General features: G+C 33.6%; 6 protein-coding genes across 8 annotated transcripts; 4 read left to right on the forward strand and 2 right to left on the reverse strand.

Annotated features, from left to right (window-relative positions):
* The first annotated feature begins 32,491 nt into the window (after positions 1 to 32,491).
* Positions 32,492 to 35,314, forward strand: LOC105252860 (nicalin). The gene is made up of 7 exons (XM_011260483.3): positions 32,492 to 33,032; positions 33,112 to 33,299; positions 33,381 to 33,710; positions 33,802 to 34,011; positions 34,153 to 34,557; positions 34,785 to 35,005; positions 35,108 to 35,314. Exons 1-7 carry the CDS (start codon positions 32,858 to 32,860, stop codon positions 35,244 to 35,246), a joined length of 1,668 nt encoding a protein of 555 aa, XP_011258785.1. The 5' UTR covers positions 32,492 to 32,857; the 3' UTR covers positions 35,247 to 35,314.
* A 2,041-nt stretch (positions 35,315 to 37,355) lies between these two features.
* On the forward strand, positions 37,356 to 39,472 carry LOC105252438 (2-amino-3-ketobutyrate coenzyme A ligase, mitochondrial). Its single transcript, XM_025412558.1, has 7 exons — positions 37,356 to 37,574; positions 37,665 to 37,855; positions 37,993 to 38,279; positions 38,359 to 38,565; positions 38,649 to 38,841; positions 38,971 to 39,148; positions 39,292 to 39,472. The coding sequence occupies exons 1-7, from the start codon at positions 37,553 to 37,555 to the stop codon at positions 39,444 to 39,446; spliced, it is 1,233 nt and encodes a 410-aa protein (XP_025268343.1). The 5' UTR covers positions 37,356 to 37,552; the 3' UTR covers positions 39,447 to 39,472.
* A 165-nt stretch (positions 39,473 to 39,637) lies between these two features.
* LOC105252861 (ATPase ASNA1 homolog) lies at positions 39,638 to 42,102 on the reverse strand. The gene is made up of 6 exons (XM_011260484.3): positions 41,745 to 42,102; positions 41,226 to 41,434; positions 40,839 to 40,941; positions 40,547 to 40,697; positions 40,137 to 40,445; positions 39,638 to 39,943 (listed from the first exon to the last, which is right to left on the reverse strand). Exons 1-6 carry the CDS (start codon positions 41,861 to 41,863, stop codon positions 39,824 to 39,826), a joined length of 1,011 nt encoding a protein of 336 aa, XP_011258786.2. The 5' UTR covers positions 41,864 to 42,102; the 3' UTR covers positions 39,638 to 39,823.
* A 1,703-nt stretch (positions 42,103 to 43,805) lies between these two features.
* On the forward strand, positions 43,806 to 50,836 carry LOC105252862 (mitogen-activated protein kinase p38a). 3 transcript variants are annotated; one of them, XM_025412547.1, is made up of 10 exons: positions 43,806 to 43,854; positions 47,657 to 47,786; positions 47,871 to 47,929; positions 48,014 to 48,155; positions 48,233 to 48,395; positions 48,527 to 48,598; positions 49,073 to 49,152; positions 50,230 to 50,308; positions 50,396 to 50,569; positions 50,646 to 50,836. In XM_025412547.1, the coding sequence occupies exons 2-10, from the start codon at positions 47,760 to 47,762 to the stop codon at positions 50,723 to 50,725; spliced, it is 876 nt and encodes a 291-aa protein (XP_025268332.1). In that variant the 5' UTR covers positions 43,806 to 43,854; positions 47,657 to 47,759; the 3' UTR covers positions 50,726 to 50,836. The 3 variants fall into 3 exon arrangements, with proteins under 3 accessions (XP_025268332.1, XP_011258788.1, XP_011258787.1); XM_011260486.3 differs by lacking the exons at positions 43,806 to 43,854; positions 49,073 to 49,152 and adding exons at positions 46,575 to 46,928; positions 49,740 to 49,819 and having other exon boundaries at positions 50,646 to 50,835; XM_011260485.3 differs by lacking the exon at positions 43,806 to 43,854 and adding an exon at positions 46,765 to 46,928.
* Positions 50,837 to 51,436: 600 nt separating this feature from the next.
* On the forward strand, positions 51,437 to 53,508 carry LOC112639235. The gene is made up of 5 exons (XM_025412535.1): positions 51,437 to 52,394; positions 52,526 to 52,615; positions 52,719 to 52,898; positions 53,093 to 53,210; positions 53,276 to 53,508. Exons 1-5 carry the CDS (start codon positions 51,972 to 51,974, stop codon positions 53,506 to 53,508), a joined length of 1,044 nt encoding a protein of 347 aa, XP_025268320.1. The 5' UTR covers positions 51,437 to 51,971.
* Positions 53,509 to 55,434: 1,926 nt separating this feature from the next.
* On the reverse strand, positions 55,435 to 59,809 carry LOC105252863 (trimeric intracellular cation channel type 1B.1). Its single transcript, XM_011260487.3, has 7 exons — positions 59,514 to 59,809; positions 56,613 to 56,769; positions 56,403 to 56,498; positions 56,140 to 56,228; positions 55,913 to 56,000; positions 55,694 to 55,814; positions 55,435 to 55,596 (listed from the first exon to the last, which is right to left on the reverse strand). The coding sequence occupies exons 1-7, from the start codon at positions 59,632 to 59,634 to the stop codon at positions 55,441 to 55,443; spliced, it is 828 nt and encodes a 275-aa protein (XP_011258789.1). The 5' UTR covers positions 59,635 to 59,809; the 3' UTR covers positions 55,435 to 55,440.
* Positions 59,810 to 60,948: the final 1,139 nt, after the last annotated feature.

The following is a 60,948-nucleotide window of genomic DNA, read 5'->3' on the forward strand; positions in this document are numbered from 1 at the left end:
GCGAGCAGAAATATACATACTGATGGTGCGAAAACGCGCGTCGCCGGACGAAGCGACAAGCTAATTCGTTCATCGGCGCGCAAATTGACGACGGTTCGCCATCAAATGAAAGAATCTTCTAGTTCGCGTTCTTTTTCTCCAGTCTACATACCTTTCATAAAAATTATAAAATCATCTTTTATAATAATGCTGTTTATAATATTCTCTTTAATTAATATCATCTTGATTACTTAATAAATATAAGTAAAGCCTACACGAGATAAACATCTTTATCTTATATATATTACCATACTTATTAATTATTTATTATGATATTTAATAATTACTTTTTGTATACATTTATTTCATAATTATTATCATTTAATTATAATAATAGCAAAATAATATTTGTAATCGATCTAGAAATGAGATTTCTTACAATGTTAAACCAAGAATATATTAAACGAATATAATTTCATAAATTTATGTGTCATATATTAATGAACAAAGTTATATCTATTAGCGATGACATTAACTAAACAGAATTCTACTCATTAATCTAATGCATGTCGCCCGAATAGCTTGATTGTTTATTTCAACAAATACAAAATTGATGACAGACACAACGCGATATTATGTATAGAGGAAGCAATTCTCCTTTTTGCATTATTATATTATGGGCTTTGTTACATTTGACAGCGAGGGTTGATACCTTGACGGAAGAGAGCGCGGTCACGAATCGCGCGATGACTCAAATGGCACAAAGGTGCAATGCGGCACCCTCGGGGGTCTGTGGGAACGCGGCTTGAAGACTTCATTATTTTTGAGGGGAGAAGTGCCCTTTCTTGTTAGAGGATTCCTCGCCCAGGGCGACGAGAGCCCGTCTTGTTAAAATTCTCCGAACTGCGTATAAGTTGAACCGAGAGAGAGTCCTCTTTCTCCCTTCCCTTTCGCTCCGTCTTCTCTCGATTTGCCCTCTTTTCTATCCCGCGGTATTTACAGTCTAGTAGATTGTGTTTAAGAAGAGATTAAGAAACCAGCACATTATGGTTGTTGTATAATGTATGCGATCAGTAAGTTGAGATAGATATTTTAAGCAGTAAAGTATGGGATTTTATCCTTTTTTTAAAAGAATATAAAAATTCCAAACATGTATAATATATAATTATTATTTATATTAAATATAATCAAATATAGTCAAAGGTTATTTAATTGCATTTTGATGCGATAAAAATTTACCCTTTTAATATAAATAATAATTATATTATATTTTACATTATTATTTGATGCGATAAAAATTTACCCTTTTAATATAAATAATAATTATATTATATTTTATATTATTATTTGATGCGATAAAAATTTACCCTTTTAATATAAATAATAATTATTATTAAATAACCTTTGACAGGAAAATAAGGCATTACACCAAGACCACAGTGATCGCAAAATTTGTTCAGGGAGCTTATCTGGCGGTTTTTTGCGATAAGATCCTCGACGTGAAGGATTCACGGAGCCATTTCAGAGACGTCTATCGTTTCCCGGAGGATTCCAATTTGGCATGATCGTCCTGCCGCACGATAATCGTATCCTCGTGCCATACCCCACCCTCGAGGATATATCCGCCAAGGGTCGCTGTAACCACCCCGGTGCAAGTTCGCTGCGATTGGCCAGCCGTTTAGGGGATGAATCGACGCGCGACACCGCCGCCGGTTGGCCGGATTTAATTAATCGATCGCACGCATTACCGGCCGACAAATGGTGGGCAGGCGGTTAAAGCGCTCGCAGTTAATGTCGGCGATCGTACGTCATGAAGAATAAACAAGTTCCGCTCGCTGGCGGCCGGCCGTAATTGCGAATTACATTATGCGGATTTCGGGCCGCACGCCGTAACGCGATGTGTAAAATTACTTGGCCCGCAGAGCGACCGATCGATTTGCAAAGCTTCTCACATTTTATCGTTTACAAAAATCAAAACAAATCCGACAGCGCGAGTCATTAATTTTGTCATCATCCAAACAAATCAAGAATTTGTAATTTTTAAATTTGCCAGCTCTAGAAAAGATCAAAATGTAACTAAATCCATTGAAAAAGAGAGATTTCCTCTTTTAACTATTTAAAATAATAAATTATACATCAATATTGACACGTATACGATTAATTATATTCCGCAAGTAACTTTGAACATTTTACGCTGGAAAGATCAAAGATTGCGTTTTATAAAATCAATCCCATAAGAATATCAATACTTTTAATCGCACGTGTGACGTTTCTATCGTGCTAATTTCTTTTTCCTTCTTTTCTGTCACGGATATCCGAAGTGTCGCCATGACAGGAAGCCGAGTCGCGTATCCAGCCGGCGGGTTCGCGAGAGGGTGAGAGGAGGTATGTACGACGGTTTCATAAGTTATCGATTGAAAGAGACGGGTGGTAGAGGAAGCACCCTGTGGTTACCATGGCGACCGAACCTGCGCCCTGCGAGTTGGACGTTTACCTTAATGCCCGGGAATTACGGGACGTGATTTTCGCCCCGCTTTTCTATCGTCCCCTCTCGGTCCCCCGCCTCGTCCTCCGCCCCCTTCCTCGAGGGCGCTTTAGGCGATAATGTAATTTTATCTTCCTCCCCGCGGTATCCTCCCCCTTTCGGCCGCACCATCCCTTCCGCGTCTCATCACGGAATGGCGGCGCGAACGTCTTCTTCGACAAACAACGTTAGTTCATTGGCCGTCCGGCGAATTAATTGGATTCCCGGTGAATTAATTGTGGCAGAAGCCACGGCGGGAACGGAAATTAGATCCGGCAAAATAGAAGAACCGCCGCCATTAAGCGGCGAGTAAAGCGCGGTTGGAAGAGGCTACTTTTTTGCGACGCTCATGAAGGAGAAAAGCCGTCTGGACCGATATATAGTGAGGGAATTAATTGAATTTAAAATAATTAATTGCTCCGACTGTCGTGCCATCATTGACGCAGTCTGCTCGAGAGAGAAATAATTTAATGGAAGACGGCATTAACGGAAGCGTTTCAAGGCTTTCTCGGAAGAGATATTATTGTAGGTTTTTAAATAAAAGCACAAAATTTAGGGAACAAATATTTTGGCGATTTTGCAATATAAATTTTTCATATGATAATATTCTCTGCATTTATCTCTATTTCGAAGTTACGCCGTATATTACCGTGAAGATTCCGTTCGTGGATTACGCTTTTTCGGATCGTTACCGCAGACCACGTCTCATCCCTAACTACGGCGAAGTTCGAGCCACCCCCTTGGGGGCTGTGCCAACGTAACCTCGCATTAGCTAACTGCGCCCTGATTCGTTGTCGGATCGATCCGAAAAACGGGGAAACTCGGCGCGAATTACAGCACCTCGACCAACGCGCAGTTAACTACGCTGTGAACCGAGTAATTATACATAAAGAAGTATCTTCTCGTAAAGCATAATGATTATAAATAGAATCTATTTTTCGTTCTAATTTTAGCTAATAATAAGATTTAATTAATAAGGAATATTTTTATCGCTCGTGTCTTATCATGAAGAAAATAAGTAGATAAGTATATTTAGCTTTTGTGTAAATATTTTTATATTTAATCTGCTTTCTCCAGAATCTCTAATAGAACAAATTGTATGTGAAATTTGATAATAAATTAAACTACTTGTGTTCGACATAAAGATATCTAATAGAAAGTATGATGGTCCAAGTCTTGATGCATGTCATTAATTAAAATCTCCCGTCTCGGCACGAGCCCTAAACAACTTTATCGCATCAACGATCGATCTCTTACGAAGCATGTTACCCCTCTTACCCTTTCCAAAGGCACACTAAAGCTCAGTTCGCGGCAAGGAGCCTGACATGGTTACCATGGAGTTATGTAAATCGCTGGATTACTCGTCCCTGTAAATTGGAAATCGTAAGGAAGAGAAGGAAATTCAAGCCATCTCTCTCCCTCTCTCTCTCTCTCTCTCTGTCTTCCCTCTGGAATATCATCCCCCGAGTGGCTAAGACCGATGAAATGGTGTGACTCGTAAGAGAGAGAGAAGGTATAAGGTGGCACCATCTCCGTGGAATTACGAGCGTACTAACACGCACACCAACCCTATCGAATCATCCCCTGGGCCATGTTACACGCATTAGCTAAACGGCTACTCTGATTGGCCCGCCTACACGTTCGAACGTTGATGATCCCCGGATCCTTCTTTACCGTGAAGATAAGGTCAAAGTGGAACGTGCACGATTCTGTCGGTCGAGGACGAAAGAGGGATTTTTATGTCAAAGAAAAAACATGTTGAAACGTTCTATTCTTTTCTTCAAATCTTTTCTTTCGCGTTTTCTTTCGGCGGTGACTAAAAATAATTAAGCTGAGATAAGTTTAGTTTAAATTTATTAATATCGTTTAATCTACGATCCGAATAATTATGAATAAATATATGGAGATGAGGTTTTGGGAATTGTGCTTAGATTTATTGTATCAATTTTTGTCAAAAACATTTAAAAAAAAGGAAAACTACTATAATAGTAATTTATAAAATGTGTTCTAGAATACATAAATAATGTTGACATTTTTAAGAAAGATTAACTATGACCTTTAGAAAAATTTGCAAAGCTTTCTTCGATATTCTTTTCTATAACATTTGGTGGGTTCTTTGAGAGCAATTAAGAGGAAAGATTCATGAGAAAAGATTTTAAAAGAATTTGCATGCTATCTAGTCTTTATGTCCGGATGTTGCAAAGAAAAGCTTAAGATATTCGATTATGTAGAAACACATTGTTGAAGAAAAATTAAAGATGAGAGTAGATCTTTTTTGGAACTATAACAAATATCTTGAAAAACGAAATTTCTCTCATCTCATGAGATATATATTAGATCCTTTAGTTTATATAAAACAAAAGAAATGGATCAGAAAAAACGGAAAAACGATAATGAAATAATTAATGCAAAGGATGAAAAAACATCAAATAGAAAAAATAGATCAGATCTATGAAATATCTAAAAATGAGAGAGCGGGTGATATTGATGACATAATAAAAAGTATTATGTCTTGAAAAAAAATAGATGTAATATTTAATATATAATATATAATGTATAATATATAATATATATAGAGTTTAATTATTTTAAAGAGAATTAAAAGAATACACACATATCGAAAAATTAAGGTTGCCAAGAAATTGAGTTTTAATTTTGAAAATTTTGTAAAATAATTCATGCGTGGATTAAAACTCGCGAGCAAGCATATAGTATTTGATTAATTAAAGTTGATAATTTACCCCAAGAATATATGTATAATCTTAAATATACAATATAATCTTGATCTTGCTTCTACAATTATTACTATTTTTATAACGGACTGAGAGTTCCAAAAATAGGCGTTGAGATGAATGCTAAGTTAATTACTGAAATTAGCGACAACAGTCCCATGATTCCGGACATGTGGTCGTATTTAGGACGTACCACATCTTTGAGAGCTCGAATTTCTTGCTCGAATTTTTTTCTACGAAAACACACAAATCTCCGCACTGGGTGGTGGCACTAAAATTTGTCTCGTATTTCCGACTTATTTTTCTCTTATCAAGCCGTCAAACAAGAAATATACCGTTTTTATCATAGCAATCAACGATTAACACAAAAAGTATAAATGCTTAATCATACACAGCGAAAAATATGTCGATATAAAATACATTCCATATATTTTCTCAAGCACACACATTTTATAATAATTTTTTTATTATATTACAATATATGAAGAAGAGAGAAAAGAAATAAGTAAATGATATAAAATATTTCTTCAATAAATTAATAAAAGATCACTTTTTAAATTACTAAATTGACGAAGACAACAGAATTTGACGTGTATTAAATTTTATTTTCTTAAATCAAATTATTTATGCTTATTACGCAAAATATAATTTTGTTTGCTGTCACTGTTTTAAATTTAATACCAGTGTTGACCTGGCTTTTTACGATGGACTCTTGGTCTTTCACATGCCGACGTAAGGTAAGCCTTGTCATTCGACACGACTAATGGTCAATAATGACCGAATGACATGTCCAAAGTGCCGACAACACCATCAAAAAGTCTACCCAATACAGGAAAGCTTTGAAGCAATCATTGCAGTGTTCTTATAGATCTTAGAACTGTAATTTGCAGAATTTCCTCTCTAAACGAAACTCTAGCTAAATCTTATTGCTTCTGTTACTTTTATTGCCTCTAACATAACTTTTATTGTATAAAAGTAGACTCAATTAAGAATAAAGTAAAGTATTGCAAATTATTTTCAAGCTTTACAGAATTATATTGTAATAAAAAAATATTATATCGTTTAATAAAATCAAAAATGGAAAAATAAAATCTCGAGATTCCAATTTGTTTGTTATTCAATAAACCACAAGCGATGAACGAAAAATGCAATTGATTCAACGTGTTCCTCTATATCCAAAGAAATCTTTTTCTCCACGAAGAAAAAAGAAATGACGATACCGTTTCTACTTCCAACAGGATCACGACTGCACGTCGACGCAGCCGAAAAACTCATAAAGGCGAGATTGCTTGCTCGTTTTACGATCCTTCTATCGCGTTTTCGGGATTATTTGAGAAAATGGAATCCTTTACGGGCCTCAGTCAAGTGGTTTTGGGAAAGGCTACGCGCGGGGAAGCACGGATAAAACTATTGCGGCGATGGTCCAGAGGGAGGGAGAAGTGCAGCATCTAACATCGGCGGTGATTCGAACACAGTAAAGAGAGAGAAAGGAAAGGGGGAGGGCGGAATCGAAGGTGAATAAGGAGGCGAGTAAGAGTGGCTCTAAAATGCAAACCAGCTGGAAAATCGTAAAAGCGAAAATGTTACAAATGTAACAGCTCGCTCGGCGACCGCCCTGCTCCCGCCACCCCCTCCCTCACCGGCTCCCCGTGCCTTCAGCTCCCTCGACCTCCACCCTCGTCGGTAACGCGATGGGCGTTGCGGGACTGCAACCTGCGCACCATGGAAAGCGGCGAAAAAAAAAGCCAGATTGCGGGTGTTGTGGGTTGATGGGCGAGGCGGAAGGCCAAGGGGAAGCGAGAGAAGCGAGGGAAACGAGATACCGGTTCGCATTCGTCAAGCGTTTTATGGCGACCCTATGTTGTACGAGCCAGGGAAAAAAGGGCGAGGCTGTAAAAGGACCACGGGGATGATGCCTCTCGTATACTTTGTCACCATCACGTCAGAGTACATTGTTGCCTCTTTTCTCACTCTAATTCTTTATTTTTTTTTCAGAAGCGTAGGTAATGATGAGACTTTCAAAAAGCTGAGAGCTTGTGCCGATTATTAAACAGGATAATAAGTTTTCACAACCGTCACAGTTTCTATAAAACTTTTTCAAAGTCGCAGGCCGAGATTTTTGGGATTTTTATAAATTCTTTTTTCTTTTTATTTATAGAAGGAATTTTAAGCTAGAGAGAGGAAGGAAAGGGAGAGAACTGGATAAATCATAGTCTCTCCAATATTATATGCTAATATAAAAATACAAGAGAACATATAACCGATAAAATAATTATTTAGCATGTGCTAGCAAAGATTTTTACTCAAATTAGAATTAAGCTACATTTTAAAGATAAATATAAAAATGAGAAATGACAGTTTTTCAAGCATTATAGAAAAATATTATTAAATATATTTATATAAGTAAATCTCAAGGAAATATATTATTAAATATATTTATATAAATAAATTCCAAGGAAAAATAATTTTAAAAAATAACTTTGTTAATTGATTAGAAATAATTTGATGATTTGATGATTTTTTATTTTATCATGCTTTTCAAATATGTGTTACTATTACATTATTTCACATATAAGTTGAAAGATGTTTAAAGGAGATTATGTTGGACCGAAGAAAGGTAAAAAAGAAAAAATCCATTGCATGAATTGAATGTGATTTAGAATCAAATGCATCTGCGTCCAACGATCGAACGTGACTCGATGGTCAGCGTCGTAAATTCATTAATAAATTACGCGAGCCAATTATAATTCTGTCCAATTCCGTGGCGGGCGTGGAGCTAATAAATCACGATAAAGTAACTCGAAAGCAAGATCATGAAAGAGAAAGCGCAAAGTAAACATGGAGGAAGGGGAATTCATTGTGTTTCGATAACCGCGATCCAATGAGAGCGGAATTTTACTTTCCATTTCATTACAGACTCGAACGACAAGATTGCGAGAGAGATAAAAATCTATCCGACACGTTGGACGAATTTAAAAAGAACGGTTTCCAAAGAACGACAGTACTTTATTACACGCTGTATTACTTCTCTCCGAAAGTTTAACGGACAATCATGGCAGCCAGTGTATATTTAGAATAAAATAAGTAATTGAGTGAATTACTATTATTGAGGAGCATAAATCTCACCGTTGATATTGCAGACTTACAATATAAAACATATGGTTAACGAGGCACTTACGTTAAAATACTCGGTATTACGGAATAATGAGTCCCTTACAAAAAGCACACTGATAAAAGGAAAGAGAGGAGCGCCTTCGAGCAGCCCGTGTATCCCCAAACAGTCTGTCAATCACGCGGCGGCGCACAATATCGGACGACGGATAATAAAAACGAATATAATTTCCATATAATTGCGCCCGCGCCGGTCGTGCCAATCTCGTTCCGCGAATGAATCGAGCCGCAAGAAGGAGAAGCGTGACGAGGGAGCGTGTCCCGACGATCGACAACGGCAGAGAATTGCCGTCCATATGAATGGAAAGCCGAGGGGGAGAGGTGGTTACGCATCCGGTAGCCGGTCCATTCCGGGTGCTTAAAGCAAAGTCGTGGAGCTTTTTAAAGACGTGGGCTGCGCGTCTCGGACGGAACCGTTCACCCCCTCCCTCGTCGGTTCTCGGCCGAGAGCGCACTTACTTTTTGCTCGAAATCAATTTGTAGAGCACAGTCGATTAATTCCGTGGTCCGGCCAGGTGGCTGACTCTTCGCTGAGAGGGAGAAAGAGAGAGAGAGAGAGAGCGACTACGCAGCCGTGCGTATACATCGGTTAGGACGCGATCCCGTAAGGTCATCAGGGTTCGCGTAACTGGCCGATGAGTGCGTCGGTGTGGTCTCACCTTCGGGAGCCACCCGTCTCACCTTCCAGGTCCGGGTCCTCCGTTCCTGGAAGTCGGCGAGGTCGAATAATTAACTAACATTTACGAGAGAGACGCGAGATGAGTCATATATTTCACCAGAAATAGATCTTTCGCTTCTCGCGGAAAGCGCCTCCAATAAAATTCTAAAAAAGATAAAATGGCGCGCCATAATCGATCAAGTATTCTCCTGAAGAGAAGAGAATGCTCTTCTCTATTCGCATAATTCGCCGTTGCATAAATTGCGGGAGTGCTCGGTACCGGCGATTCTCATGAATCTCGAAATCGCGATCTTTCGAGATTTCCACCCCGGATTCGTAGAGATAAAAACTCGCTCTAGCTTTCGCTTTCCTTGTCTAACGGAAATCATCGGGTCGTTTCCCTGATTTCGACAGAAAAGAATTCGTACGAGAAGAGCGCGCAGTAAAATCTGTACGCTAAATTACAGACGATCTCTTTCATCGTGATCCACTTAGAAAAGATGGAACGACGATGCATGAAAGGTACAATATAATAATGTAATTAATCGTCTTCTAATCGTTGAAGTTTTTTTTTTACAAGATGATGATTTTCCTTAGATTCTTGGTGAATATAGCATATTGAAATAAATATATAAATTTTACAAAAAGTTACTGAAATATTATTATATTTTTTCTAAATTGCTATCTACAAAATATATACAATATATACAGAGTGTTTCTTAATAAGTGTAAAAAATTTTAGGAGATGATTCTTTGTCAAAAATTAAGAAGGGTTTTTCATATAAACATGTATTCCTACATCCCTCCCTGTGAAGTTACACTCCTCCAAAAATAGGGATAAAAATTAGATTTTTATTTTTTTCTCAAATTTGGAACAAGTTAAAGAAATGAAATTAGATGGATATTTTCTACTAGTAAAAAGGTTATTATTATTTTTTCCAGCCTCTCGTATAGTTCGTATCAACCTCTTGTTATAAGGAGATGAAACTAGTAACCCCTATTCAATTTTTTATTAAAATTTTTTAATGGGATATGATCATCTAAAAATATGCAATATTAAAAAGTTTGATTTATTTAGAAACTTTTTTATTTCTTTTATTTTTTTTCATAAAATCAGTAGCTTTTAAGAAAAAGAAAACAAAATACGTTATCGTGCACAGCTCGTGCGATGCTAAATAGCATAGATTTCGAATTACGAGAAATTAAATTTTAAAGTAAAAATAAAATTAGAGTAAATGTTGGAAAAATTGAAACAAAAACAAAATTATTATAAGAACTTAAAAAACTAAAAAATAAAAACCTACTTTTTATACCTATTTTTGTAGGAGTGTAACTCTACAAGGGGAGAGATATAGGAGTATATGTTTACATGAAAAACCTCCTTTAATTTTCGACAAAGAATCATCTAAAATTTTTCGCGCTATTAAGAAACACCCTAGATATTGCAGTATTATATGTATAATAAATCTCACACAAAGCTAGAGCCTAAGAATTGTCGATATCACTTGCCTTAAGAGTCCATTTTCTAGCTTTGTTCACATTCGAAACAATGTTCATCATTTTGCTCCTCAGTTTTGCCGGTGTTTCTGTGCGTTATCGTCTTAATACTGCCTTCGATATCACGTAAAATGACTAGTGCCGAGATCGTGCGAGAAGAAAAGAAGGAAGCAAAGGCGAGAGCGATTGCGAACGCGTTTTTCGCGCGCCATGGAGCCGTTACATGCGGCAACGCGCAGAGGAAATTGCGAAAAATCTCGGTAGTTCTGCTGGGCGGAGTGGTGCGCTAAACAAACAGTAGTTGCGCGGCCGAGCAATCATTGCGCGGGATCGTTTGTATCGTAAAGACGGCGAGAGGGAAAGGGGGATGATCGCTGGGGCCAGCTATGACGGGGCTGTCGGTACAAGGTGAAAATTGCCGGTTTGTTGCCGCGGCTCCTGCCAAGAAATGGAGGAAGATAACAGAAAGGGGGTCTCTCTCTGGTAGTGGCTGCGAGTCGAAGAGCAAAGGCCGGCAGCAACCTTCGGTTTTACCGACTCAAATTGGCCGGAAAGTCCAGTCCGCCGCGCACGTGTGCGCACGTTCCTTCTCCCCCTTTCGCGTCTTTTTCCTCCCTTTTTCCGACCGCGATCTTTTTCTCTCCTCTCCCTGGCCGAGCGCGTTCCGAGATGGTTTGTTTGCACGTAACGTAAGAGTTTCCAGGTCGCCGGAACGAATCGAGCAAGAGAATATTACATTCTACAAGTCTCGCGCTTCTCACTAGCGGAATTCATTGTAAAAAGTATTTTTTTTTAATTTTGCAAAACATTATTTATAACTTTATTCATATTTTTACTTTTAATATTATACTGAATTAATACTGAATTTTTATTTTAATATCGTAACTATTTTAGAGAAATTAAATCATTCCGATTCTAGGTGTGTTACATTGCTGTGCATGATTAAATCATTCCAAAGGAAAAATATTGACGCTCGTTACGGAAAAGCATGATTTAAAGCGCCGATTAAAGAAAATTGAGAATGCGGGTTAAGAGGTGAGTAAATAGCCATCCTGTTTCTCGCTAATCGATATTAGACGCAAAGTCGCGAATTAAAAGGAGCGGAACGGAGATGCACAGGCGTTGCACATAGTGCCCCCGGGAGCAATTTATACGGGGACATAAAAATTTGCAACCGCTGCTCGTTGAGTTCCTATTAAAATCGATGCGCCACAACCACGAACATTAATTAAAACAATAAAAATTGTTCGGCGTTCTCAATTTTTCGGATTAATATCGTAATACCAAGTAAAGTAATTTGCACATCGTAGAATGCGATAAAAGATAAGAAAGAGCAAAAAAGAAGAGAAAAGAGAAAAAAAAGAATCGTGGCATCCCGACACACCTACGAGCCTGTATTATTTATATGCGTACATGCGTACGCACGTATGCGTGCGAGCAATAAGCAATAATCGTGTGTCTCTTGGGCGAGATATTTATTGTTGCCGGAGGTGGTGCGAAAACGACGGAGGACGAGTTTGAGTTAATATGTCCGAGAAGTAGCGAAAATGATGATTTCGCATAATCGAAAAATTACACACGAGCAGAGAGAATTGATTTATCTTCAGAAAAAAATCGTCAATGACGAATATATAATTAACTTAAAGTATTAAAAAGATAATAAAAACATTCATTCACTTTTATAGACATATTAGAAGATAATTAAAATTCCTACCAAAAATTGTTTTTAATTTAATTAAAATAATACACAGTATAATATAGTGAGTATACTCGATTGAACTTTATGTTAAAAATTTACTGGAAATTAAAAAATATCTCTTTTAACATATCTTTCTTTATCGAAGCTTTAAATATATTATTATCAGAGATGCATTATTTGCTATGGAACAATGCGTATACATATAAATTCACGCGTGATTCGAAGTCGCGAAGCTTCGTAAAATACCCTGTAGTGTATATGTGTGTATCTGTCGATGTGTGATATATGTAATTATATTATAGATAATATTGACGCGCGCGGTGGATAAGAGATTTATCGCGCATTGTGCGCGGGCTGCGAGTGTGCAGTTCGATAAAAGGCTTTTTGGAGCACAGGCCGCGTAATTGTAGCTTATAAGAGCGACTATTTACGTGCATGCGAGCGCATGCAATAAGCAATGATCGCGAGTGCACGTCGACCGAGATATTTATTGTTGCCCGAGGGAACGAGCGCGCGAAAGATGCGTGCGGAATAATATCCCCAGAAATTAAATACAGATTAAGAGCAATAAAGCGGAAATCTCGGGGCATGTTTTACAAATCGTCGGTTCTCATTCGTTTTTATTTCATCCGGCAGACGATTACTACTTGTGAAAATAAAATATGCATACTATATTTCAGAGAAAGATAGGATAAATACATGAAGACATAAAACTAGAACGCTAATGGTATTCGTGATACGTCGCGATTATTTTAATGTCAGATCGATCCTGTCAATCCAACGTTATTTGACGACGTCGTCGCCTTTTTCGCGGTCTCGGGGAGGAAATTAGAACGCGCAGAAACTGAAAGGCGCGCGACGATCGAGTTGTCAGTTGAAGGAGCAATCGATTAGAGTTACGAGCTCTTAACGAGCATCTGGCCATGCACTACGACAAGAGAGAAGTAATATATCTCGTAATAAATCGTTGAGACAGCATAATTACGACACCCTTTCCGCGGATATGTGCCACGACCGATGCTCGGATGCGGACGATTAACCTTGAACTGTAATTCTTCGTGATTCTCATTTACCGGATTGTCCCTAATCGCTACTAAATATCGACTCGCTTGCATTGCGTGACGTTTTTATAAGCTAAGTGCGTCCTTTCGTGACTGATCGAATGTTGTTCATCGCGAGACGCGCGTTGCCCGAAGTGGCAAAGCTGCAGTCTACCCCTCGACGTAATTTTGCGCAATGATCGTATCTGCCTAATGACTTATATATGATCGTCAGATGATCGTTAGCAGTGCGGAAATTATTTGGAAAATGCGTACGTGCATAATACTATTACTTTTAAACGGAAAATAATTATGCATGCAAGTTTTTATTGTAAATGGACAGTAAAACAAATATCGGAAAGACGATATCGAAAATGTCTGATTTTAAATAATTATTACATTAAATGAATAATTACTATGTTAAATAAATAAATAATTATTAATTATTATATTAAATAATGTATCAAATTAAATAATATATTAAATAATTATGATATTAAATAGATACATCGCTTACGGTATTTGACAGAAAAACTCACGCAAGCAGAATCGAAAAATTATTACCTGCGCATGGCAACGATCGTTCACGCACACGCCTACGCACGCACGTGTTTCGACGCGCCAGGGGATGGTAAGAACAACACCGCACGATCATCCGCCCCCACGTCCGCAAGGACAGCGATCGAGTCTCGCCGCACGTAGTACATTACGTATTGTGTGCTTACAGTTTATAGAGGATGATGCGCGGCTGCAACGATCTCATTCGCGTTCTCCCCCTCCCCCCCGTCCCCCCTCCGCAGTTAACTCAAATTGCATTATGGCAGGGCTGGTTGCCGATTGGGGTGGGTCCGCATCTCCCTCGTGGAGGGTTACGGGAGGATAGATACGTACATATATGCACGCACTCTGTGTGCATGTGTACGTGCTCCGCAAACACGAGGTACGTGTTCCATCTTACGTGCGTATGCGTGTATATCGCGTCACGCACGCTGACCCCGCGGCAGATCAGAACTATTTGTTTAATAGGGATTATTGTGTCGGGGTCGGCGGGGATGATCGAGCTGCGAATTGAAATCAAATGACACGTGACGCCCCTCGCCAATGACGGCCTCTTTGTGCCATGATGCACGGCGACGGCCCGTATATACGTTATATATGTATTGACCTTGTTACCGTTGCTCAGGGTGCGTCCCGAGATAAGTGCACCGCGTAATTCGATAGCCGCTACGTGCAGTTAAACCCGTCGATCACGCTCGCAAATCCAACAGAAACGCCGCTTAATTAATTATACGCGCGCGTAAAGATTCATCACGAAAATTGCGTCCAATATAATTCTAAAATAAATACCGTTCAATCGTGTATGAAAGATAAAATATTTAAGATGTATGGAATTAATTATTAAATTATATCATATAAAATTAATAAAATATATATTAAATTACGTAAAAAAATTTATTGAAAAAATTCATAGTCCCAGACTCGTATATTTCCATATCGTTCTCGTGATGAAATTAAATTACGCTGAAATTTAATATCCGGAGATCATGAAGAGTTAGTCTTACAAATTACACGGAACAACTGCTCATCAGGCGCGGCCGATTTTTTATAATTATTTCGAATCGACTGCTTGACTTATCTCTCTCTCTCTCTCTCTCTCTCTCTCTCTCTCTCTCTCTCTCTCTCTCTCTCTCTCTCTCTCTCTCTCTTTCTCTTTACTTGTTTGCGTGCACGATGGAGAAAATTGCGTTTTACCCAAACTGGATTTACAGCGGGCTCCGTATTCGCGGTCCCGGAGATCCGTTATGTTGTAATTGGCCGATCGTACAATTATCGGAGCGGCCGCGATTACTTCGCTCCTTCGGTTCTGTGACGTTAAATACAGGTAAGGGGTGTTGTAACGTTACGGAATTGCCGTGCGCGCGTCATTACATGCTCACAATTATCTATCGACGTCCGTTCAGCAGCGACGCCGCATCCGTCGTCCATGTGATCGGTCGCGGATATTTTTCCGCGCATTAAATTGCTTCATTATGTAATAGGAAAGGTCGTGCGAAATGCCGACCGCACATTAAAATACGCGGGAAACTATAATATCTATCGGCGACGAGCGAAAAGCACGACGCAAGTTTCCGTCTTGCCTGTTGCAGCAATATTGTCCCCTTAAATTAACTCGTGTACCTACCGTGGCGAATAATGAGATTGCTTTATTAGCTCATCTTATTGTTGTAACATATACATCCTCTCAGATGCGTCATTATTAGTTATTCAACTTTGATATGCAAATGATACGCGACATAGTTATACATTTCAACGTTGTAAGGCGACTAATGCACAATTTGTACAAATATTTATACAGTAAAAAATAAAATGTTAATTTCAACATTTTACACATGTCCCAGAAAGTCCACTCTAAATTTTAAGTTAAAATAACTCATTCGTCGTATGTTATTTATTGACAAACTAAAAATGTTAAATAATCGACACAATACTTTACATTTGTTTTTGTTATTGTGATTTTAAGTGTAATGTAAAAATAACATACAAATTAATTAAAAATTACATGAAAAAATAGTTACAATAATTCGTAAGAAATGTTGAGGACATTAACATATAATAATCATTATTTTAACTTAAATTATTTGTAATAGAAATATTTGATTTTAAATTTAATTATTTTGTATGTCAAAGTTCAAGATTATTTGAAAATTTAATTTTTCTTAAAATGTTAAATTGACTTTGAGACATGTTGTTTAAAATGATTATGTTAAAAATACGCAAAATAATATTTCATTTCTGAGAGACATGTACAAAATGTTAAGTTATGAAGTTGACATAAATGTAATACATGAAAAACGTTATAAAAATAATAATATATAAGTTATATATATGTTAATTTTACATTAAAATACTAGTCAAAATGTAGTAACACAAGAAAATTTTAACATTACGGATGCATAATTTTTTACTGTATATGTAATATCAAAATTTCGCTCGCTCGTATTTTCAGCAATGAATTTGTGAAGCAAAGAGAAGAATAAGAAATGCGTATATAATTCTAGATGAGCGAGGAGATTATTCGGCTGACGCAAAATTCTCTTTGCGTTACAATAATGTTAAATGTTAATTGGGCAATTTGGACGAGAAGGATTTAATAAATTAATCAAGGAGAGACGCACGCGCGCGTGAACCGAGACGAGTGAGATAATCCAATAGTAAATCATTCCGCAACATCTCGTTATAATTACATCAGCTTGTTCTAAACGAGCAATGATAAGGATATCGATCTCTCTTTTTTCTCCCTTTCGCTATTAAATGACTTCTTGTTTTCTCATCCCGTTATTTATCGCAATGGGATGCGTTGCGATTTATCTAATTAGCAGCACAAAAAAGAGCGTAAACTTGAAAAAAGGTCAGATGATAAACGAAACGGCGTTTTTTTGTAAATATATTAATGAACGTCGCTAATGAGGACATTAATAAATTATTCGATATGAAAGTAGATATTTATTTCATATGTGGCATATTTCATATGTGACTTATACTTGAAAGCAAAGTTGCTACGTGATTTCAGAGAAACGCGCGATAAACTCTTAACAGTTATAACATAAAAAAAAAAATTGTCAGAACGTTCAATAAGAAACGTGCATCTTTTATTGTCGCTCGTAAAGACCAGATCGAATGAAATGGACCCGAAGTAACAAGGCATTTTCTTCTCCTGGCGAAACGAACGTCGGCAAAATGTAGATATTTCCTAAAGCGCGATCGCGATTCGATAGCACGGAGGCGAAAATTCATCTTTCAAGAGGCGAGTAGCTGCTGCTACTTCTCCCCTAGGAGACTAGGAGCCAAAGAGGAAGGATAATAATGCGAAACAAAGAGAGAGGCAGAGGAAGAGAAAGAGGGAAGGATGGAGGAAAGAAGGAGGATAGGTGGCGAGCAAATGGAAGTCGGTGAATCACGAAACAAGCGGTATGTAAATCCGCGTAACGGGGCCGTTTATTCGTCCCATAAAAAGGCCAATAAAACCTTCTTTCGCAGTCGAAGATATACTCCCGGGTCCTCGTCTACCCGCCCCGCGCTTCCGTTCGCCACCCCACGGCTCCCCTTCTTACCCCCGGAAAAATGACAGAGAATAAATCGCCGTTGGGATAAAGAATGCGAGACCTGGCTGGGGATGGAAGGGGAGGATTGCCGCTCGCTCTCCGCCTTCTAGTTATTCGCCCTCTAGACGACGGATTTTCTCGAGAAGCCGAGAGAAATCGTTCTACATATTGTCTGGAATTGATCTCGCGTGTTCCGCTTCGCCCCCGCACGAGGAACCGGAGGTTTCCTCGTTTTTTCTTTTTTTTTTATCTGGATAGCGAAGCTGCGAAAGATACTCATTCTCGCCGTGATCTCCATGTCGGTGAAAGAGGGTGACGAATGAGGCGAGTGATTGTGGAAATTTCCGTGAAACGAGAGAAAATGCAGACAGTGTTCCTTCAATTAAGCAGTCTCTTGCACATCACGAGTCAACTGGAGATTTATCGCAACTAACGATCGAGATTTATGTGTCGAGATATATTTAGAGACGACCGCAGCTCGAATTAGCCTTCCGTTCTTATTTTAATCACGATTCTGGAGCATTATCAGAAGCGGAAAAATACCACAACGATCGTTTTTTTTTTTTTTTATAAAAAAATAGATATTGAAAATTATTCCATAAAAAAATTATGATATTTATTTTTAGAACTATGTATTGAAAAAAACCATTATATAAAAATTTGAAAATGTTACATGTGAGGCTTTTATACCTAATTACCTAAAAATTTCAGAAATATTATATCGGATAATTTGTTCGACATGTTAAATCCATGTGATTTGTCGCGCTGTTAAAATAATTTCCAATAATTCTTGGGAATACGGTGGCGATTTTCCCGCGGTAAATGGACATGAAAGACGGTAAGGGACGAGTGGATAATCCGACGGGTACCGCGTTTACACTGTAAACAACGTCTTGGTGTTGGGAAAATATTATTGTAACGGGGGTTGGCAGCTCTGTCTGAATCCTCGTGAAAGCGATACAGCAGTTTATATCGGAGCCAGGTGCCAACTTTCCGAGATAATGCTTAAGGCAATGAAGAAAGAAAATATAACGGGTGGCAGGCAGAGTAGCGCGGTTGCCAACTGTACAACTGACATCGTAATTACTATAAATTGCTACATCATCATATTTGTATTATGATCAAACCACTTTGCTGTTACGTAACGCTGATATTAAGTCAATGATGATTAATACGCGTAGTAATTTATAAACCTAATAAACCTGGTAATTAACTACATTTTTATTATCGTTTGTTCTCTACAAAGTAAAATCCACGCGACAAGCTTCATCCTTCGAGAAGAGGAAATATAATTAATGTTTCTATTTTGTCTTTATTTACTCCGAACGAGGGAAAATCGATTTCGACGACACGACAAGCGACAGCACGTGCCACCCGTTAATTCGAAACAGCTCTCGTCAGTTTTTCGAAACATAAATCTCGTTTGCGATATGTATCCCGACGCTTTTCCCTTCATTCTCTCCGATCTTTACAATATATTTCGCTTTTACGAAGAGAATTCACGAGAATTTACAGTTCCAATAGACTTTTTTAATGATTACATTCGAACATATTGGTTCGAAACAGCTCGTAATATTTTAATCAACCATGCTAAATATGTACAGTATCAATCAATAAAAAAATTCTGGCATATAACAAGAAAATTATTTCAGCAGAAATTTATCAAATAGAAACATCTGTTTATGAGAAGAAATTTGGCGATTCAAAAAATTGCAATTAAAAAAATATAATGTTTATATTTTTTAGTGTATATTGTTGCTAGATTGCCATCGGATTAGATCAGAATGCATCTTAATAATATGCAAATAAAAAGCGAATACGGTTTACGATGAACGCGCGGTGCAATTAATATAAATCTCACGGTCGCCGAGACGCGCGACAAATCCCCGCCGTCAATTTCTTGCGCGTATTACCCGGCAGATAATATTGCGAGCTCCGAGAGGGGTATGAAAGCCATTCCTCGTCCGGGTATTCGAGCGGAGGATGCTGGAAGAGGAGTTGGAAGCTGTCCCGTTCTCTTTCGCTCGTCTCTCTCTTCCCGTCTCTCTCCGCCCTTCATCGGTAAATCGCTCGGGGCGTGCTAACGAAACCATCATAAGCAAGCACTCTTCGACAAATTCATAAAGTACAGTTCATAAAACGTGTACTTAAAGCGCGGCGGGGTGCGGACGAAGGACAACGAAGCTCATAACTCGGGCGTGTCAAGTTGACCGGATAAACTGATGGCGCGTGCAACGTGAATTTTCTCAACACCAGGTCCAAGTATTCTCGAATATCGAGATACTTGGGTGTGGTCGGAGGAATCTCGTTCGTTATTAAAATTAAAATTAGAGGCTTTTAAAAATTCTATCGCCAAAATTCACACCGAGGCTGCGACGATAAATTTTTTAAAAATTAAGTCGAGGCTTATCTATCACCCTTTAGATTAAACCGAGATACAGTATCAGGATATAATCATCCTTTTCCATGCACGAGCATCGCGCACAAAAGTGAATGATATTTAAAATTAGGAGCTTTTAAAAATTCTATCGCCAAAATTAATCGAAACTGCGATACATTTTTCGAGTTTTCTCGTAAACAAATTAAAAATTAAGTTCGAGGATTATCTATCACCCTTTAGATTAAACTGCGATAAAGTATCAAGATATAATCATCCTTTTCCATGTACGAGCATCGCGCACAAAGGTGAATGATACTTAAAATAGGGGCTTTTAAAAATTCTGTCGCCAAAATTATCGAACTTGCTGCGATAAATTTTTCGAATTTTCTCATAAACAGATTAAAAATTAAGCTCGAGGCTTATCTATCACCCTTTAGATTAAACTGCGATAAAATATCAAGATATAATCATTCTTTTCCATGTACGAGCATCGCGTACAAAAGTGAATGATATTTAAAATAGGAGCTTTTAAAAATTCTGTCGCCAAAATCATCGAAACTGCTGCGATAAATTTTTCGAATTTTCTCATAAACAGATTAAAAATTAAGCTCGAGGCTTATCTATCACCCTTTAGATTAAACCGCGATAAAGTATCAAGATATCATCCTTTTTCACGCACAAGCATCGTACACAGAAGTGAGTGATACTATCATAAGCGAGATCGCTTTCGTGTGACTTCCTGCTTCAATAATAATCGCAATAATTCCTACCTTTAACCGCGATCTCCTCCCTTCCTCTTCGGATGCTCCACGTCGGGGACGTCCCGAGGATCTCTGAAACAACAGATAGGTTCGTGGTTAGACAACAAAGACGTGATCCATTAACCGCGCGCATAGTAAGCGGCACGCGAACATAATGACGGACAATGGTGCGTATGAAACGTGCATGCACGCCTCGTCCGAGGGTACGATTGCGCGCTATAAATTCCAGCGGATGCATCTCTGCGCGTAACAGGATACAACGCATGCACGAGATGCGTGAGCGCGGAGTTTTGTTTCTGGGAACTTCGACAAAGTAACAATCGTCTGTAGGAAATTATGCTTGTCTCTCCCTCTCTCTCTTTCTTTCCCTTTTCCTCTCTGTTATAAAGAAAGGATATTAATTACCGTTCGCCTCTCTCACAGTCGGAAGAGGCCCGGATAATATTCGTCACTGGCGCGCACGGGGCCCCGGGGGCCCAAGAAACATTTCTACGGCACTCTCGCCACCAGGGCATAAGCGAGAGAGATCGAGAGTGTGTTAAAACGCATTCTAATGCGTGAATGCATGCGTGCTGGTCCGCGTGAGCGTGTGCACGATGCTTTAACAAGGGTCTGACAGGCTCGTTGCCGTTGTTATTTATCGGTTATGTCGGCGCATCTCCCATCTCGACGAGAAAAGCCCCCGCTATTCTCTCCTTTCCGCCCTCCCCGTCTCTCTCTCTCTCTCTCTCTCTCTCTCTCTCTCTCTCTCTCTCTCTCTCTCTCTCTCTCTCTCTTTCGCCCTGCGCTCCTGGCACCCCGGTTCGCCCTGTCTCTCCCTCTCCTTCTTTCTCTCTCTTTCTACCGCGCTCATCCCTCGTCGACTCGCGCGTGTAAAAGTCGCGCATACTCTCGTGTGTGCATCAACCAACAGCGTAACCGTGCGAGCTCTACGCGAGGATCGTACCCCGTCGATGAAGGTTAACATGAGATGAGCAACGAGAACATAATTGGTCCTACTGTAAAGATTTAGCGTCGCGAATATCTGCATTTACATATCGGGTAAATTAAAGTTGTAAATTGCCGTTCCACGACGTGTGATTTCATCGAATGTTTCGATGAGAATCTCCTCTCATTTGTTACCCGAAATGTGTTTTTATGAATATTGCATTATACGCATATTTACATAGCGCGAGTGTAACTTGACCTTTACCGAGAATTTTTCTTCAAAGAAGGATAAATCTTCATTTTTTTTTTTTTTCAAGAAATCTCCAATTATAATTTCGTTGAAGTTTCGTGAAGTTTCTGAGATGCTCATTGATTTAAAAATAGAAAAGTAACAAAAAACGTTTAAAAATACAGTTTTAATTATTGCAATTAATTAAAAAAAATATATTTCTTCGCGTAATATTTCCTCGCGTTTCGAGTAAAACGGATTTTCGTTATCCCTACGCCATTGGTGAGCATAATGTGGCTTATGGAGAACGGCTATGGTGGACGAGTGCATTTCTCTGCGGCCGATCGTAGTTAGAGCACGACGTTAGAGCGCGGAAAGAATAGAGGAGGGTGGTGGCGGAGAGGAGGAGGGAGGAGGGAGGCGAACTGTTAGCCGCCAGCACGTGTTAAAAACATAACCACTTACTTGAATGGGGTTAGCGTTTATTTATCGCGTGTTCACTCCCTCCCATCTCTTCTCCATCCCTCCCCACCCCCTCTCTCGCGTCTCGTCCCCGGAGATAATTCGCCCGGCGTGAGCTTACACATCCGCAGCAGCTGAGATTATCGTGGAAAAATCGCCGCGACGATCGTCGAAATGTTTCCTCCCGCCCACTGAGTGATTTCGGCACTTAGCGATAGCAACGATATTGAAGAATGACGGAATTATGACTTCCAGTCGGTCCCTCGAGCGGCACGACGCTAATTTTAAGAGTGCTCGATCGTAAGACACGCTTGCTTTATTTTGGGAAATTATCTCAGAGCTCTTGTGTATTCCACACAATCCGGAGATTGTACGGAAAAAATTAATACAGTTGTCGCCATCTCTTTTAATTTTAAAGTAATTTAAAAATTTAGAATTCGATTAGAGATTAAATCTTTATCTGTGAGAGATCGATTTTACTTTAAACATAAAATCACACGCATGCATAATTCCTATTTATTTAAAACTAGTCTCACAAATCACTGTTCTAGTCTACTTTATCAAATCTCCAAAAAATACTATAATAAGTAATTTAGATAATTTATAATAAATAATAAATATAATTTATATATAATAATAATAAATATAATAAATATATGTAATAAATAATAAATATGTATAATAATAATATAATTTATATATAATACAATAATAAATAAAATAATTTATAATAAATAATAAATAATATAATTGATAATAAATAATTTAGATGCATTTAATATTTTTATACCTGGATGAGATAGTAAAGTTTAGATTTTCTAGACGATTCGCAGCAACGATCGTCGAATGACTGCCGCGTAAAAGGACGAGAAAACACCAGGTTAACACCAGCTGGACGGATTTATCAGGGGCGTATCCCATGGGAGACGTCCCGACAGCACGTTGACCGACAGCTCCCGGGGGTACGCGGCCGCTCATACATGCGAATTGGGAAAATTTTCACGCTGGAAGAGCGGATTGTAACAACAGCAATCACCGACCGTGGACCGCGGTAGGAGGAGGCTCGTTACGGTTTTAATCGTTTCATCAACTTGTTGTTATCGCGCCGAATGGCCGACCATTTGACAGACGATCGGCCGGCGATGGAGAGCGACTTGTTTTGTCCCTCGTGCGTTTTCACGTCGATTTGCGTGAAATACGAGACCGACGATGTGCAAAAGTCTAACGGAACAGCGAAAAAGTTGAGAAGAGGTTAATGATAATCGTAATGTACGAATTAAAATTGGAAACTCGGTGTTTCCAGAAACTAAAATTAAATTATTTAGCGTTTTTCTGAAAAGATTCATCGATAAGGGATAATTTTTTCCAGAGATAATTAATTAACGTAATTTAATAGTTGAGTGGCATAATGTTTTCCTCTCATCTGTGATTACACGTAAGGTGTCTCAAAATTCGTAAGGAGAGAAATTTAGAAAAATATGTCAGCTGCAGGAGAAATGGATCTGAGATTAAACGCGCTTCGGTCCCGCGTGCATAGATCACTTAACAATCACGGTTAATACATCTGCGAGGCGTCGTTAATACGAGTCTGCATAGTTTCTGGGGACTTAACGAGGCCGTAAATCGCGTGGGATGTCCTTTCTTTCCGGGAAAGATCGTGAATCTGCGCGGACGCGGAGCGCTGGTCAACCGAGGCCGACATTCGATCTGTTTTCGAATTAGACGGGGAGGTAGTCGCTCGTAAAGATAGTGGTACGCGCGCAAACACGACCGAAGCAGATCCTATCTCGTAGAATTATGTCTTTATTAGGCGGAATCTCTGTCCGATGACCATAACGGTTTCCCGAGTTGCGGAGAGCCGCAGGTGTGCGCGCCAGGACCGCCTCGGCAGGACGAAAGCGAGAGGAATATGTCAGGATCCACAAAAAATGACGCGATACGGGCGGAAAAGCCGAGAATCTTCTCGGGAATCGGGAATTTATCTTTCAGCTGAATCTTCCTTATTTATTGTTAGGTCTCCTGCTCTAATGTCATTATCAATCGATTACTGAAGATGCAGCGCATTCACCTATTTTTTAGTATTTAAAATGTTATTAAAAATATTATTAAAAAGCTTTTTAAGAAGTTAAGAGAAAAAGAAAATTAATTAAATAATATTTGTAATTTTATTCTAATGTTAATATTGTATAATTTTTATTATATAATTAATATTATATAATTTTATTTCTGAAAAAAAAAAATATGTATGTATTAAAGTTCATCGACATACATCGCACGTAGAAGAATTTTACATATTTTGATTTTAGACACATGATTTTTTTAAACGCAATTAATTCTCTGAACATTTATATTTTTTTCACGCTAATTTTTCAACATTATTAATCATCCACAATCAATAAATATAAATATGCTAATCACATACTAGAGCCGTCAATGTTTTGATATTTTCAAAGAGCATGAATATACTTTACATGTGTATTTGAACCGATGCAGATCGCGGTTACTCAATTTTATATTGACAGTTGAAACTACGAACGATCGAGGTAGAATGAGATTTCCATGGCGTTACTGATAAAGTATGACTAATCGGTAATCATGTTGTACACCGTTGCCAATACGTACGACTGACAGCAATATCCATCTTGCAATGTTTTTTTTGCGAGGCGTTCGACAGAATAAAGTGGGCTCGTTTTGTTGGATTAAACGCTTCGCGATCTCCACGGTTCAATTTATTCTTATATTGCATCCGTCAAAGAAATTGAAACACAAATTAATGGCAATACAAAGATCTCGCATTAGATTACATTTTTAAAAAAATAAAGAAACTTGAAGTAATACACAAAGATATTAAGAATTGCAAATGAAATTAATAAATAAATTTCCTCTCGTGTTCAAGTATGTATATTAAAAATTGCTATGTTATATGTCCTTTCGACAAATAAAGATGTCGATGAAAGTGAGCATAGAAGATTCTGTAGAATCAAATATATTTTCATGCCTTCCCTAGATCTTCGAGCGACCAGAAAAGAATGAGATCTCTCTTAGTCTATTCTTGATTGCCGAGTTTTTGGGAGATCACGGGAACTGACCGTAAATCTATCGTCTTTTTTGCAGGTACCGTTAGTCCTTCCTGCTCCAACCACACGCTCTGAATGTATTTTCGTAAAAGATATCTTGATGATATTTTTTTTCTTTTGATTCTCGCGTGCATCGAGGGGAGCGGGGAAAGGAAAAGAAAAAAATATAGCAGTATCCTAGGAATGAGCATGCGAGATTACAGTGAGCGATAATCGGTAAAATTAGGAAAGCCTGGATACGACATTTGTCACCTATATATGCCGGTTCTATCTCCGGACGATCTGTGATGAGAGTTGTGACACTAAAGCCTAATCGCCTTCGCGCTTCGATCTCCATGTCCCATAATCAAATTAAATTCCAATCTAGGAATCTCGAGAATCTGTAGCGTACAAATAAATATTATATAAAAACACGAAACATATTACCGGTCAAAAATATTGCATCATTCCCAAAAAATACAGAAAATGTAAGCAATAAGCGAATAAATTAATTTTTTCTCTAGCTGTTTTGCTCATGTTCTAAAAAATTATTAAAGCGTAAACTAACAACAATAAAATATAATTTAATATTTATATATATTTTTATTTATTAAAATAACGATTTTTCTCTATTTCTATAAGATATAATATTTTGACCGGTATTGTATATATTACTATATACCACATTTCCCAACACAGTTGCAAAAAATGTATAAACTTATCCAAAATGTGTCCCTTATTTTCAACTTCAACCTTTCTACGTTTATGAAGCTTAGAGGATTTTTCGATAGATTAAGTTTATATTATATATCTTCTCCTGACTTTGTACCTCAAATAGGCAATAAATGAGCAATTTCTCATTTAGAATTGGACAAAAGAACATCCGGCAAAACTATACTATTAAATAAATTTTAAATTTTAAAAGAGAACTATCTGATATAAAATATCAAAGTAGATGTTAGAAATTTGAAACCAAAAGTAGAAGAAAAATTTCAACTCGAAAAAATAAGGTTTATAATAATATATAATTTTTATATATTTTCATAATTTGTAGTTAATGATAATGCATTTTTTTATTTTTATCAATTGTCCATTAATTACTTGAATGTTCTTTGAAACTACAGGTCATTTATTTTATTTCGATCAATGAGATGAACGAATAATGCCTTCACAGTTTTGAAGGCCCCCCTGCTGAGAAACGTTTGACAGACGGTGCCATAATGCTGGGTAATTGTATCATAGATTTTTCAGAGAGCATTGTAATTTTTAAATTTTGAATAGGCAGAAGGCAATTTGGATTTTTTATGGATTTATTTTTCTGTGAATTCCCTTTCTTGTAAGCAGTTTGTTAATTTATGTCACATCTTTCAAACGTATTCTTTTGCATAGTGACCATTAACATAACCGTTGCAAACGGAAAGATATTAGTGAAGTTTAATAGATTTACTTTACAATAGTCTTGTCCATTTAGGTTTGGTTACGTCCTTTTCCACTATTTTTAAATTCTTTCAAAGGTCTCGAAGAATTTCTTTTTTGTTACATGTGTGTGTGTGTGTGTGTGTGTGTGTGTGTGTGTGTGTATGTGTGTGTGCACGTTTGTGAATAATTTCTAGATGTTTTAGATATTTCTAAATGTTAAAATTATGCGCAGAGAAAAATGTATACTGTATTCAAGTAAATATTATTTATTTTAAGTATATCATATAAGTTTGTATATCCGCAAATATATCATAAGTTCACTACAAGCATTAAATTTAATTGAATATATTCTGAATTTTAGTAATTGCAGTATTTTGGTCAAGGATATTAAATTAAAACAAAATTTGATTTGCTCATTACATAGAGTTGGCGTAAACTAAGTTTGATTTTTCTTTGACAACAACTTTATTACTTTACAATATTCTTGAAGAGAAAATAAATTCTTCTTTTGAGTATATGATAATTAGATTTTCTAATACTTGTGATGAGTATATTATCAAGAATATTCTCTTTCTTGAAGAAAACTATTACTTAAAAAAAGAAAAATAAATTGAGTAATCGCTTTTCTTGGCAGTAGAATTTTTTTCTCTGTGCTGTATTTAAAAAATTTTTAAGAATATTAAAGAATAATTAAATAGAAATATTAAAGAATAGAATTTTTTTGTAAAAACATCGAACGTTTATATTTAATATTACATACATTATATAATTATATATATTATATATTATATAATTATATATATATATATTTAATTATATATATTAATTATATATATATTATATATTACACATATTATTATAATATTACATATACATAAATATTAATATAATTATTAATATTTTCATCATTAATATTTATATTAACAATATTTATAACAACATGGAGGCAAGTACACAGAAATAAATATACAGAACATTCGAGCGGTTTTGATAATTAAGACAATCAATATCTTGTTTATCCAAGCAGAGTTGCAGTGTTGACAACTCAATAAGCTAATTAGTCGGACGTTCTCATTTGCAAGTCCCGTACGGTAAATATTACGCATAGCGGTCTCTACTTCGCACGCACGCGGCCGTTTATATTTTACAGCAACCGATACGCAATTTACATACTATATACTACAGAGTAATGCGAGTTATGCAAATTTTAATCGGCAATAATATACATGCCCCAACCGCGGCACCTGCGCAGCGGACACGCACCTTACCTTCCATCTCCCATCGCACGCCATAGGCATCCTACGCCATTGGCATCGAGCAATCGAAACGCCATTAGTACACCGATGGCATTAAATGAGCGTGTTCTCCAGGCGGGTAGCCGTCTCCTTCGCGCGCGGCGCGGCTTCCACGAAAATTAACTACTCTCGCGGTGCTTCGATTTGAAATTCATTAATTCTCCCCCTTCCCCCCTCCCCCCTCCTACCCTGGACTGTGCGCACGCACGGCGTAACCCAGACAACGATCACCCGCGGTGTTCGAGGATCATTAACGCGCGCCTCGCCTCGTTTCATATTGGATTACATATTGGTTTTCTACGTAACGAGCGTAAACTTGTCGTTGCGCGGCTAAAAGCGATTAATAAATTAAGACATTGCGTTGTTGTATATATAAAATGGCTTGATTTTGGAAAAGAAAAAGCTCAACTTGCCTTGTTGATTATTTTCATAAATTGCAAAGATATCACGTATTAATTACGTGTAATTTTTCAAGCATCCAATTATATTTTTATACGTGAAAATTATATTTTGCCGTGTTGAATATTTTTATAAATTACAAAGATATCACGTATGAATTACATGTCATTTTTTAAGCATCTAATTATATTTTTATACGTGAAAATTATAATTTTAGAATACTCGGGATAAGAGAGCTCTCGGTATCGGAGGCCTATCCGATGCCTATCGAATGCGATAAGAGCCGCATCGAGGGTCCACTGATCGCGTTAGTTGCGCTCGTAACGAGATCTCGGCGGTGACCTAATCGCCTTATCTAAATTAATGTAAATCGTCATTTGTCAGCGAGTACAATAATGGCCGGACAACGCGGGGTGGGAAAGAGTGTGGATTGTAATGTCGCGATGTGTTTCTTAATAGAGAAGTAGATAAGATCACCCCCCTCAATTATTTCTCCTCTCTCTTTCTTTCTCTCTCGCCCGGCAGATTCACGCATGACGTTGAATAGGCGTGTTTTTCCTAGGGTATTACATTTCCCCGGGCTATAAATCGAAAGATAACGCTGATAACGTCGCCGAATTGAAAGCAAACATTCCATTGACACATACTTTAGCAAGTAGGGAGGGCAATTATGTGAATCGACGATCAGTTTGATTTGAAATTTGAATGCCTTCGCAGATTTGTTGTAATTGTATTAAAAATTAAATACTATATTATATAAACATTATATAGATATATGATCGCAAAAATTCAATTTTTCTCTCCTTTTGCTATTCGATAAAATTCTCAAAAGATTTTGGTGAAAAGATTTTGATGAAAGATATGAAATGAAAATCAGGAACGTTATGATGTAAATAGCAATTGATATAAATTAATCGAAGCCGAGATAACATTCTGCGTAAGATGTATTGCGCTATTCTATAAAGTATACTAATGTTTCGAGAAATTGTATGATTAAGCATAATCACGAGACAAAATTATCTAATTTAGATTAAGATAATATAAAGAAAAACGGCTCGTATGTGTAGATAGTGAACGGTATTGGGCTAGTTTCCTTATAAATCACGTGTAAAGAGCTAATAGTAATTTTCATGATTAATCGGTAAAGCGAGCAAAGCAGTCGCGCCACTTCAAGTAAGGCTTAGCGTGTAATTCATCGTATAAATAAATAGAAATATTTACATGATTGCGCGAGAAACCCGATAATGGTAGTTCCATGACTCACCATAATTTAAAATGATAATTAGATCGATAATTACTAAATGTGGTCGCTCGTTCCCATAAGATTTACCAGCGCGTTTAAACGATCTATCGACACGATTGAAAAATATATTTTAATGACCGTAAAAAGACGACATATCGATTAACGTAGGAAATAACATGGATGGAACAGTAGGATTCATCTTGCAGTCTAGCATTAAAATGCACATTTAATCATCACTCGTTAATTATCGAGTAATACTCGAAAATCTCGGCTACTCGAAGCAGTTTTTCGCTAAACTTTATAATGTTTATGTATGATGTCATTTTGATAACAGTTAACAGTTTTCAGTTGAACAAAATTCTGTTAAATAATTTTAATAATTATTAAGTAATTTCTTGTAGCTAAATAATTTCTTGTAGAATTTTTAATATATCAAATTTAATATAAAATATAAAATAATAAATCAATAAAATAAAATACAATATTTTTTGTTTAATTTTTGCCCGATATATTATAGCATTAATTGAAAAGCGTGCGTCAAAATAACGATACTCTTGTCTTATTGACAAATTAAATAAGACACCCCAATCGCGACCTAGCATCATCAGCATATTAGGATCTGACAAATTAATCGGGCAACGAGAATAGAGTTAATAAAATTCCGTCACGGTGCTGCCCGCAGCGGGCGTCTTCACCTTTTTCCCGAGAACGCGTAGCACGCTATTATTATTCATAAACCGGTCTATTCTCGCCCTAATCGAAATCAGGACGCGCCATTAAATTCCGGGGGCCGCGCCCTTTAATCGTCGCCTGACAGCGTTACGGGCGCGATTTGTCATCCACGAAATTGAGTCGCATCTGCACGGAACGCGCGCGTCCGGGATGCTGCGCTTCCGAGGTGCGCGCGCGCATGCGCACGCGCACACGGCCATGACAGCTCCCGTTCCTTCGTACGTACGTGAAAGCGGGCGCACACGTCGAATCCACGTGGAACGTCACCACCGGGCGCACGTATTCGCGGATGCCGACTCTAATACCATCATATGATCCTCGAGGGCGATATAATGCTCGAGTATACATATATGTTATATATATGTTATATATATGGGCACGGACCATTAATATATGGCTGCTGGGGCCATTGTTGCGAATTAGGTGCCCATTGAACGACGCATTGTCAATGACAACGGGGGTCCGGGACGGAGGATGCAACGTGCACCCCCCTCGTACTACCAACCGCGTTTTGATATACCCCATAAGTGGACGCTCCCTTGTCCCGGACCCCCTTTATGTCGATGCGATGCACTTCTCCCACCGTTACGAATAAAGTTGGAATTGTGTCGAGAGATTAATAGAGTTGAACGTTCTTAAAAGAGGATACATTGAAATGCTCGAATTTTTTCTAAATAAAGATGGGGCGGGCGGTTGAATCTCTTTAATATTTAAGCGAATTTGCAAACTCATACAATCGGTATTCTTTTCAAATGTAACGCTGCTTCAAATAGGGGTTGCTAATTTCATTGATTACTACCGTACTTAGCTATACAAAGTATTTTACGACAAAATTGGTACATAAAATATTTAATATAATTTTAATAAATATTCAATTATAATTTTCTAATCGGAATAATGTATATACATACCTAGCAACGATCGTTTTTCGGTTGAGGAGACGATTTCTCGAGTAGATACTATGACAGCAAGAGTTGGCGATGCGTTTAATCGAAGAATCGACACTTTACGAAACACTCGCGAGAATAACTTTCCGCACGCGAAATACACTCTTATGCAGTAATAATCGCGAAAGATACACGGAATACGACGAGCGTGTAACATGTTGCATAAACCGCCATGTTGTATAAACCGCGAAAAATCTTTTCGATATTAACCTAACAGCACACATGATCAAAGATCGTCCAGAGGATATCTAGAAGACAGTCAGAAAATTTTATATCCTCTGGATATTCATTCTGATGATTTCTGGATATCTTTTGAATATAATATGTTGCTGTATAAGGTACGATTTTCAAAATATCAAGACGATTAAAAGAAGAAAATACCTGTCACGAAACTGTGCGAAAAGTTCCGTTTTTTTCAGGGATTACAAATATCTAGGGATATCTAGAGAAAAACGAAATTACTCCGAACAATTTTATAATAAATATCTTGAGAGGAATCACGCCGCTGTTTTTCGTACGATTTTTTTTCTTAGTTTGCACAGTAGCGTCATCATTTTAGAGCAACCAAAACTACATGACCGATCCACCTTTTTGATGCCATGGTAAAATCACCATGCTAGACTCACAATTGTGACTGAAAAATACAGAAACGTTATGGATTTATTAATGTGTTTTTATTAGCTACGAGATCTTTTTTCACTTTAACATTGTGGACAATAAAAAAATATATGTAGTAGATATTTTTGTAGATATTTTTCATGTATTAAAATAAAAAATCTCGAAGATAGGAGATTAATAATTGATGATGACATTATCGGCTTTAACTGATAATTGCACGCATTGAAGATAATTACATGAGAAATTTAAATCACGCGAATATTTTAGCTCATCCTAATCAATTATATTGTTTTATCGTCGAAAATGTATAGATCCTTTATGTCTTAAAAATAACAAAATAAATATTTTATTGCATCAAATTACCGACAAGGCTAATATTACATTTGTCGTACGACAAATTTTTGAAGCATATTGATTGGCTGCGGGATAGAAAATTTCTAAAGATTCAAAAAATTATTATCCCGCAGCGAATCAAAAAAATGCTTAAAAAATTTGTCCTACAAATGTAATATTAGGCTAATGCAAAGATTTTCTTTCTACACTAACGCGCAATCTTTTGCACTTTTATCATCTGACATATGAGATAAAAATACATATGTATTTTTTGAAGAGGGAGAAAGAGCAAAGAAAATAAATACAGAGGATGTGCAATTGAAATAAACAGAGCTATTGATATAAAAATAAAATCCGAAATGCTTTAGCAAGTATTATAAATAATCGAAACAGTAGATAATACGGATTTAATTAATTATATAATGACATGCGTAAATGTCTAACAATGAGCCCCGGGATTGGGCAGGCATTTAGCTAGTCATACTTAACCCAACCTAACGCAACCTCCCCGGCACGAGGACGAGGAGAAAAGAGGGTCGTTGCACAGACGAGAAGATACGTCAGGAGCGGATCCGTCGATGGGATTAGGTCAATGAAATTAGACGAGAGAATTGCGTTTCTGTTTGAACCGATAGTATAGCTCCCTCGGAAACATGTGGCTGGAGGAGTGCGATAGTTTTGCCGAACTGTGTCGTGGATACTTGCCGTACTATTTGTTAATAGTCCTGCCGATCTTCATCATCATCTCCCCGGTTAATCCTGTGGCCGCCTCGCACGAGTTCCCCGTGTATCGTATGCACCAGTACGACTTGCACGGAGTCCCACATGGTAAGAAACCAATAATGTCTGTGATGATTTCTCTGAAGATTATGCGGTTCTCAAAAAAAGAAATTGTTTTCCATGCAAGGTTGCCGAAGCGCACCTATTTCTCTGGAGGCGAGATCGTTGACTGGATGGAGCACTTCCAGGCATTGCGTTGTTGCGAAGGCTCTGGATGTCACATCGTCTGTCTTCAAGTCCATTAAGAGCAAAGCCGGTGCGTTGGTGATTGTTTTACCTGAAAAAATGAATGAGCTTACTGCTGAGGAAAGAGAGGTGAGTAATAGAATTAATACAGCTCTATAAAATAGAATATTATAAGATATATTATAATAAATTAAACTGTTTCGATTTCAGCATATAATAAATCTAGAAGCATATATGATGTATGAATCTGAGACGATGATACCGGTATACTTTGCACTGTGGCATCCAGATCTTCAAACAATCCTGGATGATATTGCAGACGGCTTTATTACTGATGAAAAAGCTGGTTCGGCAGCAGAGGCTATGTATAACTCCATTTCTGCTAGTGGTTATCAAGTAGTAGTAGCCACTGGACAGGCACTTCCTAAAACAGATGTTAAAGTTGCCACGTTATATGGCAAATTGACTGGAACTGGTGCTGAGGAGAAATTACCTACTATAGCAATAGTGACGCATTATGATAGTGCTGGTGTAGCACCTGTAAGTTTATAATTAAATTCTGTATCATGATTCCTGATATTCATAAAGATTAGTATGTGCTTAGACATAATTTATTTTATTGAAATTGTAGGAACTGTCATTTGGTGCAGACAGTAATGCTTCCGGTATAGCTATGTTATTAGAAATAGCAAGACTGTTTTCTGCTTTATATTCGACTGGTCGATCAAGACCACAATATAATCTTGTGTTTATTGCAACTGGCGCTGGTAAATTAAACTACCAAGGTAGTAAAAAATGGTTGGAAGATCAATTGGATGGACTTGAGGGATCTATTATACAAGTAATGCCATATCAATTAATAATACTTATGTTTAATTTGACTAATAATAATTTTATTATATTTTACCTATAAAATTACATTTTATCTATATTCTATTATTTATATTTTATCTATAAAAGATCTGATTTATTTTGATTATAGGATGCAGCTTATGTAATTTGTCTTGACACAGTTTCGGCGAGCGATAATTTATTTATGCATGTGTCAAAACCTCCCAAAGAGAATTCGTCTGGTAGTCTATTTCACAAAGAACTTATGATTGTATCCAAGTCTTTGAATACCAACAATGTTACAATAGTGCACAAAAAGATAAATCTTGCAGAAGAAACATTAGCTTGGGAACATGAAAGATATAGTATTCGAAGATTGCCAGCTGCAACTTTATCCACACTAGAAAATCATGAAAATCCAATCAGAACTACAATATTGGATATTGCTAATCACGAACAAGTAGATACATTATACAAACATACTCAAGTTGTATCAGAAGCATTAGCACGTCATATATATAACTTGAGTTCTAGTCAAATCTTTGCTGGCCCACTGGTACGTTACAAATTTTTTGCATTCTTAGCTATATTATTTTTTATACCCTATACATCTGAAATATTTGTGTGTATAATTAAGAGACTTAGAGTATATTATAAAATTGTTATAATTTTTATTTATATCATGTATATAGTGTTTTATTAATGATTTAAATATTAATGTGAATAATGTTTACACACTGTATATCTACAAATCAATTTTTACGTCAAAATCTTTCTTTATAGGATGTATCGAAAGAGTCACTGTCTTTATGGTTTAATTATTTTGCTTCTCAACCAAGAGCTGCATCATTACTAACAGATAAATACAATTTACTAGTTGGTACATTGAAAGAAGCAATGGCAAGATATTTGGGAGATATTAAAGTTACTTTCCATATTCCTGATAAGCGAGATCCAGAATTTGTATTCTATGATGTTGCAAAAGCAACTCTAAATGTATATAGGTAAAATATAATCATTTCTTTTTTATACACATATATGTGTTTGTAATATACAGTGTATAAAATATTGATTATTGTTATATAATTATTTTCATTTTATTACAGTGTAAAGCCAGCTGTGTTTGATCTCTTCCTTACAATTGGCATAGTTTTGTATTTAGGAATATTATACATGATTGTGCATAATTTTTCACATGTTTATTCTCTGGCAACAAAGCTTTCTGCAAAGAATAAAACATCTTAATCTTATTTTACATTTATAAACAAAAGCAATTTTTTTGGATCAATTGATTAATAATACTAAACAGTAAAATTAATCTACATCGCAATATTCTATATTGTAAAAAGATATTAAAATTCTAGGATTCTTATAGATAATACATTTCCTCCAAGATATTGTGTAAGTACTTTAAAATGATTATTAATTGATGATTATATTTAGGTATCTGTCAAAGATAAATAATTTTTGACAAATACAAGTGTCTGTTTGTGTGTTGTATATTTGTTTGACAAATTTTTAATTATAAAATAATTACATAAATTAAGTATTTATAATACTTAATTATATGTTGTCATCCTTTCTTAACCTTTTCCAGCAATAATGATAATTTAACATTAAAGAAAAAAAAATTTTCGTGCAAATAAGTGTTTTTTTTCTAATGAAACTCTAATTAAACATATAAAAAAACAGATTAAGGCCAAGCATAATTAAGATTAATTATATATGATCGACCAAATAGTGAGATACCAGAATGCAAATAACAATGTAAATTAAGGAATTTATATTATGTGCAAAAATATAAATAAATATAAAATTTAATATTTAGATATATTTAGAAATTAGATTTTAAGTTTATATTAAAGGTGTTTTAAAAATACTCACTGATTTTTACATTCTATAACAATTTAGAAATGAGCTCAATTTTTTAAATAATTAAACAAAATAATGAATAAAATTCTCTGACCTCACGTGACTAATATACCTTTATAAATTATCTCATCTAATGTATATATTCTTTATATAGAAAAATACATAGAAAAATATGTTTACAGAAAGAACAATTTCACACATATGCATACATACATTGCAGATCTGGTAAAATAATATATAATATATACTACTACTGTAGAATGCATATTTTAATAGGTACAACCAAGAAGAAAGTGCTTCGATTTATTGCTTTCAATTAATTTTTAATGGATTTTAAATGTTAGTGTAATTGTATTTTCAAGAAAAAATGTAAAACTTTTTTATTTTGAAATTTAGTATAAAACTTTCTTTTTGATTGAATTGCATTATATAAAATTTTTTCTTAATAATTTTCCTATTTATAAATTTTCTATTTTAAATCTTTTAATACAAATATAAAAATTTATCATGTGAATTAATTGTGACAATATAAATCATTTAAATATTATTTAATAAACAAAATAAATATGTTTTGATAAATATCGTTTATAATTTGAATATTATATTTCTTAATTTTTTTATAGAAATTAAGAAATATGATAGTAATTAGTTAAATACATAAGAATATCTTGTAATAGGCAAGAAAAAATATAAATGTAAATAGAAATTTCAGAAATTTTTAATGCAATTATACAGAAAGGAGTGAAATATACAGAACAAATTATAATACAAAATATATCGATCGCATTAATATAAGATTTTAAACTTGAAAACATCATACATTTCTTAGAAATTAGTAATATGCTATATATATATATATATATATATATATATATATATATATATATATATAAACCATTTAGAAAGATGGCTCCTGAAATAACATTAAAAAAAGATTGAACTAAAAAATATAAATTTTAATAAACTAGAACAACACAGGCGCGCGCTATTGAGCTATTTTATATATATATATATATATATATATATATATATATATATATATATAATGCCTTTTCTCTATTTGTCTTTCCACCCTTTTTCTCTTTAACTTTAATTTATTTTATATTTCTTCTTTCCTTAACGTAACAGTCAACCTGTCAAACTGTCAAATTGTCAAACGACACGAATGAAGCAAGTCACTCAGCAAATTACTATTGATGACCAATAACCAATCATCGCGGAAAAGAGGCAATGTCAATAACATGCCTTTCTTAGAGAAGGATAATAAATTTAAATGCATGCAACATATAAATTTTGATAAATAATAAATTATATTATTTTAATAAATTATAAATGCATGCAACATATTGTAAATTATAATATAGAATTATACAATTTGAACATTTAATTATACAATTATAATTTTCATCAATGTCAATAATATATAGATACATATATTTTAAAAAATGGTTGAATTAAATTTGCATTATAAATATGTTTACCATTAGAATTTAATTTTTGCCGACTTTTATAAATAGATTGTGTAACAATTACATCAAGAATGTATATTACTACATTTCTAAGTGTAAAACCGGTTAGACTACTTCAACTTGACCAAGTAACTGCGTATTTATCATCAGTTAAAAATCAGTGATTTCTCGGCATCATTTGAGGTACAAAGTAGTAAATAATTTTGCAATATGTACAAAAATTTTAGAAGAGGTATGTTTCTTCTGCGATTAGTGTCATTTATAAAATAATATTGTTTAAAATGATCGTGTAAAGAAACATTTTTTCGAATATAATTTCCAGATATTAGATGGAATATCAGCCGGACATTAAATTCTTTGGCTGCTTACATAGAACCCGAATTGGCAGCGATAGCACAAGCTGGTACATGGAAAAGCGAACACATAATTGCTTCACCTCAAGGAACAAGGATCACTTTATCAAATGGGAAGAAGATGCTAAATTTTTGCGCGAACGATTATCTGGGTCTTGCGGTAAGATAAAATTTTAAATTTAACAATAAATTAAAGTCAATGTTAAAGCACACAATGTGGCTTTATATTTTATAAACATTAAAATAAAGCTTAGTATGTGCGTAAGATGAGATCTCTTTAAAATTCCAATGTAACAGAATAACAAGGATATTATTAATGCGGGGAAAATTGCCTTGGATAAATACGGCGCCGGTTTAAGCTCTGTAAGATCTATATGTGGAACGCAGGAAATACATGTTGAATTAGAAGAGAAGATTGCTAGATTCCATGGGAAAGAAGATACGATACTTTACACATCCTGTTTCGCCGCGAATGCCGGTATTTTTAATACTCTATTAACTGCTGATGATGCTGTAATAAGTGATGAATTAAATCATGCATCTATTATTGATGGAGTGCGATTGTGCAAAGCGAAGAAATACAGGTGATCTGTTGTAAATTTTTTAACTTGTTGCACTCTCACACAAAAAATTATAAAATTTTTTTTTATTTGTAATGTAAAGATACAAGCACAGAGATATGATGGATTTGGAAAGTAAGCTTCAAGAAAGCAAATCGGCACGTTTACGCCTTATAGCAACTGATGGAGTATTCTCCATGGATGGTACCGTTGCACCATTGCCGAAAATAATCGAACTTGCCCAAAAGTACAATGCTATTACGTTTATGGATGATTGTCATGCTACTGGATTCTTTGGCAAAACTGGCAGGTATATTCTAGAAAAATTTACATATAGTTATTTATTTGTTATCTATAACATCAACTTCTCAATTTAATTTTATCTCAATTCAGAGGTACAGAAGACTATTTTGGCTGTCTGGGAAGTATCGATATCATCAATTCTACATTAGGAAAAGCTCTTGGAGGAGCAAAAGGTGGTTATACAACTAGTAAAAAAGAAATTGTCAGTTTGTTAAGACAAAAAAGTAGACCATATTTGTTTTCGAACTCAATGCCTCCAGTTGCAATTGCAATAGGAAGTAAGGTAAAGTATTATCTTATATGTTTGAATAATTAGTAATCTCATAAATAGTGTATGCAGTAACAAGGAAAAAGACCTTAACAGAAATATATAATGATATTAAACTGTAGGCGATTTAAATGTTATTAACAGGCAATGGACCTTATAGCAGATAGTACAAGATTTTCGGACTGTTTAATAATCAATACAGAACATTTTAGAAATGCAATGATCAAAGCTGGCTTTGTTATCATCGGTGATAATCATCCTATTTGTCCTATTATGTTAGGTGATGCAAAATTAGCAACAACATTTGCAGATAAAATGATGGGTATATATCTTCTTATAAATAACTGAGAATAACTGAGAAAATCTTAAAAAGAAACATATAGAATATATAATATACAACAGAGCTATTCTTTTTAAAAATTTTATATCTTATTTTATCGCACTGAGCAGAAATGTTTCTTACAGAAAAAGGAATTTACGTTATTGCATTCAGCTATCCTGTAGTACCAAAAGACGAAGCGAGAATACGTGTTCAAATTAGCGCAGCACATTCGATCGAAGATATAAACCATGCTGTGAACGCTTTCATAGAAATTGGAAAAGAACTTGCAGTGATTTAATAAATATGTTTTTGACGATATATAATAAAAATTAAATATAATAAAATATAATAAAAATTGTATGATTAATATACATATATATTTCATTTCTAATATTAATTTTTTTTTCATTTATATATATATATATATATATATATATATATATATATATATATGCTCTAAGCTAATTTGTATAAATTAAATATTGCAAATACATAGTACGTGCAAATGAATGCAGTACTGAATTTATTAACATATATAATAACAAACATCGAGCAATATAATTAAGATTCAGCTTTCTTTATACAAATTTCCAACACGCGGAATTGCAAGTGTATAAAAACTTCGAATTAAGTGTAAAGTGTATATTGTATTATTAATCATTAATTACATAAATGCTAAGGCTTGTATGGTTTAACAAGATTTTCCGAAAATTCCCTGACCTGTTGAGCTCCGCGTACTTCTCTTTCCAATAAAGGAAGCCGTGTGATATGGAAGTCCTCATAAAGATCTAATATCTTAGGAAAAAGAAGTTTAACTTATTTTAGGAATTTTATCTTTCTTATATAATTTTATCTTTCTTATATACTTTTATCTTTCTTATATATTTGCGCATTTGAGTGAAATAAATATAAGATATTGTATTGAAATGTTAAAAAAATACAAATTGCAATATCATATATATTGCAATTTATATCTTAAATTAATTACCTGATCTAGATATTTATCTTGAATTTTATGCCTTGCGAGACAAAGCCGACAAGGAGTATCTCCTTCTTTCAAGAATAACAGTTGGTTCACTATGATATTATGAGTGTCAATATCATATTTTGTTAATTCTTGTACAAGTCGTTCCGTTTCATATAATGACAGAAATTCTGCTATACAGACACATATAAAAGTTGTTTGATCAGGATTTCTAAACTGTTCATTAACTTGTCGAATGACAGCAAGCATTTCCTCCATCTTATTGGAAAATGTATCTACATTAAACTCTGCCAAGCCCAACAATGAACTTATCTAGAATAAAAACTTTTTTTAATATAAATCAGAGAATACAACATGATACATTTGATATGTATTAAATGCAGATAAAGTACTGTATGAATTAAGTATCTAACCTGTGTAATGAAAGGACTAATCTTCATTTTCAAACGCATTAATTTCCCCAATCCTTTTTCAACCACTTGTGGAAATGATAGTAACCTTAGAGTATGTCCAGTAGGTGCAGTATCAAAAACCACAACGGAGAAATTCATTCCTTTCACAAGCCTAAAGATATTCACAAGATAGATAATTAAGAATAAAAAGAATAAAAAAAATTCAAAAATGCATCTGTAGTTTTAATTGATTATAAAGGAAGATCGTTTTCTTTAGTATTTTATAGTGAGAAATATGAGTGTGTAAATTTACTTCATAACTTCTGCATAACTCATTGCCTCGTCTATGCCAGGAAATGCACCAACAATTTCTTGCATAACATTTTTGCTTAATCTCATTGCTTCCCCTCCTGAAACTATAATAAAAACAAAACATTTTTAAAAATGTTTAAAAATAAATTTTGCAGAATATTTAGAAAAAATCCAGATACTTATATATTAAATTTAGTTTTATATATATAATTTAATTTTTTTTACTTCATATGTAACAATTATTATAGCATCATATATAGTTATATAGTTATCATAATCCATGTTATATTACTGTACTTTACTGTTATATCTATAATAATCATTATATAATAAAAATTTCTCTAAAGACTTATAAATATATTAAAATAAGGTTATTTTGAAAACAAACCTCCTTCGCTGTCAAAGTATTCCTCTGGCAATTCCGTAATACCAACATTTGGATCGATCTCCATGGCAAACAAGTTATCGAAACCCTTGACTTTTGTAGGTACTTTACTAAATTTCTGATCAAATGCATCGGAAATATTATGCGCCGGATCTGTGGATATGATAAGTACACTCTCTCTAACTTTGGATAATTGTACCGCCAGAGAACAACTGTAAAATGAAAATTAAATTATTATTGTTTATCATTTTCTTTTTAATTAAACAAGTCAATAAAAATATTTATGACACAAGTTACATTTTTTTAATAAAATCCAATTATTTCATTAATCAAATTTTATATTCGTCTAGACACAGAGAGAAAGAGCAAATATTTTTTGTCACATCAACGTAATTATTTACAAATAAAGTATTTACACATTAAAAAAATGAATATTATACTTATATCATTATATGGTACTTTTAATGATTCATCTTATTCAAGTGTTGCTGACATATGACTTTTTTTCCAGGTTATGTGTACCTGCAAGTTGTTTTTCCGACTCCGCCTTTGCCGCCCACGAATATCCATCGTAAGGAACGTTGCTCGATCACGTTTTTGATGGAGGGCTCGAATTCCTCCATCGCATTGTTCTCGGCCATGCTTGTCTGTCGCGACGGTGACGATGCGAACTTCGCGGAAGGGAAACACGTAACTTTTTCTAATCGTCACGCCGATGCACGAGGCGAGATGCGAAAAAGACGCACGATTTCAGACTAAAGTCTCGCGCACAACGTGGCACAACAACCAGAGAAGTGTCAAGACTTCAAGACCTGAACACTCTAATTGCACCTTCTACACTCTTTCCCCACTCGTAACAGAGAGAAGACTGAGAGATGTCATGACCTGCTTTTAGGTGATCCCTGAAAGCGATGCTCCCTCTCATGGACGTAAGAAATACTGGACAGAGCATAAAGTACTCTTTTAGACGAGGGGAATGAAATCTGAGGGGTAAGGGGTTTATTGTCGCGACCATCTTAAATGCATCAGATTTAGCGTCTATTTTCACGTCGCACGGACGTAAATCGAATAAAATATGAGAGATTCCGTGAAATCATCTATCATCTGAAATTGCTGTGTTATTCCGAATCATTTTTGAATATTAAGAAATTCAAAAATATCACACTCCGTGAAATTAATATCCGTCGCCATCTTACATGCCTCATATTCCGTTGCAGTAGACATTTCTTTCCCCTCACCCTTTGAGCTTCACTCACGCAGCAATACACTCTGTCCAGTATTTCTTACGTCCATGCTTCTCATTAAAATGTGTAAAACTGTACATCGCACATTTAATACGATTAATATACTACGTAATAAAATGTAATACACTAATGAAATAATTAAATATTATTTTTGAAAGCATAATAAAATCCAGGCAGCATACGCTTATGTTTACATCGACATCCAAAGCACTGAGAGGTTAGGTTAGGTTAGGTTAGATCGAAAAAATTTAACAGTTGGCAGCCCTACGAGATAGGCTGTGCAGCACTGCGCGTATATAAAATAAATTTGAAATCGCTTCTAGCCTAACCATCTTCACGCGATCGACTTTATTTGAATTGCACGGCATCACATCGAATTATGATGCGGCGCCGATTTGTTCGAACGTAATTCAGGACATCGCGATACTGTATAAGCGTCGAATGAGCACGAATTGTCACGCAAATATGATAAATCACATTTACTCACCGTTCACCGACTGTTCCATAGGCCGCACCACTCGCTCGCCTCGGGACGTCCCATTCCGATCTTGATGCACACAAACTCACACGATATCATCAACGCGAACGTGCGACACTTTATTCGGCACTCCCGATATTCGCTCGCATCCGATAATCATCATCAAGGGCGCAAATAACGCGACGCGACTTCGCTCTATCTTCGCGATCGCGCTATCACTGAACTGTGAAAAATAGCTGTCGCGCACTTTCACCGACATATTATGAAAGTCGCGTGATCATCCTTGGACACTTTCGACGCTCTTTCACTCGCGATATTCGTTTAAAAACGGTTAAAAGACGCGAAAAATGCGGACGTACGACGATCCGTGTAACTGCGTATGACTCCGATTCACGTATGACGCGTATGACGTAGCTATGACGCGTATGACGTACAGTCACGCGCCAACATGGCGGCCGAACCAGTGCGCAGAAACGAATGCGCACTGGTTCGGCCGCCATGTTAGCGCGTGACTGCTACGTCATATGCGTCATACGTGAATCGGAGTCATACGCAGTTACACGGATCGTCGTACGTCCACATTTTTCGCGTCTTTTAACCGTTTTTAAACGAATATCGCGAGTGAAAGAGCGTCGAAAGTGTCCAAGGATGATCACGCGACTTTCATAATATGTCGGTGAAAGTGCGCGACAGCTATTTTTCACAGTTCAGTGATAGCGCGATCGCGAAGATGGAGTGAAGTCGCGTCGCGTTATTTGCGCCCTTGATGATGATTATCGGATGCGAGCGAATATCGGGAGTGCCGAATAAAGTGTCGCGCGTTCGCGTTGATGATATCGTGTGCATTAAGATCGGAATGGGATGTCCCGAGGCGAGCGAGTGGAGCGGCCTGTGGAACAGCCGGTGAACGGTGAGTAGATGTGATTTATCATATTTGCGTGACAATTCGTGCTCATTCGACGCTTATACAGTATCGCGATGTCCCGAATTACGTTCGAACAAATCGGCGCCGCATCATAATTCGATGCAATGCCGTGCAATTCAAATAAAGTCGATCGCGTGAAGATGGTTAGGCTAGAAGCGATTTCAAATTTATTTTATATACGCGCAGTGCTGCACAGCCTATCTCGTAGGGCTGCCAACTGTTAAGGTGCAATTTCATTGACGCTAAAAAGTAGCGTCAATGAAAAGGCCGCTTTAAGATGCGGCCTCATTAACGCTAAAAAGTAGCGTCAACCATTGGTTGAACAATGAAGCAACTATACTTACCTCCTTGTTCAACCAATGATTGACGCTACTTTTTAGCGTCAATGAGGCCGCACCTTTACACACTGAAAAAGTTGAAACTGTTGAACTTTATTTTATTGACGCCAAATCTAGAGAAAGTCTATTTTAATTTGCCGCTGGTTTCTAGCGTCAATGAAATTGCACCTTAATTGATCAATTGCAACGTCAAATGGGACGCTCCCGATGCTGCCATATAAAGGTACCTTTAATGCCTCCAGCCAATCATCTCTCGCTATTTTATTTTGGCCGAAGCAGGAAATTGATTGGCCACCACGTGAGTCGTATATACGAAAAATTCGTAAAGTATATACGCATGGAAAAATCAATCAATAATTCGTCTAGTACAAATAATATGGTCGCATTCGAAGGACTCAACCGCTGATGTGATTAATTAATATTTTTTTGTACATGTATTTTGAATCTATATAAATCATGGACGTAAGAAATACTGGACAGAGCATAAAGTACTCTTTTAGACGAGGGGAGTGAAATCTGAGGGGTAAGGGGTTTATTGTCGCGGCCATCTTAGATGCATCAGATTTAGCGTCTATTTTCACGTCGCACGGACGTAAATCGAATAAAATATGAGAGATTCCGTGAAATCATCTATCATCTGAAATTGCTGTGTTATTCCGAATCATTTTTGAATATTAAGAAATTAAAAAATATCATACTCCGTGAAATTAATATCCGTCGCCATCTTACATGCTTCATATTCCGTTGCAGTAGACATTTCTTTCCCCTCACCCTTTGAGCTTCACTCACGCAGCAATACACTCTGTCCAGTATTTCTTACGTCCCCATGCTCCCTCTATGAAAATCGTGGACATGAACCAATGTCCATGAATGTTCTCAGAGGGTAATAATATAATGTGCACAATTTCTGGTTTTGTTCCGTGCTATGTGCACGAAATGCCGGTAGCACTAGAGTATAACAAAATACTTATGTATATAAATTGATAGTAAATAAATTATTCAATCGCGAAGATTCGAAAAATATAAATGTTGCAAAATATTTTAAGTCTTTTCTTTTATATAATATATAAAGAATTCATATGTTCCATTTTAATATAGCTAACATTATTTTTATATATTTTTATTATAATTTTTATTATATTATCTCATATTTTCATATCAATATAATACTTTTATGCTTAATATAATATTTTTATAATATGATAAAGTAACATGGGTGAAATATATTTGACTCTAAGTATTAAAATAATAATTATTGTCCGTATAAAGAGATTACAATGATCGAAGTGATTATTTAATATTTTGTATTCCTATCATTTTATCGATTTTCTAAATTGTATATTGTTTAATTAACAAGAATTGAGAATATTTAAAGCATTGATCGAAATATATTTAATTCTAATATTGTTAAGGGAATAATCATTATAATAAGCATCAATATGATCAAAAAATCATAATATATTTAATTCTCTTGTTCTCTTTCATGTATCCCCTATTTCAATTTTTATTCGCAGTAAAATGAATGATTACGATTCGATAAATATTTATCATTGCGATACAGTTTTATGTCGTTTATTAAAAGTTAATTAATTTTTAATTATTAATATTTATAGCAAATTATGTTTCGATACTAATCGTAATAGTGTTTAGTACAAAAATTACAATATATGAAGCGTTTCTCATCATTATTTTATTATTCGAAAGTCACTGTGCGAATGATGACAAAACCATAATGTAGCGCGCTACTGTTTATATTTTATATTGCCAAAGTCGAACACCGTGTTATCGATAATTTGTTGCTGAAATATTTTATATATTATAAAATATGCATTAACGCGGAGTATTAAATTATACAAGTATTTTAATTTATTAAGTAAAATTAATTATTTATTAAACAATTTATCATGGAGCCACATAAATAAATAAATACATAATATAAGTATATAATATAAATATAAATATATAAATATATAATATAAATAATAGCGTGAAAAGAGAGAACATACTAATTAACATATTTTACTAATAACATATTTTTATATAATAAATTATATAATAAATTATTATTAATTAAATTATTTATATTATTTATTAAATTATTATATTAATTAAATTATTTATATTATTAATTAAATTATTATATACTTATATTATGTATTTATTTATTTATTTTATTTATATTATTTATATATTATCAGAGGGACATATATGTTACCCTCTGAAAACATTCGTGGACATTGCTTTTGTAGTTCGTGTCCATGTTTTTAATGTTCATAGAGGGAGTATCGCTTCCAGGGATCACCTAAAAGCGCGCCATGACATCTCTCAGTCTTCTCTCTGGCGTCAATCGATAGAATCGTGGATAGGTTAGGCTAGGTTAGGTTAAAGAGGCAGCGGAGGAGGAAGCTAATCATATGTATCTGGCTCCGATCAGTATGGCTATACGTGAGAAACTCGTAGTGATACGCACGGTTATACACGGTGTACGATTAATTTGGAAATGAAGTGTTACGTGCAATAATCTTGCGTCGAAGTGGTGAACACAAGTGGAGGCTAGTTACGTCGTATTTTCTTGTTACGAGCGAACAGTGGACATTGTAAAACGCTAGAGTATAGAATGCCGCAGTTTCACAAAATCGAGATCAACAGGACGGAATGGGAGGTACCGGAGCGATATCAATTGCTCACCCCCGTGGGCTCAGGAGCTTACGGACAAGTCTGGTGAGCGATAATAATCGACGTAATACATAATAGTTTGCGCGCGGACAGATTTTGGCTCGTTCTACGTCGAAAATTTTGCCAGAGGTTCACTAGGAAAAACATTCGGAGGGTATCGCGGAAATAATTTTTAAATATATTCTCAACTTCATTGATATTCTTTAGACGGTTTTTTTTTATCAAAAAAAATCTAACGTGTTTCTCCGGCTCGTCAGCTGACGATGACACTCGAACTCAGTTGTTTGACGTCTGTGAAAATTGTCGGGACGAGAGATGTTCCGTTACATATATCGTGAACCCCGATTGCGACCTTGACATTTACAATATTTCTTGCGTAAAATGACGAGACGTTGTCATCGCACGATTATTTTCTATCGTGAAGAACAGCCCGGCTATAATTATTGTCGGAAATGCGTTAAATTTCGAGGAATCGCGCATGCGTTTTCTCGCATTTTCGCGAAAATAGAATAAATTTGGAAACAGCCTACAATAATGATGTTTGTCAAATAGTGAAACGATTGAAAAATAAATGCATAATTTTATTTCTTAAAATAGATTAGTTTCGTCTGACAATGAGTTATATTGTTATTTTTTTTTTTTTTTATAAAAATGTTGAAATGTGTAATCATTATTTTGCAAATTATAACGTAATACTTATCACAATGTGTCGGTGGAGAAACGTGACTAGAATTCACGCTGCTTTTTTGAAAAAAGATATATGTATATTTCAGTTCAGCCGTTGACACGACTACCGGACAAAAAGTGGCGATTAAAAAGTTAGCCAGACCATTTCAATCAGCTGTACATGCAAAACGGACATACAGGGAGTTACGTATGCTAAAACACATGAATCATGAAAACGTGAGTAAACACAATTATAAAGAGATCTTTATTATTCAATCTCTTTACATTTCTAATCAGTCTTAAATATGCATGTGATTGTAGGTGATAGGATTGCTAGATGTATTTCATCCATCTTCGTCTTTGGAAGATTTTCAACATGTGTGGGTATTGCTCGACATATGAAAAATTAACTTTAGTTTACCTAATTTTATATTTTATTTATACATATATATGTATTCACACAGATACTTAGTCACACATTTAATGGGCGCTGATTTAAACAATATTGTCAGAACACAAAAACTTTCTGATGATCATGTGCAATTTCTTGTCTATCAAATACTTCGTGGCTTGAAGTATATTCATTCTGCAGGAATTATACATAGGGTATGATAATGTATTACATGCATTTATATAGAAAATAAAAGTATAAAACATCAATTTCTCATAAATCTACTGGATAGGATTTGAAACCATCTAACATAGCAGTCAATGAGGATTGCGAATTGAAAATATTGGACTTTGGCTTAGCCAGACCTACAGAAAATGAGATGACTGGTTATGTTGCCACTAGATGGTATAGAGCACCCGAAATTATGCTTAATTGGATGCATTACAATCAAACAGGTCAGAATTATATCGATAAAAGTTAGCGTGAAAGAACACATTATTTATCTTATTTTAAAGGAAAGATACAAAATTATTATAATACTATATACATGCTATAATACTATATACATATATATATTTTTTTTTAGTCGACATTTGGTCAGTAGGATGTATTATGGCAGAGCTATTAACTGGAAGAACACTATTTCCTGGAACAGATCGTATCCTTTGAGTCATTCTTGACAAATTTTGCTGTATTACTAATATCCAATATTTTCCACATTGATATATTTTTCCCATAAATCATACAATAGATGTATATTTTATGTTTTTAACACGAGATCATTAATTAGCCTTGGTATTACTTCCGTCTGTTTTGCCTGAAATGTTCTTTCGTAAATGCTTTTTGCTAAGGGTCTATAATAGCTAATATCCCATTATTGCATTAAATTGTTAAAGCTAATACACAGCATACTTTGCTTAATATGCTTTTAGAAAGCCACTCATATTTTGCATCACTTGTAAGCTGTCTGCAGATTGAATAAAATGTAATAAAGATTCTGTATACACAAATTTGAATGACACATTTAAAGTATATTTGTAGCATATTGCTTTTATATGTAATAAGAAATATTTTATAAAAGGGATATTTATTGTCTTTGAAGAGAAATATAGTGGAGCCTTAGCAAGAGCAGATATTCATCAATTGAACTTAATTATGGAAATTTTGGGTACTCCACGAGACGAGTTTATGAAAAAAATATCGTCAGAATCGGTAAGTTGTTTTAGTTATTCCATGTTGGTTACTTCATGGATATATAGCATGGTTATGAATTTGTGCACGTTTTATATATGTATTTTAGGTAGTATTTTAGATAGTGAGTTGCATTTTCTCTCTATTATTATATCCCTTTTCTTATTTTATTAACATGTAAAATAAGTATAAATATTATAATCTTGGCAAATTCGATAAATTACTTTTATGTATAATATTTTATACAAAATTCTATAGTAATAAATCCCAGCATTTTGATAAATTATAATTATATTTAATTATTATAGATATATAATAATGGGTTAAGGTATATATGGGTTAAGATATATATATTTATATGTATTGGTATATTATTATATTTATACATAGAAAAATTTAAAAAGTATATATTGTTATAAAGTTATTTCTTTTGTATATTCAATATTTGAATTAATTTTCACTGCTTTATAACATGTAGCTTATTCTAAATGTGCATGATAACTTATAATTTATGAAAATGATTGTATATTTAGCACTATTAAAATTACTATTTAGTTGTCATATCTAATTTTAATATTGCTTTTTAAACATACCTTAACCATAAGCAGACATTGATCACCTAACACGAGTGTTAGTGCTCTGTGGCACACCCACAGAGGAAACATTAAGCAAAGTTACTAGCCAAGAGGTAAATTTGTATTTTTTTATGCAATTTAATGTGATAGCATATAATATTAGATTTCATTTTTCAAAATGTGTAGCTTTTCAAAATATGTATTTTTATTTCTTTATAAAGATAATTTTTATACATTTTGATTTCATATGTAGTATTGTATTGTATTATATTGTATTTGATGTTAAAATGTAAAATTTATAAAAATATATTATATTATAAAAATTTTCATTTATAAAACTTTTAGGATGTTTTATATAGAAATTTTATAAAAAAATGTATACACTTTACAGTACATATAATACATAAGGAGTACAAATTGCATAGAGAGTACAGAGAATTGCAGAGAGTACAGAGCATAGAGTTACATCTAAATTTAAAAAATGCCATGATTTTTTTATTGGAATTTTTAATTATTGTTGTAGGCTAGAAATTATATTCAGAGTTTACCACCATTGAAGAAAAAAAATTTCAAAGACGTATTTCGTGGAGCTAATCCTTTAGGTAAATGCAAAATGCTTGTATTGTTAGAAATGTATATTGATATATGTATTGAATGAGTAAGTAGAATTGTATTGTATTTCCATTTAGCTATCGATTTATTGGAATTAATGTTGGAATTGGATGCAGAAAAAAGGATTACTGCTGAACAGGCTTTAGCACATCCATATCTTGCACAATACGCAGATCCAACTGATGAACCTATTTCTCTACCATATGATCAAAGTTTTGAGGATATGGATCTACCAGTAGAAAAATGGAAAGGTAATAGATCTTTGTTACTTTTTTTATTTTAATCTAAAATATTTACATTTTGAATAACTAGCATTCTTACTTGCAGAACTTGTATACCATGAAGTTGTAAACTTTGTTCCACAGCAGCTATCCACGTTGTCTTCAACAATTGAAACGACTTCTTAAGAGTACATTCATAGCGTGAGTGATGGATTTAAATACAGTAAGATATAGAGTATGATATAAAGATTAACATGGAATAAATAATATCATGAATAAGATATATATATATATATATATGTGTGTGTGTGTGTGTGTGTGTGTGTGTATACACACACACACACACATACATATATACACACACAATGCATACACAATTGCTAAAAAACCACAATGTACATAATTTAATAGATAATATTTTGTTAGCTATTCAGGTTTATCTATCTAGAGGATAGAATGTATATTTTTGTTAAAAAAGAGAACACATTTATTGTTTAATTGCTTAATTTAATTATTAATTGAATACCAGTTTATCAATAATGTCTATTCTTACACAACAATATGTTTGTGTATAAATTTTTTTAGTTATTTTATCAGATATTTCTTCTAATCTAAGAAGAGAAATTGTTATCAAATTAATTTATCAAAATATATAATTGAATATATATAAATTATGATGAACTTGCCATATGATACAGTAAAATTATGTAGTACTAAAATAACAGCTTTAGACTTAAAAGTATGTAAAAATATAACAATTCTAATGCTTATCATTTTTTTAAATGATGCTTTTAAGTAAAAAAGATAGGAGCTAAATATTTTTCTATTTAAGTCGCCTAAATTTAATGAAATGACCAATATTTATGAAACTAGAATTAAAAAATTACAATTGCCAGTAAGAAAAACAAAAAATGTAACAATAAAATCAAAATAAATGTACAACGACTAAGCATTATTATAAATCAGGAATTGTATATTTACAGGATAGTGGGTATTGTTATAAAAAAATTGTAAAAGAATTTACAAACAGATCTTTACACATAATTTATATTTATATAACTCTAATATGTGTAACATGAAAAGAAAATATGTATAAAGATATACATATCTGAGAAATAGGTTAATGAATCTTAATACGATCTCCTCTCAGAAGACTTTCATTTATTTTTAATCATTTACTCTTTTGTGTCATTTATTTTTTTCTCATGTCTTCTAAATTTTTGTGTATTTGTAATTAAATAGTACAATGAATAAGCTTGCTGTAACATTTGTGACATATTTTGCATTGATACACATCTTCCAAGAAATATCAATTTAATATAAAAGCTAAGAGCAAAATGAGATTAGACAGTATTTGAATTTACATTTTAACATAGATATTATGATTGGTTAAATAACCTATTTGGTTTAGTATAAATTATATTTCTTAATAATGTCAAATGTATGGACTGGAGATGATACTGAGAAATTAATAGCACTCTATGGGCAATATCAATGTCTATGGAATCCATTCCACCCAGACTTCAATAGCACATTGTCACGTTACAGTGCATACAAGAAAATAAAAAACTCGATTAATATTCCTGGATTAACAATATGTGATTGCATTGAGAAAATTACAAGTGTAAAGAAAGAATACTGTTATGAACTATCAAAAATTACTGCAGCTATATTTTGTGAAAAATTGTACGCACCAAAAGCAGAATGGTTTAAAAGAATGCATGTACTCTTTTTTCCATATATACCGACATCTTCCTATAATGATCTTAAAAAGGTATATGATGTAATAAGAAACAATTATTTCAGGAATTGTTATATAGCTTTGATTGCCATATTGTTAATATATGTAATATTGTAATAGTAATTATAAAATCATAAATAATAATCTCTTATAAAACCAATATTGTGATTTCTATTCATATTTAATGATATATGTAATTTTTGTATTTATTTTTGTATTTATGGTATGAAAATTTATATTTGCAGCCAGATAGCAATAAGCAAAAATTTAATGATATCAGTACTCAAGATGATCTTTTGCATTCATCTCTTGAGAAATCAAAAGATAAAGCAAATGTTTGTTCAAATGCTATCTGTGGAACGTGCGAACTTCAAGAAATCGAATTATGTTTAAAATTGAGGTCATTTGCTATTTGTATTTATTTCATGTATTTCTCAGGCATTACAAAATAAAATTACAATAATATTTTTCAAGTACAGAGATATAATCCATTCTACTTTGAAACCACAAGATGCTCTCATTTCTTCTGAAGCAATTCAAATGATTGATGTAGCAACAGATATTTCTAATGGTGTTTATTCTACTACAGAGAATGAAACACAAACGGATATATTTAATGTTAGAAATAAATGTAAAAAATATATATTAATAATATACGTATATAGATATATATTTTCAGTAATTAATATTATATAGGAGCAAAAGTACATTATAGGCGTCGACAAAGGAAAAAAGGTTTATATATTGAATAACAGCAAGTTATTTAAATTGTCAATTTCTCAAGAGGAAAAATATAAAATCTTTTTTAATAGGATCGTTCCACATTCACGGATGATATTTCTGTAGAGATGTTTAGTAGAAAAAAAATTGAAGATAGTTTTGATTTATTTGGGAAAACAATAGCTTTCCAATTGCGAACTGTTGACATAAGTAATGTTGATCATAATATGAATATTAATAATTGTCATTATTGAACTAGTATACTTATTTTTTAGAAACTGCTATGGAATTGGAGAAAGAGATACAAAATTTGATTACAAAAGCACGGTTAAAAACTTTAGAGTCTAAATTAATGGATCGGAATGGCAATTCAGTTTGCTGCTGTGATTGTAATGATTGTAAAGTAATGTGTAAAAATGAAACTTGTAATTGTGGCTTAACATTAAAGGAATGTTTATTACTAACAAAGATCAAAAGAAATAAGGGCTATGAGTTTTGCTACAAGTAATGTCAAATGTATGGACTGGAGATGATACTGAGAAATTAATAGCACTCTATGGGCAATATCAATGTCTGTGGAATCCATTCCACCCAGACTTCAATAGCACATTGTCACGTTACAGTGCATACAAGAAAATAAAAAACTCGATTAATATTCTTGGATTAACAATATGTGATTGCATTGAGAAAATTAGTAACAGAGTTTAAAGCTTTTTAATATTGAGATATTGATATAACTGCAAGTAATAATTCTCAATTTAAATTATTTAAAAAATTAGGTTTTTACATATATAAATGATATATATATATATATATATGTACACAGTAATTAAAAAATTTGCTAATAAAATATTAAAAAATATATAGAAAACTTAATAATATATAGTTTTCTCTATATATATATTTTGTGGTATTTTTATCAATTTATTAAAAAATTTATATATGTATATCTTGAATTATAATTAATTATAGTCTATACAATTTTTTTATCAAACAATATTAGATTTTTCTTTTTCTATTTTTATAGAACGTCAAAAAAATATAAAAATTTATCTAATATTATCTAAAGTTGATTGAAGTTAATATTCTGATTTTTAGAGCATTAAAAAACGCTTCTAAAATTCCATTATATAAATTTTTAAATATTTACAAAAAAAAGAACTGATTTATATAGAATGTTATTTTGATATATATGTAAATAATTCTTTTATAATTAATGCCTTTATAATAATTTTATAATTCTAATTTTGTCATGTTTGATACTTGTAAAAATAAATAATATTTCGTATATAAACAAGTTTCAAAATTAGATAATAAATAAATAACAGCTTTTTTTTGTCAAGTTAATAAAATAAATAACGATTTTTAATTTAAATCCTATTTTATTACATGAAAATGTATAATATTTTCACAATTAGAATATAAGTGTTCCTAATTATAGAAGTACATATCTGCCGAAAACTAAAACGCGCTTATACGATATACAGTATCAGTATTTAAATTTAATAAAATTGTATAAAAGACATTTATTTTTTTCGCACTGTTCGTTTTTATACATGTGCTATTAAGATTTGAATATCTTGTAATTCATGTGACAAATCCGTGATATAAACATTTAACATTATTGAAATTATTTGTTCTGATATTTATATTTCTGCTCTATATATACTATATAATGAATAAATAAAGTAATTTCAGTATAATTCATTAAAATATATACTCCAAATCGTCAAAATATATCTTAACATATATTTATACAATATATTAGAAATTTTACATTATACTACAAAATAATTTGGTATTAAGAAATTTCAATAAATCAACTATTAATATATTATATAAGATCTACTATCAAAACTTGCACATTGGAACACATTTCTGGTACTTGCTGATTAAATCGGCATGTATCTTATTGTTTATAATAATAACAATTTAAATCCAGACTAAAAATAAATAATGTCACATTTACAATTTTTAATAAAAATTTTACATGATAAAATGAAATGTTTTCATTAAGAATGCATAATAAAAGAAACAACATATATATATATAGAATATAAGATATTTATAGAATTTAACATTTTAATTAAACTTTGTATGTATAATACTGTTGATATTTTTATAAGACACTCTTTGAAAACTGAACAGCTTCCATTCTTAAAGTATATATATATATATATATATGTGTATATATTAAATTATTGTACTCTTCCAATATTTGATGATTTGTCAAGAGTCATATTTAACTTGGGTCATCTGACTAGCTTAAAAGAGTTTCATCGTTTCTTAAATATTTCATCACTTCTCAAGTAATAAATGGTGGTGGCAAGACAATGATACGTTTTCTGAAAAAATAGATAAGATTCGATTTACATTTTGATGTACAACAGCTTCATAATATTTAAAAATATACAATATCATCTTTTTTTCATACTATTATTTAATTTGTTTTCTTTGCGTCCGCTTTCTCGTCTTTAGCTTGACCACGACCCAACAATTTAGCCAACGAGTCCCAAATTCCTCCCAAGAACAAAGCGCAGAATAAATTTTCAAATGGCACAAATGGATCATGAATGCCAAGCAAAATTGATGATAGCTAGAAAATAACATTATTGTCAATTTTATATTGTTTTAGCAAAAAATGCTGAATATATATATATATATATATTCAAAAGAAAATTCATGATATTTACCTTGAAATAAACAAAGAAGATAACAATACCGAAATACACAAGAGCATGAGGTGCAGAAATGAGATCAGTCTTCTTATCTAGCACAAAGATAATCGATGCAACCATAGATGCTTTGGTAGGACTGTAAAATAAAACAATTATTTGATATTATATTTGTTTTTCATTTAAATATATATATAATTTTTGTGTTTGTCCATATGAATTATGAATTTTACATACAAACTAGGTTGCATGAATTCCATTGCAGTTGGAGTCCATACGCCACGTATAAGACGTTCAAATAATTTTGTAAATCCAGCTGCATTACCTATTTGTAGACATTATAATTACAAACTATGTTAATTTTTACATAATTTTAGGTTTTATAGAATGTGCGTTTATATATAATTTCATTGAAATAATATGTAATATGCATTATAATATATATTCAATGTTTTTCAACCAACCTTTAAGTGATCCAATCAATATCATAATGAGATATGCATTTGGATAAAGTTTTCCTGCATGAGTCACCCCATCATATACTTTTTTACACCTACAATAACATAAAATATTTTTGTACATAGATAATTTACTTACTTATAATATGCTAAATGAAAAACTTATTTTTATTTAATTTTATTTTCTTATATACACAAACAGTTTCTATAAAAAAGTTTCTATAAAAAAGGGAAAATATAGAAATATAGAAATATTGATATTTATTTACCTGTAAATTTCTTTCATAGCAGAACATACTATCTTTACTGGTAAAAATTTTGCTACCTTATAACCAATGTCAAATGGTGTGTAAAATATCACATACCTGAAAAATTTATATTTATTTTGATTAATTTTTCTAAAATTGACAATTATAAATAAATAAATAATAAATTTTATATAAGATACATTATATAAAAGACACACAATCATTACTTACCAAACAATAGTTGCGACTATCACTTGTGGTGTATTTTTCAGAGGTGCAAGAATAGGTTCACCTAATAATCCATTGCATAGCAGACCACTTGCAAAACAAACTAACATTGTAGAGAGCCAACATGATAAAGGATGCTTGCGAGAAAATGCTTGTGCACCTGAAAAGCATATGTATTATTACAGTTATATTATTTTTTGAAAATTTTATTACATATAAAATTTTTAATGTTTATTTATTTTTATTTATTACAATATACATGCATATACATTTTAAGCAGAAAAAATTATCTAAAATTAAAATTAAAATTTATAGCATAATTTCGGAATCTATAATTTAAAAATTATATACAAAATATTATTTTTGGAAATGTTTCTATATTGTAAATTTTCAAATGTGTATTTCAAATAAGAATTTATTATATTGTGGAATGTAGAAGATATATATGCTGTTTGAGATAAGTCAGTTAAAGAATCCTTACAAGTAACACCATGTAATGAACACCTACATACACCTAACACACCTCTCATATACAAACTTAAAGGTGTCGTGAGTTTCTATTAGCAAATGTTGTGATTACAATCATATGATAACATCAAATGCACTTAAAGAAATATGATGAAAAAATATTTTTCTTGAAGATACATTAAATTTTTCCTATAATTCAAGTCTTATATTTTTTAGAAAGTTAATTTAAAATTTATTTTTCTTTAAAAAAAAATATTTTTGTATATATGAATGTGTACATTAATATTAGATTAATAAATGAATATATAAATAAAATAAAATAGGAATATATTAGAGCAAAAATTTATTTTATTTTAAATTGTATAAACGAGGGAAATTACGTCAAAACCTCGGAATTCAATTTTTAGTAAAATAAGTAAATAAAGTAAATAAAGAGACAAAATTATGACCGATAAAAAACATTTATTTTTGATAAATTTTCATTTACATTACAGCATTTATTCCATCGACTATTAATATGTAATATCGACAGAATAGAGCGATTTGTTCATTTCTAAAACATACACGTTTTTAAGCTTCTCTTAGCTTCTAAAGGAATCACAATAAAAGTGCTCAATATTATTGATGTTTTGGATTCTATTTTATAGAGCAATTCGCAATGAATGACAATTGTTAAAAGGTGTGATTTTTTTATAGGATAATGCAAGGCCCTCACCTAGAAAACTATCTAGAAAAACTAGAAATATTCAGTTGAGAAATCCTTCCATATCCCTCCTATAAACCCGATTTGCTTTCAAATTTTCATCTGTTTGATTCATCGAAGGAACATTTGGATGGCAAACGAAATATATTTCAATTGGAAGATGAGCTTAAATTATGTATTACAATGACTCAAGTGTCAGGATAAATAATTCTATTTTGTCGGTATTAACGCATTGGTACATCAAAGAAGAAATGCTGTAATGTAAATGGAGATTATATTAAAAAATAAATGTTTCTTACTAATCATATATATTGTATATATAAAATTTTATGTTTTTAAATGTCTAAAAATTAAATTTCGATTTTCGATGGAACTTTCAAATTGATTTGAATAAATAGGACGAGAGAATTTCTTTTTATGCATGATAAGCCGATAAAAATTGTAGTAATAATAAGATATAAAAATTGAAATAATAAGTTTTTAAATTTAAATTAGCATGTTTTAGAGAAGCTGCTTTTGAAAGAGCCTTTATTTTGAATAGTCTGGCTGTAGTTGTGTATGTGTATGTGTGTGGCAAGGTGCATACTGAAATAGATCAGCTGGGTTGTCTGTGTTATTGCCTTGGGATAGAATTATGATAATTGTGCCAAAGAGTGGTATAAAATCAGCTCTTAATTTTGATCAATTTTGATTTTGAGAAGCATCTCTCTCTTAATATAATATACTTTATAATTATCTGATAATTCTTATATTTAATCACTTATACAAATGTAATATTACAACTATAAAAAGGGAAAAGAAGAAAATAGATAATAGAAAAAATATTTATTATTCATAAATATAAAAAATTATTAACATCAAATTATCTATTAATAGTTAATCATAGTTAATAAATAAACAATAAATAAGATTTTTTATCATGCAATTCTCTTTACATATTTTCTATATTCTTTCAAATAAAGAAATCTTAAAATATTTCTTTAGTTATGCAATAATGTCTATAGTATGCATAATATTTAGAGTCACGTGTATAGTATGTATTAACTCGTGAATAATATTACATAAACGATAAAATTTCCATGCTTGATAACTCGTAGAATTACTTGAGACACGTTTAAAAGATGCTTCTTGATTGTAATGTCATGACAATTAAATTTATTGTATGCCAAGATAATTTATATATAAATGAATCAATATTATAAATATTCCTCCTCAATCAATTGATGTTATTAATTGATATCACAATCATCAATCGTGTTTCATGAAACTTTGAAAAATATATGATTTACGAATCGTTATTATGTATAAAAAATGCATCCAGTATTTCAAGTCTGTTGAAATATTCATCATTGAAGTATTCCGATTTTATCTCTCGACAAGGACAGAGGAAGAGCATCTTCTAGATTCCTAAAAATCTCGCGCCGATTATTATATCACGTTTGTGGAGGAAATTCAATGAAGGAAAGAGAGAAAGAGAAAGAGAGAGAGAGAGAGAGAGATACAGACAGAGAGAGAGACAGAGAGAGAAAGAGACAGAGAGAGAGACAAAGAGAGAGAGAAGGAAAGGAAAAAAAACCAAAAGACACGTCCGTAAATATAAAACATCGCAGAGCGTGGGACGGTCGTCTCGGGAATAAGCGAGGCCGCGAGGAGCTCGATTCCCCGAGAGGGTCGCGGCATTCGGAGGTGCCCGCGCGTAAAGAGCATTATAAATTTAGAAACGGCGAGCTTACCGGGTCCCAGATCCTCCCTGACGTGCAGCGCGCACAGTACGCAGTGCGCTATGTCGAAATACGGGAACATTTTCAGCTTGATGACCTGGTTGGCCATGTCCAGGAACGCCTCGGGATCCATCGCGAGCACGCCGATGTTCCACGCTCTCGACCTCGACGAACAACAAACTCTTCCCCGAGCACTCTCGCGAGTCTCCTCGGCTTCCGATTCAAACGTACGCTGACAAGCGCCCGCGAGCGACGCTAGCTATGCGCTGTCTGCTGCGTCCGTCCCGTCGTCTGCTAGACTAACCCAACCTCGATCGGAAATTAAATAAAAAAAGAAAAAGCGGATCCCTCTTTACCGATCGGATAGAATATCCATTCAGAGAGAAGAATAAGAGACGCTTTAGGCGATGAAAGCGATGCGCCCTCTATAGACATAGAAACGTGGCATGAACTAGCGCATGAATTTCAAACTTCATGTCGAACGATAGTACTTCTCTCGTGTGTGTTCTGTTTCTTACGATACGTATGTTAAAAAGTGCGTTTCTTGTATAATTATTTCGACAGTGCCATGCAAAGAATCTCGCGATTGTTATATGATTAATCGTTATATGATTAATCGTATATTAATGTTATATGATTAATCGTATTTTCGGAAGTGAGCCACGAAGAAATAGCAAAAGACGAAGAGAGGAAAGAGAGGAAAAGAAGATTGGGAAGAGTCTCGGGCAACAGTCGGAGCAATGAAATATGCGGCAAGTGATTTATAAATTATTTATCATGCGTATTATTTTCAGACAGTAATTCTTGTTCGTTTTTTCATTTTCTTGAAAGTAATTTATTCTAAATTATCATTTAACGCATATATAAAATATTTTAATTTCTAGTTTTTCTTTCAAAATATTTCAAATAATACAATAAACATTTTTTGTATTAATCAATATTTTTATGTAGATAGTTTAATATTTTGTAAAATATTTCACAATGATGTAAAAATTAATATTTTCAAGAAAATATTTTTAGAGATTTTTACAAAAACTATAATTTTGTAAAGCGTTTATATAAAGTTATTAGAAAATTATAAATAATATTCTTTTTTTACAAAATGTATAGAATTATTTTACTGCTTATTATCACGTGCATGGAATATAAAATTCAATGCGTACAATAATAATTTTTTGAAACTTTAATTATTTTGAATGCCCTTCAGAACAATTTTCTGGTAAATAATTTATTTATTTTTAATTATATACTAAATATTTATTATAATTGCGTACGCGCAATTTAAATTAAACAATTAATCGCGTAATTTTTTATACATGATTTAAAAAGAGAAACGGAGAAAAAGATTTCTCTAGCTATAATCTTAAAGCTATAATCTTGTAAACGTATAAGCTTTTATAATTTATTTTCCAAAATTTACAATTATTTTATTAATCTATTTATTATA

This window comes from Camponotus floridanus, unplaced genomic scaffold (genome assembly GCF_003227725.1).
Source record: "Camponotus floridanus strain SB8 unplaced genomic scaffold, Cflo_v7.5 scaffold52, whole genome shotgun sequence".
In the NCBI taxonomy this organism is placed as follows: domain Eukaryota; kingdom Metazoa; phylum Arthropoda; class Insecta; order Hymenoptera; family Formicidae; genus Camponotus; species Camponotus floridanus.

What these genes read in the sequence shown, in the direction of transcription:
- LOC105252860 (XM_011260483.3), top strand. Translation starts at nt 32,858, where the DNA reads ATGTGGCTGGAGGAGTGCGATAGTTTTGCCGAACTGTGTCGTGGATAC. An exon ending in CTTGCACGGAGTCCCACATG is followed by an intron (nt 33,033 to 33,111) that starts GTAAGAAACCAA and finishes TTTCCATGCAAG; the next exon opens with GTTGCCGAAGCGCACCTATT. An exon ending in ATAGTGCTGGTGTAGCACCT is followed by an intron (nt 33,711 to 33,801) that starts GTAAGTTTATAA and finishes TTGAAATTGTAG; the next exon opens with GAACTGTCATTTGGTGCAGA.
- LOC105252438 (XM_025412558.1), top strand. Translation starts at nt 37,553, where the DNA reads ATGTACAAAAATTTTAGAAGAG. An exon ending in GTACAAAAATTTTAGAAGAG is followed by an intron (nt 37,575 to 37,664) that starts GTATGTTTCTTC and finishes TATAATTTCCAG; the next exon opens with ATATTAGATGGAATATCAGC. An exon ending in ACGATTATCTGGGTCTTGCG is followed by an intron (nt 37,856 to 37,992) that starts GTAAGATAAAAT and finishes CCAATGTAACAG; the next exon opens with AATAACAAGGATATTATTAA.
- LOC105252861 (XM_011260484.3), bottom strand. Translation starts at nt 41,863, where the DNA reads ATGGCCGAGAACAATGCGATGGAGGAATTCGAGCCCTCCATCAAAAAC. An exon ending in GTCGGAAAAACAACTTGCAG is followed by an intron (nt 41,435 to 41,744) that starts GTACACATAACC and finishes TTCATTTTACAG; the next exon opens with TTGTTCTCTGGCGGTACAAT. An exon ending in TTAGTCCTTTCATTACACAG is followed by an intron (nt 40,446 to 40,546) that starts GTTAGATACTTA and finishes TTTTTATTCTAG; the next exon opens with ATAAGTTCATTGTTGGGCTT.
- LOC105252862 (XM_011260486.3), top strand. Translation starts at nt 46,825, where the DNA reads ATGCCGCAGTTTCACAAAATCGAGATCAACAGGACGGAATGGGAGGTA. An exon ending in AACACATGAATCATGAAAAC is followed by an intron (nt 47,787 to 47,870) that starts GTGAGTAAACAC and finishes ATGTGATTGTAG; the next exon opens with GTGATAGGATTGCTAGATGT. An exon ending in GATGCATTACAATCAAACAG is followed by an intron (nt 48,396 to 48,526) that starts GTCAGAATTATA and finishes ATTTTTTTTTAG; the next exon opens with TCGACATTTGGTCAGTAGGA.
- LOC112639235 (XM_025412535.1), top strand. Translation starts at nt 51,972, where the DNA reads ATGTCAAATGTATGGACTGGAGATGATACTGAGAAATTAATAGCACTC. An exon ending in TGTTAATATATGTAATATTG is followed by an intron (nt 52,395 to 52,525) that starts TAATAGTAATTA and finishes TTATATTTGCAG; the next exon opens with CCAGATAGCAATAAGCAAAA. An exon ending in AATCAAAAGATAAAGCAAAT is followed by an intron (nt 52,616 to 52,718) that starts GTTTGTTCAAAT and finishes TGTATTTCTCAG; the next exon opens with GCATTACAAAATAAAATTAC.
- LOC105252863 (XM_011260487.3), bottom strand. Translation starts at nt 59,634, where the DNA reads ATGGATCCCGAGGCGTTCCTGGACATGGCCAACCAGGTCATCAAGCTG. An exon ending in ATTGATTGGATCACTTAAAG is followed by an intron (nt 56,001 to 56,139) that starts GTTGGTTGAAAA and finishes GTCTACAAATAG; the next exon opens with GTAATGCAGCTGGATTTACA. An exon ending in GAATTCATGCAACCTAGTTT is followed by an intron (nt 55,815 to 55,912) that starts GTATGTAAAATT and finishes TTTATTTTACAG; the next exon opens with TCCTACCAAAGCATCTATGG.